At 35.2% G+C, this 72,089-nt stretch overlaps 1 protein-coding gene across 2 annotated transcripts; it reads right to left on the bottom strand.

Moving 5' to 3' along the window:
• Positions 1–36,158: 36,158 nt before the first annotated feature.
• On the bottom strand, positions 36,159–60,224 carry lyplal1 (lysophospholipase like 1). Of its 2 annotated transcripts, XM_088624864.1 has the most exons (6): positions 60,101–60,224; positions 57,930–58,029; positions 49,370–49,539; positions 46,971–47,138; positions 45,944–46,059; positions 36,159–37,004 (listed from the first exon to the last, which is right to left on the bottom strand). In XM_088624864.1, exons 1-6 carry the CDS (start codon positions 60,183–60,185, stop codon positions 36,777–36,779), a joined length of 867 nt encoding a protein of 288 aa, XP_088480990.1. In that variant the 5' UTR covers positions 60,186–60,224; the 3' UTR covers positions 36,159–36,776. The 2 variants fall into 2 exon arrangements, with proteins under 2 accessions (XP_088480990.1, XP_088480991.1); XM_088624865.1 differs by lacking the exon at positions 46,971–47,138.
• Positions 60,225–72,089: the final 11,865 nt, after the last annotated feature.

Here is a 72,089-nt window from a genome sequence, read left to right as displayed (position 1 = left end):
GCCTGGAAAACACTACAAAAGTTTGTTTTGAAACACAGGAAACACCCTTTTTTATTTTGATTTTGCATTAGAATTTCATGCATTGGCCACATACTTGTATTAGGAGAATGCATTCTCTCAAGATTCTCTGTAACAGAATTATAGTATTTTAGAACTATTACAGATTACATTAATTTTGTATAGATTGTGTTCATTTTTTTAATTGCTTAAATATCAGTAAACACAATAATTAAATATTGTTCTTGATACGTTTTTATCTTAATTCCATTACTTTCCACACACAGCAAAAATCCCTTACCTGCCATTCATCAAAAACTATGACACTTTTACTATAGTCTAATAACTAAGTTTAAATCACTGGTAATGGTACTGTACATGTTTCTTAAACATTTGGACAAGGGTCTTCACATAAACATAGACAAGAAATGATACTATGATGCAATATTACACAGGCAGTAATATTGACATTATGTTTACCTGGGCATTCCTTTAACCCAAATGCAATGCAGGTTTGTGTGTTTACAGTCCACACCAAAGTAAAGAGGAATCAAGACAAGAGTTAAGTATGTCAAAGAAAGATGTACAAAACTAACACACTTTTCCTGGTTCACCTACTTCTGCTGAACCAGAAAAAGTATTTATTATTTTGTATATTTCCAATTTCAACAGGACTTGTAGAACTTGGGCTGTGTTCTTTCTCATAAACTGTATTTAAATTATCCAAATCAAGGTTTCAGTAGCAATCTAGTCAATCCAGGGAGCAACTGGGTCAAGACAGGAATATTTACATAATATCCTGAAGTGGGCATATACATGGCAAGTGAAATTTTTAGTACATATTACATTTTGTATAAAGGTGAGAAACATGTTGAACTATAGAATTTAAGTTAATCTAAACCTGTACAATGCATTACTTAAACCACAACTGGAGTATAGCATGTAGTTCCAGCATACAATTAGTATGCTTCAAGTATTACATTGATCTAATCGTACCAATATTTTGCTGATTTAGCTTTACAGGAGCTGAATTTGGAATTTAAAACATTTTTTGAGGGCCAAGATTGGATTTCCCTTGTTTAAATGAAGAGTTATGAGCATAGGTGATATGAATTTTAAAATTTGAGTCTCTGTGAAAGAAATGCAAGAGAATACTTGAAAAGAATCTTCAACATTTGATTATAATCCATATCTGGCTTCCAAGCCCCTTCCATAGCATCATAAGATCCTGTTATATCTTTGATAGACTTTATTATAGAACCTTATGCTTGACATTTGCATTATAATACAGATGTACACAGTAATGCTGTTTCAGTTCACATTATACACTGAAAGACAGGTTACAGATAAAGGAAAGATTTTCAGAGTCAATGTAATCAAGACTGCTCATACTATAATAGTGCAGTATTAGTACTCTGCAGTACTATTTATGACTTCTGCTCTACCTGTCAATGCAATCAAACATGAAGGGATTGAAAAAGTCCTTCAAAGTGCTCTGGATTGAAATCACAAGGTCTACAATAACAATACATTATTTAATTAAGCAGCTCTTTGCTGAAGAGAACATGTGAATACAGAGTCAGCTTAATATCTCAAAATTTGTAAGGTTGGAACTTTCTGGACATCTGTCATTAACAACAGTTAGAGTATTTGGATATTACTGGGCACTGCATTAGTGAGTAGTGTAACATTCATAGTTCAGCTCTACCTGTGACAAATTCACCAACTGAACACCACATAGCAAAATAATGCACTGCTGCATTCCAGGATGCCAAATTAGAGTATTAGATAAAATCGAAACAATATCAAATGACAGAGTACAAAACATAGGCATACAGTATGTTTGATCAAATCAAAACATGTTTTCTGTGCTACAAACACTTTTCAGCTCAGTGTCAGAAAGTTCTTACATACTGCTTTGAATGACTACCTTCTTACATGGTGCTGTAAAATTGTGTGCCATTTTAAACATGGTCCAGCTAACAAAACAGAACTCTGCAAAACAAACAGAGCCTAGAAATAGGAAACTTAAACAGGATATTCACACTGGCCGGAACAGTACATTAAGATGGTCAGTAGTCTGCTTGAGGTAAATTGAGGGTGTAGAACACCAACTAGCAATACCAGTCTGAATCGTTAAATTAGATCAAACGACAAAATTATTAGATGTGCTTAAACCCTGCTTACCGGCGACAGAATTGCTTGGAGGGAGTGAACACGTGGCATCAAGTGTTGCAATACCCACAGTATCTTATTTGCAAATACAGATGGTGTTTTCAGACATAGACCCTGCTATCATTGCATGACTCACAAGAGCTCCTAAAAATACTATAACTTGGCTGAGAGAATAAGCAGCTAGTCCCAAATGGAGAAATTTGAAATTTACACTGTTCTCAATCCTCTTTTCAAAACATTACAGTACATTCCTGTAAGAAAACATGAAGCCACAAAGGAGTGAATTCTGGCTTTTGTACATGATTTGGAAACTAGACCCACAGAGGCTGCTTTAAGTTCCCTTTCCCCACACAAAACAAACAAAAGTTCTGCTTTCAAGTTGCTGTCACTGCACAAGACTCCAATGAACTAAAATCAGGAGGTGAAGCTTGTTTTAGCAGTGTAAAAGTCATTATCTGAAATGAATGATGGTTTTGCTTATCCTCTTAAGTAGTGAAAACTAGATGGCATGCAAGAGCCACAACTTGCAAATTGTCTTAAATGATTTTATCTTTGTTTCACCTCTATGCTATGTGAAAGGTTGGTTGTTGAATATAAATCAACCTGTTAAATGAAGGGGTGCATGCTCAAATGGTGGTGATAGGTCAGAACTAAGGAATAGTCAGGAAAGATTTAGAATATAACTTGTTTAAGTAATTTGTAGAGTTCTCTGAACAAGTAGTAATGAATGTAACATATATTTATATAAAGATAGGTAAAGATAAAGTGGAATGTCTTAAAAATTGGCCAATCACTAGGAAATACAGAATAGAGATTCAGAGTGAATAGTCAGTTTGATGTTATGTCATTACTGGAGTACCACAAGGTTCTGTAATAGGACAACTGTTCTTCCTAATTTTAAGATTAAAAGATTATGGTATTGTTTGTAAATTGTTTGGTATTGTTTGATGAATACTAAAAGAGTATTACCACATATTACAAGTCAGTAAAGAAAACCTCACACTTAGACACAATTCAAAACTGGTAAAACTGCTGGTATATGACTGAGAGTTAATGTAGACAATTGCAGAGTATTACATACAGTACTACTGTACACAAACCGTTCAAATAGAAAAAGTAAAAGAAGCAAAATCAAACTATTTTGATATAACTTTTTCACTTGCAAGTCACTTTGAATGCAGTTATCAACTAAATGAATACATTATTCTTTTGTGGACTGTGTAGTTCAGCTGCATGCAAAGCACATACAGTACAAAAAGTTTTTCTCCCACATTTTAATGTATAACTTTCTTGTGAAAATGATTTGTATTCTACAATCATTGTGTATTATTTAGCACTGATCTTGCCACAGTTGCTCTGTTACTCCATACTTTGTATCTGCACTGCTTTTATTACCCACACTGAAATAAAAAAATTAAAGATGAAAATGCTTAACTGAATTGAAGTAGCATTTTAATTTGGAAACCCAGGAGTATTTGCTTTTATTACTTTCACTAAACCAGACTTGGGTCCTGGGTCTAGGACTTCATGTTGATGTAATGAAGCTTTGTAAGAATTAAAAGAACCTTTATTTAACAAGTTAATATAGGCATGTAAATCATCATTACTTTCAATTCATGTCATGCCATTTGGCAGGAAAATAAGAGTAGAAGTAAATATTTACCATGCCAGTGGCCATGATGCTGTCATTTCCCTAAGGTTTTGGTAAATCTGTAGGCTTATTTTTGCTACTAGTAGCAACATGGGTGGAAAAGATGCTTTTATCAAAGTTAACAGCCAAAACACTAAATGTAGTGTAATGGAGATCCTAAGGGAGTTACGCAGTGAGCTCATAGTAAAAACCAGGAGAGATAAATTGTGGTAGTGATAGTTTTCTGTTACTACAGTCAGACTTTCCTATATGATAAAACCAAAAGCACATACTAAGAGGACGTTGTTTTGACATCCATTCCTTAATGTCCATAATTTGTTTTTTACAGTACTTGCATAAAGCAGTGGTTGATTCATAAATCAATGGATTTTCACCCAAAACTCAAAACAAATTTGTTTTAATTAATACTTTGCAAAAGAGATGAATAAAACAGCAGCTGACACCTTTTTTCAATTACAGCAAAGAAAGTGGTAGTTCTTGTATACTAGTAAACAATATAGACTTACCAGCTTAAGACTTAAGATCATACTGTCCCAGATACATACATAATTTATGTTATAATGTCAACAACAGGAAAAAACACAAAATATTCATGACAAGCCAAGATTTCTTTGTCACAACGTGATTCACATTGACTCAACACCAAAGCGCAATAAGCACAGAAAAATAAAATAAAACTTTCATAACAGATGCAACACATGATTTTTCCATTTTTCATCCATTTTAACTATCAGCTTAATGCTTAGATGGCAGGCTCAGACAGCAAGGTGAAACTACAGCCTAGACAGTACACCATTCCAATAAACAGCTTAGACACATATGTGCAAGCATTCACTCATATGTCAATACAGAGATGCAAATTAAATCTGGACAGCATGATTTGGACATTGGATGGAAAATGGAGTACCTAAAGAAAAAAAAACATGAATAAGGGGGGAACATGTAAACTCCACCCAGGGATTCTGTATTCAGATTCTGGAGCTCTAAAGCCACAGCTACCCACTACCCATTGCACCACAGTGCTGCCCAAATCATCATTCCATCCCGAGAAAATATTTCTTACAAAGGTTAGAAATGATTTGTATACCATTTGTCCTGTCCTAATATCTGTTGAATACATTAAAGGAAGGATAAGTTGAAACACACTCTTTTTATGTCTAAATTGCAAGCAATATACAAATTAAGTAAAATAAATTTAGGAAAGATAACTCTTCGACCAAGCAACAACAGTGATGCATACCGAGTATAAGATATGCTCTATTTAGATCATCTGAAGGGACACTGCTCTTCCAAAATAGTATGAATCATCCAGATTTTATTATAGTTAACAAACCAGTCAAATTCATGTATAACACCAAAATAGGAGGTTAGGAAACACTGCACAAGCAGCAGAGGAAATTCAAAAAGGTAAAGACAAAATCCAAAAATTGGCAAAAATCTGGCAGATACCTTTAAACCTAGAAAAGTACATAAACTCTAGTGAGCAGAAACATAAACTAAAATATGGGAAACACCTAGCTTAAAGAAGCTACCTACAGTAAATACTTAGGTATATGTATACTTCATTTCTCTCCTCTAGACAATATAGGGAAGGAACAGATAGGTAAACAGTTAGGGTATATAGTGAAAAGTATAAAATGTACATTAAGCAAGCAGAAAAGATTGGTGATGACTCCTTTCATCCAAGGCACCATCTGTTTAAAGAAATTGCTTCGGGGAGAGCTACCAGTCAATAAAAAACAAAAACCACCCAGCACTTGTACGTCTCCATGGCCATCAACCTGCTTATCCAGAACACATGAATACAGGATGGAGTGTGCACTGTACTGTATGTAATTATTTGTGTGAAGTGTCTACAGGTACTGTATGTATTATTAATTATTTCTGTTTTTGCACCAAGGCACCAGATCCAATTCCTAGTACATGTACTGTAAATTACAGTATTCGGCAAATAAAGTGATTCTGATTCTGATAAAGCATGGTATGTTAAAATGACACAATGCACTATTAAGACCCCATATGGAATATTGTGTATAACATTGGTCACCAATTATACTTGTTACCTGAGAGCCAGGTCACATTACTATCTACATTATATCAATTGTACATATTATTTCATCTGGCAGCTGGTTGCCTAGTCTTCGATTCTATACTTTTGAATTTGCTTTGCAACCTCTACACAGCTGATCCATCAGGACCCATCCATTTGGAAGCTTCCTGAATCTTCACTAATGTACAAACTATGCCAAAATTTTGATCATTAGTATACTGTAAATACAGTAAGGAAGACCAGTGGTCTTAATGGAGATAGTGGTGGTACTCATCTAAATACTTCATCCAAATTTAACATGACATATTTACAAATAAGGGGTCACGAAAATAGTGAATAACAGAAAATGACTTAGAGGATTAATCAATAAATCAGTTGAATATCATAATTCCCAACTTGTAAAGATTTTTTCCAAGAATATAACCAAATGGTACAATTAGAGGAGCATGAATTATTTGTTCTCTGGCACAGCTTTGGTGAAAAGTGTAGTAATTCAGGAACACTGGTTTCAACAAATATTTATTAACAGTGACACTACACACACTTAACAACAAACAACATACTCTAAACATGCAACACACAAGTTATGTAATTTACTGTACAAATAAGGCTTCCCAGAAGTCTAACGTCCTAACCCCCCAGAAAAAACCCAGACCATTATCAAGTATTCAAACTTACAATATACATATAATGCTTACAAAGGCTAAAAATAAGAGATACTGTACACTGCCTCCTAAACGTAATAAATACAGTCTGTGGTTAAATCTCTCTGCAAACCTGGATGCTACCAAATAAATAGGAACCTATCTCCCTATTCTAAAAATGCACCCACTCGCCAGGAGAGGCTGTTTTCAACTGAGGGATTCTCTACACAGGGAATCAAAGTTCCATAAAAACACAGAATAACTATTTCTCTTAAAGTTCAAATGCTTAGCTCCAATCTGGTCTTCCAGGGTGATCTGGAACAAGGACCTCTCTATAATGTTCCCTCTAATTCTTAATGGCCTGTGCAGAAAAATGTTAAGTTTCTCCAGTGACAAAAACTTGTGCACCCTACACTGAGTCTATGTAAAATTGTAAAGCTGAAATTATTTTTTTTTAATATAGTCATTCACATAGATACATAGAGATGCAACTCTCTACCATCTGGAAAATGGTACCGGAGCATTCGGGCCCGGACTACCAGACTCAGAGACAGTTTTTACCCCCGCACTATCGAACTATTAAACTCCCAACCTCTCTCACCTATGATTTGAACCTCACAGTGCCTTCCCTCTTACCAAAAACTCAAACACACATTGAAATCTATCTCTACCTCACATGTCAAGAAGCTCACTCCCCATAATTTTCTATCCTTTATTTGATTTGTATTGTTGTTGTATTGTTGTTTTTTGTACTACTTACCGTCTGAGAGCTAGCTAAATAGCATTTTGTTATACCATATACCTGTATATGAGTATAATGACAGCAAACTTGAACTTGAACTTGAGATCTAGAAGACCGGGACAGCGATTCAACAAGCCCAGTCATAGAGACTGAGTGTCGAGTGAACATGTACAGTGAGTTACAAGACCACGAGAGCATAGATATAGATTATTGATTAGCAATAATGCACACAGCCAAGGTGGGCCTCTTGCAACCAGTCTCATGTGGTCAGTTTAGCATTTTTCAATTGACGACTGTGTTTGTTTTTTTATTATCAATTTATTATTTGGGGGAATTTAATTTTTTGTACACAGTTCAATTTCCTACAGTATGTGCACTGATTTCATAACCTGTGTGCACGTGCTCATGCGCACAGCTCAGAGGAAACATTGCCTCTCACCCTAATGTTTTCTTTTTCTTCCTGTTGTCCACTGTGCCTCCCCACCTCCTTAAATGGTGTCGTTCTGCACTTTTGATTGACACTTAATCATTTACCCAGAGCTTAATTAACCAAGGAGTTGCCCATTGTATCTAGGTTCTTAGAGACAGCAAAGTTATTTTTGCAGTCATTTTTAGCTGTATCTATACATACAGTATACAGTATATTCTTTATAATGATAAACAGGACATAAATGCCATTTTCTTGTGTCCGCAACAAATTCTAGTAATTTTGTTAAAGAAGACCTTTCCTTTCTAAATCCATGCTCCATGTATCTTTACAATGATTTTTTTTCTAAATATTCAAATCTATGTTGTTCCCATTTTTATTGATTAGTTTTATATTTGTAGTTCTCCTATCTGTAGAAATGTCCCAGCACTGAAATGTCCTACCTAGGGGTACAATACTGGGAAAATAACATAACTTCAATGGAAATTTAAATATTCATTTAACATATATTTATTGCATTTTTTTTATTAATGTCATGTTATTTTGTAGATAGTTTACTCCTGCTTTTAGAGTTCTATTACTTTTTTAGAACTGAAAAAAAAATGCTTTACAATATTTGCCTCTGTTTCAATGTCTCCATTGCGGTAAATGTAATGTTTTTATGTATCTGTACCCATAGGACTGTATATTTTTCTTTGAATCTTGAATCATTTACACAGTCTATAGAGTGTTCTCAACTTTAAACCATTTAGGTCATGTTTTCCTAAACTTAAGCTTCAATGGTTTAGGGATGAATTTGTTTTCAACTTTATGGTTTTGAAGTATGATCATCCGTCTTTGGTTGACTCTCTATCCATCCATGACTCTGTATAGTCTGCTTTTCTAAAATTATAAGCCCTAATTTTAAAAGGAAGCTTTAGAGACTTAAACATTACGTCAAATGATACCATATTATGGTCACAGTTTCCCAATGGTTGTATAATGTCTGTTCCCTTAATTATATCCTGTTTGAAAAAAATTAGGTCTAAAGAAGCTCTTTTCACTTCTTGATGTTTTTACAAACTAAGTTAAGCAGCAATCAGTAACCATTTTAGCCATATCATTTTCAGCTTCTATTTTCTTCATCACAATATCCACATTTGTGAAAATCTATCAAAATTATTTCACCTTTTCTACTACTCTATTATTCAATATCTCCCTCTTTCTGTTTAAACCCTATCCACACTAACACTCAAGATGTTTTGAGTTCAAGTCCCTTGAGTTCTCAGCTCCAGACCTCTAAATAGCTTTCCTGCCTAACTCTCCATTGTCTTTGCCCATCAACTCCTTCAGGACACTGAAGACTCTCTTCCCTGTTCCCTTTCTGCCGTTTAGCCACACAGATAATGCTGTTCTAAGCACTATTGAATCATGCAAGATAAGCCGGCTCATTTTTTTTTAATAAGGACTTGCCTTATTCCAAGCTCCTCAAATTCCTCTTTGACAACTCTATCCCTATTCCACCTCAGTCTGACTGTTTAGGTCATTTTCTAATTTTATGTGATTCCATCGGCACAACCAGTTCTCCCTCCTCTCTCAGCTACAGTCTCACCTACTCTGCATTCTACAAAACCAACAACTCCAACTGCTTCTCTTGCCTCCACAATTCCGCCTTCTCCTGCTACACAGCCGCCAAGCTCTCCAGTTGATATTATCTCTCGCTAAAATTCTCAGATTCTTGAACCATTTTCTCATTCTGTTGCCGACATTAATTCACATCTGCTTAATGCTTGAAAAGCTCCTTGCCTTCAGCACTGCCTCCCCTCCCATCTTCAGTCTTCTTCTTCCCGTCTCTGTATCAGATTTTACCCCCAGCACAGCTACAGCCTTGGGCTCTCAGGCTTTAGATACTTTTTATTATCATTCATGATCATTCATCATCATCCGGATTCTTAAAGGTAAAAACATAAATCTTCCGTCTCTACTCTTAGTCAGCTCTAAATTTGATCATCATGTAGTGGACTGCAGTGACCTTGCTGTTATTTTTAAACCTCTCTATTCACACCTTTTCAAAAACTCTTAACCCTTGGCAAATTCATTATAGCCTAATGTATTTATAGAGATGTCATATGCTCTATCTATCTTCTCAGGCACCAGGAATTGGACCACTACATGGACCACTACCACTATAATGCTGATCTTTATGTTCATTATGGTGGGTCTTTATTTTATGAATACCACAAAACCTTTTCAGCAGAAGCTGCAGCTGTCCTCGCTGCATATAACACTATTGTTAATTGGTCCTACTGTCCTTTTCCATCAGTTACCATAGCTCATAGCTCTAACTCACTCTGTCCCAAAGCTGGAGCTTTTGCCTCTTCCTCCCTCTTTTCTTTTTCTGCCTAACCCCTCCCCGGCCTTCCTGTCCAATTATATTTATTGTTCTGTTCTCCCATCTCATTCTTCATCCTTGGACATATATGGACATATACTGTACTGTATATATTCCACCATCTCTCACTTTCAGATTTTTGAATTCCATATCTGAACGTAATGTGCTTTCCTTGTTGGGACATTTCAATAACACTATATTATACCACATTTATTTATGCCATATTATACCTCAAAGAAAATCTTACATCTCTAAACTTCTGTCTCTTTCTACAACAGGTCTCCCAATGCCCATGTTGCAATATCAGCCAAAGCTTAGAAGAATATTAGGATGTGGAGTCTTTTACACCACTACAGGGACAGTCTGTCTGTGTTTTACAGTGATGGTGTTCTGCTCCCCATGGTCTTTGTCTCTTCACTGATGCTTCCACTGTCAGTTTAGTAGGCATTTTGATGCCCAGTGGTTTTGTAGTTCCTTGTCCTTTCAAATACAAGCTCTCACCCCACATACAATTCTCTGCCCTTCTGGAATTGGTCGATTTAGAGTTCCTGCCACCCAACTGGGTTTTGTGAATGCCAACACACAGTTCTCATAATAGATAGATTACATTTAACTGCCACAAGGCACAGACATTAATTATTTTTAGTGCTAAACATACTTATTAAATGCTGGATTTTTACAATAAGCATGACTTATTGACAAAAAGTATGTTTTAGACAATGCGAATATTTAAACATAAGCCCATAGAAAGCACTTTAAAGTGTAAAACATTAGCTCCACTTAAAACAAATCATTACCTTACTATGAGACAGAACATCATTTAATTACACTTTCTACACCACCAAAAGACAACATTGCATTACTTTGCCATAACCACAACAGAGCTATAAGGAAATGTGTGACTGCTAAACATGCAAATGCTGGATGCACGATTCATTACATATTGTACAACAAAAATCCTTAATATAATCATAAGAAACTCAATAAGAAAATAAGCACAAAATGGGTAGGTTGAGAATATATTTTCTATTTTAAGTATTCAGCAAAGTGACTTGGACAAAGAATTGGATATTTAGAGTCAGGGCAACTTTCAACTCCAAAAGATCTTGTAGAAGACCCTATGCGATGCGGTAGGAGCTGGAGAAAACAGGAGGCGTGGTAAAAGGAACACACAGGGGTTTAATAGTGCACAAAATAATAGTGACAGTCCATGAGACAGTGTACAGGGAAGACAAAACGGCATCCAAATCCAAACGGGTCCAAGGGCAGGTCAAAGCACAGTCCAAAAGTCCATCAACTAGAAATCCATCCTGGGACGCGACAAAGTTAATATCCCCGGGAGAGGGGAGCATACAGACGAACGAAACATGGAGGTCCAAGGGTGACGGGGCGAGATCCTCCAGACCCCGGGCTCAGGAAGCGGGAGGTGTCGGGGATGAGGCCTATGCCCTCAGGAGACGGACGTAGGGTTTCCTGGTGCTAGGCGGGCCTCGCGACATCTTACCCTAATGATGAGCCCCGAGGACTGGAGGAGCTGGTCTTTAAATAATGACACTAAAAGGGTACACCTGGAGAGCTAAATGACACGAACAATAATGAGAGCAGTGGAGCGCCCTCTAGGGAGGGATGTCGGGCGTGACAGAGGTAATGCCAAAACAAGCTTTAAAATTTTTAAATTTAAGTTGAGAAAAGGGGGTAAAGCATTAAAAGCATTACATGTATTAAGTTCTTCCAGCCACAAATTTCTTATTTTGCCCATTTGATAAGTAGGATTTAATTGAAGAATGAAAAGGTATAGAAAGAATTATAAATATTAAACAAAGTGGAGATCTGGAAAACAATTGAAATTGACTTTCCCCAAATATTAACAGAGGGTACATTAAGAATTGATCTGTATTGTACAATTTCTGCGATTTACTTTTTTTATTATTATTTTTATTATCACTCTGCTTCTCAGAACCCATGCCCAGCACAGCTCAGGTGTTATGGGAGGGCCAACTGTATTTGGAAGAAGCAGGTGACAGTAGGTAGAATAACCTGCATTAATGATAGGAATTTGGGTATCAGAAACGATTTGTGTTTTTTTTGTTTGTGTACTCATGCAAGTGCATGCATGAAAACGGCTGTCTCTCCCTCGTTTTGGAATGTATGAATGTTGGCATGTGAGCAGGTCTGTTAGGGACAATTCTTTGTTGTGCTGCATTTTCCTATAATAAAGGGTGGTATCTCTAGCTCATGCGGTCAAAGCAATTCACTGAAGTTAGTGAGAAACTAAAATTTCCTTCCTAAAGATCTATAGCACTTTTAAGTCCTACATTATTTATTCTTTGATTTTTAATGAACTTGGATACAGGGTAATGCGAGTTATGGGTGTGCATTATACTTTAAGCCAGAACTCCCAAAAGGTTCTATTTTTTCCCACGGTATTTGTGCTGCAATAGATACTATGAGAATGGACAGCTGGTAAACAGAGGAATTGATTAGCAATGGTGAGACTTTATGTTTCAAACCCGTGTAAGGGATAAAAAAGGAGTTTTTGCATTACCGTTCTCTCTTAATAATACACATCAGCAGCCCAGCCCTGGTGCTTTGAGAACATTATTACACTTGAATTGAAAGAGCTACTGAGCCAGACACTTATGTATGTATCTTACATATAAACAATCAATAAGTAGAATTAGTTGCTTGTATTTGTATATTAATGTTAGATCAGTAGATGTAATTTGCTTGTACAACAAAAAAATAAAATAAAAAAATATCAATTCAGATAACGCCTTTATAGGGGACCGAAATGGATTGCAGTCGAAGTGGCTTTTAAGGATTGTCAGTACAAATGTGGCAATTAGTCAGCCAAATTCTGCTATTAACCTGTCTTTGCTAGAACATGATGAGATTAATTATTTGGTAGCTCAAAAATTGAGTTTCCATGAGTAAACCAAAACAATTAGTTTGAGGCGATTTGAACCCCTAGAACTCTAACAATCCCATTACTAGCTCCCTCTATCTCCCTCTAGTGGCCACAGTGTCGACCCTGCTGCCAGTCATGGAGTTCTTCAAAAAGAATGCTTTAAACGAGCTGTGACAAAACAAAATAACTGCAGAGGGAGGGATGATGGTAATATTAATAGCGAGGATTTTTTATGTTATTGAAAATGGCAGGGGTATTGAAGATTATGAGGGTGATGATGTTATTAAGTTGATGTTGAGTTTTTTCTGCATTTCCAATAAAAATCCATTGGTTGATTGTTGATTTTTTAAATGAGAACTCTAGAAGTTCTTTAAAGTCTTGCAGTATGTGAAACTTATTGTTCTGCTTTAACGGGTGAAAGCCTTGTCATAGTAGTACAAGTAGTTTTCAACCCTGTGGGTAGTGGTCATAGAAAATTTCTAAATCCTTTTTTTTTAAGAATGAATAGATTTGGAATAAGCTTAAACACCTGGTTTTGATGTGGAATGATGAATTTCAACTCTGTCTTGCCTCCTTTTGAGTGAGCCTGTTGAATTCTGCTGTTACATATGGAAATCCAGCAGGCATCTGGTAGATCTATCAGATTAAATTATTTCCATTTCTGATATTGCCAGATTTGAAAAGCTATATCAAAATCATGGTATAGAAATTATGTGAACATTATAGATATGTTTTTTTCTGATAAATTTAAGACCAGTTTAGAGTTACATCCTAAAACAGTATTTTCCTTTCTGAAGAAAACCCGATTATTATAGGATTAAGAATCTGAAAGTTTTTTAAAACTCCTTGCTCTAGTGAACTGTGCTACAAGTTTATAATCACAAATTATTAAAATTAAAATTTTAATCACAAATCTGTTGTAACAATGACTTTGATAACTTGAGTTAGAAATGTATGTTTCTATCCCAATTCTATTGTATGTCTGTACAAGAAGCCTCTACAAAATTGTGTTTTAGCTGCACTAAACTTTAAATGAATATATGAAATTATGATCCCAGTACTAAATAAATCTGGATAAACCTATACCTGATGCAAATGCATTATGGGAAAGTGTCTGCTTTGTAACAGTTATGATGTTGTATGTAACAACCCAAGGAAAATAAAATTATTAAATGATATGATTTTACGATTTTGAGTCTAGGCAGAATTTTTTTTTACTGTTGTCAAATGAATGACATATGATTTGCAGAAGATAAGTGCTATTTGGTTACATTCCTTAATAGAAAAGCAGACATTGCAAAGAGTTAAGACTCATATCTTATTATGGTCTCCAATGGTGGGACATAAGGTAGTTATGTTATATTGTGGGGTAGCTAATCAATGTATTTTTACAGACAGTAAATGTTACAGTAACCTGCTCAACCGTTTACTCATGAAATTGAGTTCCATGCTCAAGAGATTCACTTCAATTAAAGAATAAAAAATCCTATTTTCCTCATTATTTCAATACTGAAAAATGGCCAAAATTATAAGGGTTCAATATGCAACCCAATACCAATTTTTATTAACTCAAAGTTAATCTGCCCCCAATACTTTCAGCCGTTTCAAGTTACTCAGTTCAACGTAGACTTTTTTTTTCTAATATGATCAAATGTAAATGAAACATATTATATCTACTGTATCATTCATTTTAATCTCATGACTACAACTACAAAATCATTTTTCATTTTGCTGTCCCAATGAATTTGGAGAGCATTAGATATAATCTTTTCCTCCATTCTAAAATTCTAAGTCTGTGAGAAATTTAAGGAAAATGTTTCCTTTTTAGTGCTAAATTTATGTGTGATGTTGTGTGCAGTGCATGCCCACATGAACTTGCAGATCCAGCCATTCAGAATGCATGCCAGATACTGCAGCACTTTGCTGCGCCCATGCCCTAGCGCACTGTAATGCACCCCATTAAAAAAAAATCTGTTTTTTGGAGTGCACTATTTTGTACAACCGCCAGGTGGTGCAGTGAATGCTTAATGTGGCGTGTGGAACATTTGGGCTGTCGCCAGAAAACACCTGGTTTCGAATCCCGGTCAATGCTTAGTCCCTTGAGACAATCTTTTTCCAATTATAAAATCTGTATATTGTTTAGACTTTTATTAATTTTCAACTGTGTATTACAGTATGTTAAATATTAAATTAATTGAAAAGAAAGGCTGTTTTATAAAAACAAAATTATTCATTTGGATACATTAAAAAAGAGTATATTATTATACTGTAGCTCAGGGGTGCCCAACCTTTTTAAATGTAAGATCTACTTTTTCATTTGCCAGTCCAGCGCAATCTACCAGTGTGAATTTGAAGCTCTGATATAGAACTGTGGGCACATCAGTGCAATAACGATACCTATCACTAAAATGAAAGCAAATAAAAGCTAGTGACTCATGCTACAGTGAATAAATAATGTTCCCCATTTTAGAAAAAAATAATATCCTACCTTAATGTGAGCATTGGCACTGAGAAGCTTACTTGAGAACACTTGTAATTTTTTTTGAATGTGTTGACACTGCTGATCATGTCGATGACATTTTTATTTTGTCCTTGCAGCTTGACATTCAACTCATTCAGCAGTTCAGTCAAGTCTGTGAGAAATGCTAAATCTAGAAGCCACTGGTCATCCTCTAATTGGGCATATTCACCATTTTTAGACGACTTGAGAAACTGTTTGATTTCAGGCAACAGCTGTCTGAACCTTGCCAAAAATGTTTGTTTTTTAAATCTCCAAACAGCAAGTCAGCAGCCTCAGCAAACGCTTTTTTATTACTTCTCAATCCCTGAATGACTTTTTGTGTCAGGACATGGCTCAAATGGAACAATGTGATGATTTCTGCTTTCCCTCTTGTATTAGGCCTTGTGAAAATCGACTGCTGCTAGTTGAGATTTTAATTTTTCCATTTTTCTTTTCCGTAACTCACTTTTAGCGGGAAAGTCCACATCTTACGTTTTGTGTGCTGTTTTGAAATGATGTTCTATATTTTCCTTTTTCGTATAGATGGTAGCATCCCAGGTTTGAATGCGAAAGTACAAAAAAATAATCATGCTTCCATTCCTTGTGGTAATGGTAAGTTTTCGGTCTCTTTGCTTCATCATTTTTGCTTAAACACTACAACTATCGAATAGGCAATCAAGCTTATCAAGCTGTTGGCAAATTTGTCATGGCCAGTCTGTTTCGCTCTGCTATGCACTGTAGTGAATGTGGGGTTAGTGCAGAAATAACCAAGAGAACGTCCTTGAGTAGCACACACAACACTCTTTATTTATGGAGCTCCTGTAGCCTTTTTTTCAGCGTCAGCCAGCACTTAGGGAAGAGACTTTTACAACCCATTTGACAAGGGTTAAACACACACAAGGGCAGTAAAATGTATTAACATTACATGCATAGATCTGAATGAATTTTTAAGCTATTAATAGCTTAAAATAGTCAAATAGCCCATTTATTTTTTGCCGAACATTCTTGCGATTGACTGGCAAGCACTTGCGACTGGTCGATCGCAATTGGCTGGTTGGGCACCCCTGCTGTAGCTTGTTGAGAACGCGATGTGCCTCTTTCAGGTTTACATCTGCATTGAGAAAATCTAGAGGTACATTTTGGTATCGGAAAATAAAAACAGAAGTACAATGTAACATATACCTAATGTACATACAGTAGACGGTAGTGGTAGCTAAATATTAAAAAGTACACACCTTCTTCGATGCACAAATATTTTATGCATAAAAGTCTTTAACTTGGTAACTTACCGTGGGTATTTCAGAAAAATTTTAACAAGCTAGTTCTAACATTATAAAGTTTAAATACTGTACTTCATAAAAAGCTACAATGTTTTATCCATTTCTAAGAATACATAGTAAGAACACTGTACTTGTTGTTATTGTAAAAAAAAGTTGTACTGATTTAACGCTTGATAAGTAAAATTAATATGGAATCATGTAACTAAACAGCTAAACAGCTAAACAGCTTAATTGTGGATAATTTTGAAACATTTTGACATGTTTGTTCAAATCCCAGAGAGACCATTGCTTACATAGCCAGACATATAAAAAATAGTTTATTATTACAGCTAGTTGTGAACATGATATGCCTCTTTCAGGTTCACATCCAGATTGAGAAAATCTGTATTTTGTCTTAATGATAATCTCAGCAATGAGTAATCAGGAAACAATTTACCTTTAAATTTTGATTAAAAAAATGTAATTCACCCATATTGTACTGTAGTAACTATAAAACAATAAAGTACCATACTGTACTTACTGTGTATAATTGGTATATTTATATATATATACCAGTTGATTACTGCATAGTACAATATATTGTAATACACAGTCCAAAGACATACCGGGAGGTTAATAATTTAAGTAAAATTGGCTTGAGCATTTGTATGTACTGTATGTGTATCTGGATAAATTATTATAAGCAATGGTTTTGTGATTAAGGGATTGCATAACAAACAATGAAGAAAGCGCAAGAGACTATAAATTCAGCCCCATCCACCAAGCAAAACTGCCTATTCAAAATAACAAACACAATAGGATGTCTCAGCCCCACACTTTGTAATAAACAATGCTTGTTAAAGGAGTAGGGAGCTGCGATGCATGTGCAGGCTGCAAAGGAACTGAAGTTTAACAAAAGGCAATCAGCAACCAAATGGCCTGTAAAACTCATTATAGGAAAAAAATGGCAGCAAAAAAATGTTTAAAAACAAAAATTTAGATTTAAAATTTTGTAATTTAAAATACATTGTGGCATTAAAATCTGTATTTAAAAAGAAATGTTGTATACTGCACATGTAAAAATGCAATTGCAATTTCTGTTTGAAGGTATCTTTAAATTCTCTTGCTGGAACCTCGAGATGTTCAGTCTGTTTGTACAGTATGGAGTTTCATTAATGGCATTAGTGATATTCAGAAATGTGAATATACGTAGTTTACAAATTCTGTGAAAGGTAAGAGGTGCTGTCTTCTGTGTAAAACATTTGGTTTAAACATCAATTGAACTGTTTTTAAAAAGCTTTTGAGTACAGAAGAGGATCTTTCCTGCTATCAACAGTATTGCATATGTAGTTGACCCCTACCTGAATGAAAACAGGGAATAAAGAAAGGGTTTCAGAATTAAAACAAAGTTTGATCCCAATACTTACAGGCTGTATAATTGGATAATTGCTAACTGCTGGATAATTGGAGACTAATTTGAGTTTGTCCTTGTGCTATTCTACGTCCGGTTCACATGAACAACTACAGTATTTCTCGCATTGTGAATGTACTGTATGTACACAGTAGTGCCTAAGAATTCCAGTTAACGCGTAATTGTGCATCAGTCAGAAAGCTAAGGTTTATAAAGACTATAAGCTGACTGCTTAGTCTATGTGAAAGTTATGTTTAAAAGTTTTAAGTTATGTTTTAAAGTTGTATGTGCATCCCTTGCAAAGGTATTGACATAAAAATATTCATGTGTGGAAAAAAACAGTGGCATAAAAATTCACAAATCACTGGAAAAACAAGGCAGGTAGTTTGAAAATGTCAAAAATGAATATTGAACTTTGAGTTAATTTTACCACAGTGAAAAATTAGTGTTTTTGTAAAACAGGCCATTTGATTACTGATTGCCTTATGTTAAAGCACAACAAATAATGAGGCAAGATACTGAAAATGTATCCTTATCCCCCATAACAACTATCTATTCCACATAACAAACACAGTGGGGTGTAACACCCCTGCCCTTTGTAATAAATAAAATGTTTGTTAAAGACATTTGATTACAGAGTATAAATTGGCTGCAATGGAATACGTAAAGTTTAATTCCAAACTGAAAGGAAAAGATCTGAAAAGTGTCTCCTCTATAACTCTTCAGCACTCTTGGTCATTAAATATTAATATTATTTATAAAAAATTCCATATTGCATTTAAATTAGAACTATTTAAATTGGAAGTATAAATACCCCAGTCTATTTTCTAACAGCTTTATCCACGACAGGTCAGGGTGCGACCTACAGTATTATGTTACATGTTTTATGTTTTTCACAGATGCTTCGGACTGATGCATAAAAAAAGAACATCTTTCCTCCTATCAAAGGAATTTCAAATGTAGTTTATTATAATCTGTGTAAAAACAGAAAATACAGAAAAAGTTTCACAAATTAAAGAGAGGTTGAACCCAATGAGTTTGTGTTATTCTGCTTTATACTATATGGTCAGGTGTCTCGCATACATACTGTACAGTAGTTTTTGAATTGTAATTCTTATGTTATGAACTCGCTTACACCTGGGATCCGCTTTATTCAAAATAAGGTTTCTAAAAATGCAACCAGTTACTAGATGTTGTTTGTGTTTCAGTGGTCTTTTTAATACCACTTTATTATTCTTGATTAGAATTATAATATATATGATTTTGTTTTAAGGCTTGTTGTAAAGGCTTGTCTTACATTGCCCCCCTGGGATGAAGTATTTTGTTTTGAATTGAAATAAACAAGTTGAACTGGTTTTTACCACCACTGGTGACAGTATTCACATGTGTTAAATCATTCATGTTTCTAATGTATTAATATTATTTAAACGTTTAACACGTTGTGATACATTAAAATAATTGAACAATTTCAATAAAGTGTACATATTATTTACAATTTTGTTTTTAGAGAAGGAGTCTTTATTTGTTAAAAATAAAACTTGTGCCCTGAGTGGGCCTTCTGGACGAGAGACACACAATTATCCCACTGTACCAATGCGCAGCTTGGTAACATACAAGAGCTGAAACGGACATGTCAAAATGTTTCCAAAATAATCTTAAGTAAATAATAATAACACATTGATGCAGATGTTTAGAAAAAAAAGTAGAATATGGTAATATTACCAATTATATAAATATATTATTTTTAGATCCTTAAATTAATATTGTTCTTAATTTCTTTAGTTACGCAATTCCATTTTATATTCCATATTAAGCGGATTCTAAAACGTACAGGGTTTTTTATTGCAATAATGACAAGTATTCATAAAAAAGGTTAATACAATATAGCTTTTTATAAAGTACATTACTTAACATAATCAGAACAAGCACATCAAAACTTTTCCAGAATAACCACAGTAAGTTACAGTATTTAATACATAAAATGTTTATGAAGAAAGTGGAATACCGTTGTGTATTTTTTTAGTTACCAATACCAGCCATATACAGTATGTATAATACAGTATACTCATATTCCTAAATTAATATCATTTATGACGTTCAGAGACGTTATGCTCATGTTATGTTTATGCTCAGCTACCAAAATTTCCCTTTAGTTGTAAAAATTACAACTGCAATGCATTGCATGTCTTTTGCCGAATACTGTGCATTCTGAGTGGCTGTATTACTGTATTACTGTTCATCTACCCCGTTGGCTTTGTAATTATTTACACATTTGTTATGGCACTTGTCAGGCCTCTTTATACTCATGTCAGTGGTGCATACAAGTGCCTAGGCAGTCGAAAATGCAAATTTAGTCTAACTTTACGGAAATTAATGCTTTGACAGGTTGTAATTTCTACTGTTATATTTTCTAAATGAGTCGTGTAGTGTGGCTTATTTTAAGAAATTGTGACCACATTGTTATTTTACCCCTTCACATATATGTAGGGGTTGCAGAGTGGTGCAGTGGTAAGCATTGCTGCATAGTAGTCCTGGGGCCCTGAGATCAGTTCCTGGGGTAGAGTTTGTATGTTCTCCCCATGTTTGTGTGTGTATCTTCTGGGTGCTTTAATTTCCTCCAACATACTGTTAGTTTTATCGGCTTTTGGAAAATTGGACTTGCTGTGAGTGTGTGTTTGATTTTTTTGTCTGTGCCTTTGATGGACTGGTTTGGTACAAAGGTGGAACTAAAGCAATAATCTTCATAAAGTGAAAGATGGGTCTATACATGTGCTGATTTGAAGGTTTTTGAATCAATAACCCTTCCGGAGTGTATCCTGCCTTGTGCCCTCACTTGCGAGGTTAGGATCGGGCTCCCCTGCAACTCTGTATTGGATAAAGAGGTTAGAAGATGAATGGATATACATATTATATGTATCTTGGATGTGGGATTTGCTATTATCTGATGATTAATGATGTCCTTATACAGTATACAAAAGAGGTATAAATCCCACATGAATATCTGTGGGACATATGTAACTATCTGATGCATTGTATCAACCCAGGATAAAGCCAGAATATCTATTGGCATGAATAAATGTACTGTACTTGGTTCCGATACCATTTTTTACCGTTTAGCTGACTAAAATTAATTCTAATGCTGTGCCATCAGCATGTGATTCTTGGTGGGCTCTTATACTACCCTGCAGGTATTTTCTAACTCTCTGTTGCACTTCCATAGTTCAGAGAGGTGAAGGAAAAAAACACCAAGTCATTGGTTTGCCAGAAACACATTACTTAGCCATCTATCTGTGTGTGTTCAATGAAATGTCAGTGCATCAGCTACGGAAATGTTCTTGTCATTTTCCTTATTTTAACTTTGGAAATTAAGTTAAATGTTTTTTTTAATGCTGAAGAAAGTTTCAAAAGCATTGATGCCTTTCCTGGTGAATTGTTTTTTTTAAATAAACAGACCCAGGTGTCTTTGATCATATATTGATACAGTTTAGCATACTGTATACAGTATTTAATACTATTATTATGTTTCAATAAGCTGCAGTAGGCATATTTGCTCTTTCAGGTGTTTGAGTCTTAATCTGAAATATTTATGGAGGCTGCATATAGTAAGTTTTGATTACACAACCAGTCTGTAACTTCTGTAACTTAATCTATTTTAGACCCTTTTCAATCATGTGTTTTTGAAAAATCTTTTTACCCACCAACCCCTCTGAACCTGAAAAGATGTGGTTAACTTTTTCATACACTGCACCAATTGTATAAGTAAAATAATGTTTCAGTGGACACCTGTGCCATCCATTTTCAGCTAGAGGAGCTTGCCCATTTTTGAAAATGTACTACATTAATCACAAATGTTAATGTTTACTTTCTCTTAGCAAAAACCAAGAGAAAATACTAAATGATTGTGTAGAACAACTTCTGGTGCTTAAAATGTTATATGAGCACCCACTTGTTACAATTGGAGACAAAATGACAAAATGACAGATATGATATTACCAGTTACTAGCAATTAATATCACTCTTTTTTGGCAAAAGTCAAGTTAATACAGTATTTCAAGTTAGTACAGTAGGCTGTTGATCATCTAAGGCCTGTGTTTTTTTCAAGTTTTATACAGAACAAACCTCCAAATATTCATTAATACTGACAGCATTGTAGTTATTTTATATATTTTGGTAATAATTCTATCACTTACGAGATCCATATCAGCCAGGTTTTCTCATTACTTCTCTTTGAGGTAACAACTAATATTTCAACTCATAAAGAATCACATTCCAGGTGTGCAAGTATTGTGTTTCTGAAAATCCCAATTGCGATTGTAACCATAGGTCTTAGGGTTTATAATAAAATACATAACTTATTTTTAGGATATGTGTCAAGAGACACACTATATAGCTGAGTGACATTACAGCAATCTGGATTTTACACAGAAGGATTTCAGAGGTGGGTGGAGGTCAAAGTGGAGAGCAAAGTCTTCATTCAAGGTCTGTGCAGCTGTTTAGAATGTTTATCAAAATAAAGCCGAAGTAATGTGTACCAGGCTCATGCAGGCAGATGTAATTACTCTAGAATAGATGGGCACACCTGTTACAGTTCTCTCTCAGGTCACATTCAGCAAAAATGCATTCTCATCCTCTGTAGTATCTACTCAACATGATGGTGTTATTTTACCTCTGGAGAAACTAAGCAGAAAGGCCAATTTCAGCAACAATCTTTGTTTCTCCCACCCGGGTCTTTGTAGTCTTTGATCGAATGCATATAAAAACTCGACTTGAAATTTTTGGTGAACCCAACAATCAATCGCTCATGAAAAAACTCAGTCCTTTCAGCATGTGGAGCATATTATGAGGCCCCTTCATCAAGCTTAAGCAACTGCCATCCTTTATATAAAAATCTGCAAAATATGTAGCCTTTTAATCGAGTTTACTGATGTGCTCCATATTTCATATTTTTCCAGTTAGTCCTTATGCAACCCAGGACCTCTGAACTTGGTTTTCTTTACATGGCTCATTTTCTAAATACATTTGAACACTTTCAAAACTAAAAGGGTTTAGCCAGAGATATGAAAAAAAACCTTACATATTTTTTGCAAAATGTGCAACCCGTCATAAACACCTTAGATTTTTCACTAAGAAAATCACTATTCTGTCTTTTCCAAGCTTTCTTAGTTTGAGGAGGTGAAAACGTCTGCTAACTCCATTGACCTGTAAAGAAGCTCTATGAGAGATATACATCATAGTCTGTGAATGTACAGTAGGTGTGTGTATAAACAAAAAAAATAAACCTTTTTACATAAAATAATACAAACAGTGGCCAGTTCCATTATCAACATAGATGTAATATACATTCAAATGGAATAGGATTTCAAAGCCGTTGACATATTACACACAGGTGCCATATCTGAAGATGAATGGGAATGCTGTTCACAGACATACCATAAAATCAAAACAAGTTCATTAGGCTCATGACCCAAGGCTGTCAGACCACCATTTCTGGGGCATAAAAATACAGTGTAATTTCTGATTACATTCTGTCTTATATAGCAAATAAAAGTCTTGGTACTGATGGAAGATGCATACATTTTAGCATTGAGTAGTATTGTTGAGGCCTAGTCTAGGGATCATAAAGAATCTACTGGAGTATGCTATATGAAATTTTAAAATTGATTAGTTACTAAAAATTCTTATAAGATACAGTATGAAATTTTGTCCTTAGGCTATAATGGGGTTCAGTTCAGTGTATTATAATCAATAATCATAGACATAATGAATACAGCAGACTCCATAGTACAACATCTTGTCCTTTTTCCTTTTAATCCTAGTTTTTAATAATCCTAATCCTTAATAATCTAAAATGTGAATAAATATTTGTGCTCGTACCTTGGATTCTAAAATGAAATTGTAAAATTATAGGACATACTTAGAATGCTTCATTATCAAACACAACATCATCTGACCTGAAGATGGATAAATGCCATTGGACAGATGACTATGTAATGTTGCTGAATGCTTCCTACACTTGTGCTCTGCACAATTTTATTTGAGAATGACATAATCATGATACAGAACACTGTCAAAAAAGAAAGAAAGAAAAGTACTAATATTCTTCCTATTAATTACCACATCTGAAATACAAACCAAGTAATTTAGCATTTAAAAAGCATTTTCCCTTAAATAAAAAATATCTTATTAGCTGTCTAAAACACTCAACAGTTTTTTTTTTGTAATTTTCTCTTCAGAAGAGACCTACTGTACCAACCTACTGTTAATTACAGGTCAGACTGCAGAAACTGTCAATGACTACAAGTGCAGTACTTGGGACTGATCATAGACAAAAACCTAAAATGACACAAATGTTTTGACACCATTTATAAAAAGGCCAACTGTGACTCTTTTTTATTAGGAAATCTAGCTATATCATGGTAGATGGAACTATTTACTGTTAAATTTTTTAAAGTAATTTATTTAAACATACTTAACACACTGTCTCACTGGTTGGTTTGGCCATATCAGTGCAGTTAATTGTAACAGGTTGAGAAAATTAGTGAAAATAAATAGCAAAATCAGAGAAAATAAAATCAACTTAAATATCTTCAACAAACAAAAGGTTGTAAAGAAAGCCAAAAACGTTAAGTAGTGTGTGTCTCACCCCCTCTGTTGTAAGTTTACACCACTCCCATCTGAGAGACAACTCTGTGTCCCAAAGTGTAAAAGTAATAGACTCGGGACGTCTTTTATTTCTGTTGCAATATCTTTCTCATTGTAAGTACCTTTCCTAACTCCTGTAACACTATTGTACTGTCACTGATGGTAATGTTTCTCTTCCTTGGTTCATTGTTATATTAACAGACATGCCATAGCTACTGAAATTCAGAACAATTTGTGGTGCTCCTTTTTGTGATAAACTCTTTGTTAGGGTTTAAGAGACAAGCGAAGCAGTAGTCAAAGTGTTAAAGTGCAATGTAGGTAAATATTAAAAAAAGAGTTTAAAACTCTTATTTTTCATTTCAAAATGAAAAAGATTATTTAATCAGAATGAAATAAGAAATACATGACATATACTGTACTATTATTATTAATGTTATTACGCTATTCAAAGTAATAGACCTCAAGCTTCTGATTCTGACATATTTATTATTGCAGTTAATTCTGACTTCATATCTTAAAATTCAGAAAAGAATAATTCCCTAAAGAAAATATCTCTAGCTGTATAAACAGAGCTAAGAGGACCCTCCCTGAAGAAGGACTATTGAGTTAACTGTAAGCGTGATTTTTGAAATTATCTGTAACAGGCTAAGATCTTTCCAAAGATTTCCTTTGGGGGTTTCACTGGGCCAACAGCAGCTGAATTGCTGTTGCATGCATGTTAAGCTACTGCCAGCACAGTGTTTTCAATAAGTCAACGACTGCTCACATTCTTTATCAGTAGGGTCTGATTTTTTAGTGCTTGGTTTCTTGTTTTGTACAAAGCCCTACTGTTTGGGAACTAGAAGTACTTAAGTCGGGAACTAAACAGCTGTAAAAAATATCCAGAAGCATAGTACATGTTTCACAAAATTTGCTGCTCTACTTTCCAACTGCAAAAGAAAACACTATGTTTCCAAAAGCAAATTCAAGGGAAAAACATTAACTTCATTTCAGCGTTCAACTTTTACAGTTGCTTTCAGAAAATAGGAATGAAAACAATGCTCTAGAAACCCTACAAAGAAAAGCCAACAACCAAATTTGTAAAGCTCCCTGTTTTTTGTAGAAATTGTATAATATAACTATTTATAACTAAACTTTTTATAAAAAAAGAACTATTTTAATTCTTGTGAATGCTTCTATCTACTGACAAAAATAAAAAATCCAATTTAAATTTTTCCCACTACCAATAATGAACCCATGCTACATTTGGACAGAATTTTTAAAGATTTGTTTGTTGCGGATAGCTTGTGATATTACAGCTAAGCAATTTAGAGCTACAGTACAAGCTCTAGGTCTCAAATCTGACTGTCTAAACAATGGAATTATACAAAATTAGAATGTTTGAAAATATATAATTTGAATTAAGAAAATCACATTTTCACATTTTAGCAAGTATACTCTATGTTAATATAATATAATAAGATCATGCTGTTATGTAGGAATGCCATTGCCTGCTCACAGTCCAGCTAACATGAGACAAGCTAAACAAGTTACATTTCTGCAACCCATCAGGCTGTAATTGTATACATAAAATGTTTAAGCACCCTGCAGATGCACCTATAGCTGACAGTGGTAAGAGGAAGTATAGTATGTTATTCACTGCTAACTACAAATACAGTACATGTTTCAGTTGTAAAAACCCATGACAAATATGGGATTTGCATCTCAATTGTAAGCAATTTTAAGTATTATTCCAGCCGTCTGAAGTGATCATTTTACAATGTACAGAGCAAAAGTTTTTGTCATAGGCATTATGTGTGCTAAGAAAGACTCTAGTAAACACCTTCTTGATGCACAGGACATGTTTTACAGCCTGCGGAATACAAGATCAAATTTAGGCTACAAGGCTACCATACTGTAACTGTAACCTCTCAAGAGATTGCATACAACTGGCAAGGCACTTCCAGGACTGGGTGGGGTTGAGTCCACTTTGTGAAACTCAGTTAACTTCAAACCAGCAATATCTTTTGGGCTCTTATGAGACTGACAGCTACCAGTAAGTTCTGTGTGTACATGTGTGTGTCTATGTTTATTGCATTACGGGCTCATTATGCAAAAAACACCTGTAAAACTTTAGATGCACAACACCAGGTAATCATAAAATAAGGTTTCTTCTGTAACATTTGGCTGTGGCATAATCCATGAACAAATTTCTGACAAGAAAGCTAAAAGTCACATGTGGTATAAGTTACATGCTGCATTCCATTCAAATATCCCTGTGTAATTCATCTTTACCTGATGTGTCCACCATTAGCTCAAACACAGATGTGCAAATGGCAAGAAATTGACTAACTGGCATGTTCTTCCATTTCAGTCTATATAGAAGGTGCCTGATAAGCAATTATTTAATTATTGATACTGATTAAAAAGTATAACATCTGTTATTTTGGGTTAAATTTTGATAGTGTAATATATAATATTACAGATGCAGCCATCTTGAATGCATGAGTTGTCAGTTGGTATACTGCTGTAGGTACCACAGTAACCCAGACAGCACTTTTCTATATTTTCAAATTGTCTGATGCAGGACTGCAGTACTCTGTAAAACTGACTGGTGGCCCAGTGAATCCTTAAAGTACTGCAGCTATGCATGGTTGTCAGATGAGTATGGTATTAAGTATTACAGTATGTTAATTAACCCATCAGTGCTTTCCTGTGCTAATTATACAATATGTACTGTATGCATACTGATATGGCAACAAACAATTTCATTAAATACAACGTTTACGTTGTTGAGACAGGATGTTGTTACAACGTTGCTACAATTACAAGTCCAAATGATATGCTAAAGGTCAAAATACTTTACAACACTAATACAATTATCATTTTTTAAATTACATACAGTGCACAGGATTATTAGGAATTGTGTATAAATAGTAATTAGAAAACAGATTATTTTATTTCAAATTTTGATTAAAAAACGTACATAGTGGCTTTAAAAACATTGTATTTAAATTTCGTCTTACTGCTAATTATATAATCTAAATCAGGGGTCGGCAAACTTTTTAGAGCAAGGGCCACTAATTTTTTTTTTACTAACCTTGCTGGGCCATCTGAGTGAAATCCTCTATCTAGCCGATAAACTCACCGACAGGAATAAGTAATGTTTCTCCTGGCACATCTCCTCCGTGATCTCTTGCATACACTGGGTTTGCCAGCTGCTGCTAGAAGCTGTGATGGTTGATACCTGGCTCGGGTAGACGTAACTTGCTCTGAATTTTCTCTTGAACAGTTTTTGCTGTCCCTGAAGTCACTTTTTCAACTGTTCTAATTTTTCCCTCTGTTCATCTCCCGTGTATTCCAAAAACTTAGCCTGATGTTTTGTCTCGTAATGCCTTTTTATGTTGTAATCACGTTGATTGTTTCCTGACAGATAAGACACATGACCTTTTCTTTCCAAGTGACACAAAAGTACTTTTCTGACCATTTGTCGTGGAATTTTCGACCCTCTGCATCAATCTTTTTTTTTGACACAGCAGGAATAACTTACAGTTAGCCTCTTGTCAGTTATAGCTTTTAGACCCGTTCGTAATAATTACCTGCTTTCAAACAAGATAGCATACACTAGACGTCATTTGTGTGACTGAGCCAATCACAGTAGGCAACAAAAATCAAAATGTATTTACGGTAAGAATCGGTTGTAGCACAATTGTATGTAATCTAGGCTAAAGGTGATGTCTGATAGGCTAAAAGTAAAATGCATCGTGCAATAGGTGTTGTTCTGCTATTGACCCTTAGTGCTGAGAGAGAGCAGCAGAGCTAACAAGTAGAGCCCACTGGCGGAAGATTTTCATATCTAATGCAAAAAGTAACCCTCGAGATTCACACAGAAGTGAGCTGTGGGCCACTCAGAAAAGTTCAGCGCCTGAAAAGATCATCCCTGATCTAAATGGTAGAAGGAAACCAAACTAAACATGAAAAGACCTTTTTTCCATTTTCATTCACACAAACAAAATATTGTGTCACATTTTCTGCATCTAATTCTCTAACTTGATCACTGTCTGTGGTTATTTTGGAAAAGTTTTAATATGCTTGTTTTAACCACATTTCCCTTGAACACATTTAAGGTACAAATTAAAAACAATAAATAACAAAGACTAAAGAAAAACAAGTTACATACAGTATGTACTGATAAAACATCAGGGCTAGGCAGGACCTGCAGGGTCCAGGGAAGGAAACTTTTGAGTTTCTGGAAGTGATTTCTCAATCAGCCTTCTTGTACTTGGCTTTCTCCAGAGCCACATGTTATTACAGTGTGTGATTATCTGAACCTTCTTCGATTAAATTGCATCATAGGCATCTTTATCTTCTTTAAGATATAAAAAAATCAAAAGTGTTTCTAAATGCTTCCTTACTTGTTGGTTCGGCATCATCAGTACCGTTGTAATAGGTTAGGAACATTAATGAGGATAAACAGCAATGTAATTGAAGCAAATCTATTTTTATTGTTATTATTATTAATAATAATAAACATAATTGTATATAGCACTTTTAAAGGTGGCTTCTCAGAGCGTGTTAAAGAGCAACAACAAAAAAATACACAAGATAAACACAATGAAAATACACAATGAGAGGAGGCAGTAGATGGGGGTCCTGTAAGTAATACAAAAGAAGAAGGTTTTGAATCTAGATCTGAAAAAGCTTAGGGAAGGTGACACTCTGAAATCCTTAGGGATAGAGTTCCAAAGCTTTGGGGGGTAATGGGAGAAGGCCCTGTCACCCATAGAATGTAGACAGGCTTGGGGGACAGATAGGAGAATTAGAAGAGTGAAGGGAGTAGGACAATAGTAGCTCAGATAGGTACCGAGGTACCAAGCCATACAGAGCCTTATACGTGTGCATGGTGATTTTAAAGTAGACACGAAACCTTACAGGAAGCCAATGCAATGACTCCAGGATAGTAGTAATGTGATCACTTGCACTAGACCTGGTTAGGATTTTGGCTGCCTGATTCTGGAGTTTGTTCAATGTGGAACAAATGACAACAGTTAGCGATAACATGGGACGTAGCTGTAATTTTGACTGAAGCTCAAGAACAGTACCATCCCCAGATATGGTTACAGCACTGGCTTCACAAAGTTGATGGGGGTGCCAGTAAGAAGGAGAATTGGCACAGTTTAGATTAAGGTAATTTTGTGTCATACACGTTTTTATGTTAGAGATTCAAATGAGAAAGAATAGAGAGAGCCACATCAGTGTCAGGTTTGGTATGGATGTAGATTTGAGTATCGACAACATAGAAATGGTCAGGGAGCCCAGTATTGAGCCCTGAGGAACACCAGACTTAATGAGTCCAATTTCAGAGCTAAATCCACCAAGAGAGACAGTGACAGTGATCAGTGAGGTAAGACTTGAACCATTTAAGAGTAGAGTCAGGAACTCCAAACACAGTCTCAATACAAGAAAGTAAAATACCATGTTTAACAATATCAAATGCAGCACTGAAATCAAGAAGAATAGAAAGAGAATCAAAATAAGAAGATATTAGTAGATCGTTTGTGACTTTGACCAGGGCAGTTTCTGTGCTGTAAAGCTGTCATAAACCAGTTTGGAAGGGTTTAAGAAAGATTTGCAACGAGGTGGTAAAAGCCCTCTACAAACAGAGGGTCTTTAAGAAGGCTAAGAACAGTGGTTCTCAAACTTTTTGGACCAAGTACCACCCCTAATCCAACCAAAGCATCCAAGTACCACTTACAAGTCATCATCTCATAGGAACCCCAGAAATTCTCAATGACCAACATGAGCGCGCGTGCACACACACTCACACATACATATAATAAATATTATATTAATAAACTTTATTTCATATAGTGCCTTTAAAGGTGGCTTCTCAAAGTGTTTTACAGAAAAAAAAACAGTAACAACAACTAATAAAAAAGCACCATTTCAGTGAGAGGGGTGAGCCTGTTTAGTCGAGCAAAGCAGATGTGAATTCATTTTTCGAGCCTTGATACAATTCACGACAGAGTCTAACAGATATGAAATCGTCAGGCATTTTCTTGACGGCAAAGGTCTCGCGGTGGATGTTGCAATGCGTCCATTAATTTCTGGAGCAACCTCTCTAATTCGTGCAACTACACCGTTATGTCGGCTTGTCATTGCTCTAGCACCGTCTGTACAAACTCCGACACATTTTATCCAGTCGATGCCATTCTCTTCGATAAATTCATTCAGAAGCTGAAATATGTGCTCTCCTGTAGTTCCTGTTGGTAGCGGTTTACAGAACAGAAAGTCCTCATGGGACTCAACCCTCAAACTCGTATCTAACGTAAACGAGTAAATTGGCCAAATCGACTACAGACTCATCCAATTGCAGTGAAAAACATCTGCTCATCTTAACGCGCTCTATCAGTGTACTTTTGATATAATCCTTCATTTCAATAATTCTATGAGTAACTGTGTCTTTCAGGGCGGGGGCAGCAGGTCGAGCTGTTTAGCAGCTTTTTCTCCACACATAATACGTGTCAGCTCTTTTGCCAACGGTAAATAAGGTTCTTCAAAAACAGTGTGGCTTACCTGCTTTAGCAATCCGCAAGCTTGCATTTTTCCGCGTTTCCGTTTTTATTTCATGCGCATGGGAGCGAAACACAGAGACGCTCGGTGTATTTTTCTCAAATTAACTTAGAACAGTTCTGAAATATTTTTTCTATTTATCAATCTTTCCTGTGCTCACAAGATTACCTGCGTTCGTAGCACATATTTCTATGCATTCCTGTGTTTACAACGTTGGCATTGTTCCAAAATCATGCACATTCTCCTTCCTCCCTATTTGCTGGAGATACAGTAGCTTTTTTTAAATACAATTGGTCACTTGTGTCCGTAGCACGCATTCCTATAGAGTGGTATAGAATTACACTCTAGAGTGTCTTAGAGTATCTCTTGTGTCCACTGAAGTATTAGCGCGCACTGTATCGTAGTACGTAGGCTGCGTATTCGACATGTATTAAAATACAAAATAAGAAAACCTGTCCCAATTTTTCAGCGCACACGACAAAATTCCAGGGTCATTTGGCGTACCACCGGGCGGCACTGCACGTACCACTGCCGGTACGCATACCACAGTTTGAGAACCACTGGCTAAGAACATTAGGGAGCATGTGGCATACCATCTCCACTATGAATTTACACTCCCTAGACATATGAACTTCTGTCTCCCATCTGGGAGACGCCTCGGTGTCACCAGGTGAAAACTTTTCAAACCTTAATTGAACTGTTTGTGACTTCTGAATCCCTACATTGTAATTCTGAATCAGGTAATAAATTTGTGCACACTAAACACTGCTAACCTTTCTGAAATTCAAACTTGAAAATAAGCTAGTAAAGCAGTCACATTTGGGGGTCATACCGACTCAGGAAGATTAGCAAACACGAAAGAAACAGAAAATGAAATTCAAAACACATTTTGATAAAAATTCACATCTGGGAAAAAGCTGACATTAACTGTATGATATACTATATTGTAAAGTTCAATGTGTTGATTCGTTTCCCCTAGAAATTATTGTATGTTACTGTTTTTAAGTAAACAGAGGAGAAATGTACAAAAATAAAGCAGTCTAAGAAAAAAGTCTGTCCAGCTATTTCTGTGTTACAGCATTCCCACTGGGTTTTTGACAGTTCTATAAAGATTCAATAAGCAGAGGGAGTCTCTTTAAGGAGCAGAAACCTTACATTCATTACAATGGTGCAATATTTATGATGAAATGTTTTTGATTAAAATATGCCGTCTTTACAGTAATATTGTGTAAATGTTCTTTCAGCATTTTTAAATCACATCATTTTATTTTTGAAATACATGTGGTTCTTTGGTTTCACCCTCTGCAAGCAATTATAATATAGAATCAGCCATTTTAATCATCTGTTGCTTATATATAATATTTGTATATAATATATACAGATGGAAAAAAGAAACGCAACATTTTCTGGAATGAGAATACGATAGTTATAGCTTATCTACTTTCACAAAAAGTTGTCAATTTTTTTAAGCCCCCTGACCAGCAATACAGCAACAGGCACTGCAACTTGTCAATCACACGAAAGCTCGTTACGTGCATTTTTACCCAACGAGATTTTGCTGCAGGACCTAATGTACCATTCAGTCTTATGTTTGCACTTTGGTGACTTCTGAGGCTATGGAAAGGAGATCAGCACTGCTACACTGTCAGTTCCATGTGAATGAGAGATACCATCAAGAAACGGGTAATTATTTGTGCTCATTTCCTGTATCACCTTAATTTTAAACTGCTGTCACCTCAGTGTCTACTTAGTGAAATTGGAGGTTGTCTGCATTTATCATTTGGCCAAATTAGGCCCTTTCCAGATAACAAACAGTTAATTAATTCAAGCAGCGAACTGTTTTATGAAAGATGGGTATGGTCTTCAATAAAATTTTACATGTTTATCTTTATATACTAACATTTTGTTTTCTTTTATTTATTGCTTCTCAAACTTTTCTAGAAGATGTAAATGGTATGTTAACATATGAAACACATATGAACATTTTTTTTCAAAAGTAGATTAAACTCACTATTTCCCATTTTGTATTTATAGTTTACATGTTTGCTACCTAAGGGCTATACTCTACATTAAATGTCATCTTCCAGGTGTGTGCTCAGCCTTGACTTTTATGTAAATTGTTTTGAATTTAATTTATTGCTTCTATAGTGTTCATAAAGGGAAAGAGGTGTTATAGTTCATACCAATGAAAAAATAGTTTTAGTTAGCACATGACCGACTGAATTCTGGAGGTAAGGTGTTATGGTAGATTAATCATGATGAAGACATGCATCAATATTTAAGCCTCAAATGACAATGGCAATAACTAAGCAAAGTTATGCTGTTATGCAAACATGAGGTTTGAAGAATAATCCAAGCTCAAAAGTATCACCAAACTACCAATTCTGGTTTATACTCTGAATTGTAGCAGTATCAACAATAACACAGAAGTTACCAACTTTGTGACAGTTTGACAGTTTAAGATATATCTTTAAGATAAATGCTGTAGTATATATCTTATCACTCAACTGTAATGTGCAGAAATAAGAACAGTACTATCCATATATTTGTATATTTGGTCAGAGAAATACTTACTCAGAGAAATACACTAAGATTTTAGAAAGCCACAATGTTTTTAATAACATTTGACGTGGCTTTAATAGATACAGGTACGTTTTATTTGTTCTATAGTATTAATTTCACATTCTTGAGTCTTGATTTGTTTAATTTGAAATGAAAAAGTAATTATAGACCCATAAGTCTACTATGTGAAAGTACAGTATATGGAAACATGAATTACTATAGAACTAGCGGATCACCAATATAAAAAATATTTTAGGAAATACTTTGAATTACAAAATCAAAGCAACAGTAATGGATATAAAAAGACATATAATAATGGTTTATTTAGATTTTCAGAAGACTTTGAGAGACTTTCTAATAAAAGCTTCTCAAATGTGTTGCAAATAAATATTATTTTGTCTTTTATGTGTGTGCAACCACATGGTTCCTCTATCTGACTGTGCCAGAGTAATAAAGAAACCACATGATTCATTTGGTCAGTTTCATTCCTGACTGTACAATGCCATATCATTGGGTTTTTAGAATTGGTGAAAATACATTTCCAAATGTTACTTTGTACAACACCCACATATACTGTATTGTAGCAGTGTTGTTTTTTTTCTCCTTTGGAGCACCACACACCATGACAGTCTTGAAGAACAATCAAGAATTGCATTTTCCCTTTCTAATTTCTAAGGTTTTTGACAGATACATTGCTCAATGTACAACTTCCTACTTTCTGGAATAAGTCTCTGCCTGAATAGTCAAAATAAGATGTGATCAAATTAAATACACTATTCATCTAAAAAATATGCAATTCCACAAAGGAGAAAACCTACTTAGCTTTGAACGAAGGACAGTTGGTCGTATTTTCCATTTTCATCAAGACCTACATAAAACTTAACAATGAGATGTAGCCATAAGTAGATATGAAAATCATTCGCATTTAAAACTGAAAATAGCATTGCTCCCCTTATTCCTCATCCATGCTTTCACATACTTGCAGTATCAGGACAATCCTGGCCTGAGAAGTCTTCCTGAACCTTCTAGAGCCCCGATGCACAAAGCTCTCAGACCATCTTCAAGGCTCAATATATAATTTACATGTGTGTATTTTCTTCCACATTACCCATCACATTATAGCTGCTTCATTAACATTGTCCTGAAGATTACAGCACTCAATAACTATTTATTGTCACTTTATTTTGTTATTTTGCATATTTATGCTGATTTGCACAGTATAGTAGATATACCTTGTGTAGATACTATACATGGTAGGATATTATTCCCAGTTTAGATGTTTTTTTACATAAACTAGACTAGATGTTATTTACATAAAGATTAGTGTGTCTGTTATGTGCTCAGAATCTGTTCTGCAAAAAGGCTGAAGCTAAGACCCCTTTAAACCTCAAGGTCTTGTCCCACATCCAGGATTAATTCTAAGTCAAGACCCTGGAGGTTGATGTCCTTGAACTGGGGTTGTACTCCCACATCAGAGCTCGGGATCCTTTAGAGACATCAAGGATAGATGTTTTGGCACTTGAGATAAGCCAAAACTGCAGGTCAAAGTCCAGAGTCACGGTTTGGGATCCTGTTAAGACCTTGAAGCATAATTCTTGACAAGGGCTTAAGACTTCGTTGAGACTTTGAGAACATGTGATGTGTTTTTCTTCAACCATATCAGATACATTTTACTATTAGTTTTAGTAATGTTTGTAAAATAGAGGGCTCCCCCTCCTCTTTATACTGTAACTCACCAGGTATTTAATAAGAGTACAATTTTAATAATAAGATTACATTTTCTGCATTTTTTATAAATGTGTTTGTTTTAATCTGCGCTATGCTTAACAAAACTAAGCAATTCTTACAACCTGTTGAGCGATATACGTAAATAATGGTGAATTTTATGACTTCAAGTGGATAAGCAGAAATTCTACGAAAAGATAAGTGTTGGAAGCCCTGCTGTACATTACATAATTCTTGTAACATGGTTTTCATACTTTGTCCATATTCAGTGACTTGTAGAGACAACTTTCATGCTTTAAATTTTTGTGCCTCTCAAGTAATCTTTCTCAATGATTACTCACAATTAACTGTCAAACTCCAGGCCTGTCTGCTTGTGCTGATGATTTAACTGATTAACAACTTGGGTATCCTAGAGCAGATGAAGTTATTTATTTAGATTTAATTCTAATTTATTTAGTTTTTATAGTTTCAAAATCTCAGGTTCACCAAAAGAGTGATCTTAATGTAGTTAATTTAATTCACTAACACACACAGAAGCTAGATTCCAAAAAGTGTGTTTTATTTAAGCAAACTTGAAATTTAGCTTGGTAAACAATCTGTAATTTCATTTATTGCAAGACAATTTTATCTCTACATACATTTATAAATTGGAATACAATCCAATGTTTGTGGTCAGGTTCATTATGCTAATACAAACTAAAAAGGTCACTGTAATGCTGATATCCCTTGACTGTCATTGCTTAACAATATTATTATACTACAGTATATGACATTATACAAAACTTAGCCCGTGAGAACACTACAAAACAATTCAACTTCATTTTGAAGAACAGAGACACTATTATTCAAAAACAAGTTAAAACAGACGTTTGGTTGTTTTCTTCACCCAAATTTCTTCCTATTTCTGTCAAAGGAAGAAATGCACCAGTATTTGGAAATCCACAACCCCGCATTTATAAAATCCCACAAGGGAGTTGTTATTTTTAAAATTAGCCATTTCACTAACTTTACAACCATTTTCAAAGTAATAATATTCCATGTAGGAACATAATTACAATAAAATAAGGACCTCAATATCAAACAAAATATGAAAGTATTGATCATTGCAGGTTAAGGAATTCATTATTTGGACTACAGGTCAACAATGCCTTTCAGATTATCTACTCATTATCCAATGGAAGTTTTTGTAGTATCCAGGATTTCAACTGCTCAAGTTGTGGTCTGCTGAGTTCGTGGTACAGGTCCGAATAAGCATGAAAGGAAGTCTTCATTCCTCTGGCTTTCAGCAAATTGTTAGTATCCTCACCCCACTGGTACAGGACAAGTTCATCTGCCTTTCCATGGCACTGGAACAACTCTGGAAGAGGAGTTTCACTTTGCTTTATTGCCTGTAGAGAAAGGTCAGTATTGAAGTATTTCAAAAACAAGATCTCAAAAAGATCTGGAAAGGCAAAGGAACTGGAATCACTCTGCACACTGTGTTTTTGAGGAAATAGAATGGCTAAACAAAAATTACCCCAGAAAGCTTTGATTAGAAAACAAGACCATTCAGTATATTTCACTGGGTATTTTATTAGTTTGTGAATCTAAAGGACGTCATGGTTTGGACAACAATCAACTGACTGGAAACACTGTTCCATATAACCCTAAAAATCAGTTTTATAAACTTTGAATCATATCTCAATTTCTTTTGTTCTATAATGAATAGGTTTGTTCCTTTAACTTGTCTGTACAGTATATGACAGTTACTTAAGATTCATTATTATTTATATTGTTTAAACTTTTTCTAAGTCTATAATTCACTTTTGTGGTATGGAGACCAAAATGAAACATTTTTTTCTAAATCAGGATCTACTTGTAGAGGTAAACCTAGAGCTAATCTTTCCTTGATTTGATCCATTCTTTACTGTGTACCCAAGCATTCTGTTTGATTTTATTTCCCAACACTGTCTTAATGAGAACATAGAACAGTGATGGCCAGCCCTGGTCAGGCAGAGCCACAACCCGACAGTTATTATGGGATTATCTTTAACGTAAATTTCTAAACACTTGAAACACTTTTGTTTGTTTCACTTTCACTTAAGCAGGTAGTGTCCACTTTAAAAAGATTAGAGATCATTTCAAATGTAAATGCCAACATACTATTGGCCATTCCTAACTTAAAGTTTAAACTTGAACTTGTACATAAAATTATATTAACTAAAATGATCGAGACTCATACTGTATGTGTTCCAAATCTTTACAAAATGATGATTTATGGAATACACATATGAGCTTTTGAATTCCCAGAATCCGTGTTGTTTCCCCTTAATTTGTGTTTAGTAGAAGAATGTACATAGATGTCCATATCTCTTTAATAGATAGCTTTCTGCAGCTCAGTATCATCCATTCAATTTGTACGCTATCTATAGTATATTCACACATACTGTAGTACTTTGGACTTATTGACTTAATGCATGTCTAAACATTAATCAATCAAAACTATAAGAGCAATCCCAGGGACCTGTTATAAACATGAGCATTATGAAATCTTAATAACATAATGGCAATAAGGCAATTTAACACTTTTTTAATCCATCATCCATTTTTCGTGCTCTCATATTATATACAATACATATAGTACATCTCATACTTTCAAAAGATAAATCTGATGTTCAATACTAAAATACTGCAGTAGTACACTAATAAAAATATTAGTAATAAAAGTCACGCTAACTTTGACACTAAATATTAAACATTATGTTTTAAAAATATACCTTTTCATGTAAAAAAGTATCTTGTGTTTTGGACACTCTTACAGTATTTAACAATGCAGTACAGTACATGCTCTCTTCATAGATATTTAACACGTTTAAACCAGAAACAACCAACATACAGCATACAGATATTCAACAATTTTAATATGGTTTTTTGTCAGTCAGAACCTATAGGAGGAACTCAAATTTATTTTAAATAATTGAGAAAAAACTTTTGCCACTCTTCATTATTTTTCAACACAATACAAACAATTGTCTGTATTGAAGCGGACAGCACATTATAGGTAAGGTAAAAAAAGAACAAACAACAAATTAATTTCTGGATTGCCCATTGTAGGACTGGAGAAGAGAGAAAACAGCACCTTTATTCAAAAATATTACTGAAAACAGAACATTGCATAGGACACATATGAAAATTTTAAATGAGAAAAAGCTTTCAATCAGGCCAGAATAACGCTTGATTATTAGAATGGGAATCGCCATCACCATGCAAGCTGTGAAGAAATAAGTTTAAGGAACTATTAAACTATAAATCATTATTTACACACAACCATTAACTGTGCTGGAGCAGTAAAGGTGTTGTGAGGTGGTGAATAAAAGTAATGAATCTCAGAGGGTCCTGTATAATGTATAACAGATTCAATATTTCAGCTGTTGGGAAATACAGGGCCAGGAGTAAACCAGTTCTGCTTGGGCCCAGTGAAACAATAAAATAAGAAATACATTTAGAAGCAGGTTTTATTTCTTTCTGTGATACAAGGAAAGCAAATGTTATCTGTTATCTGTGAGCCTCACTAGAGAAAACATTTAGAACTACTGGACGAACATCCCCTACCCCTACCCTTGTCATATCCTATTTTAGAATTGTAGAATTAGGTTATGGTATGCTATGTTAAAATTGTATAATCACTTAGTCAGGCCTAATTAAGATTCTGGTCACAATTGTATAGAAAAAAAAACATTGCTGAATAGGAATCAGTCCAGAGCAAACTGATAAATTCCAGGAATTAAAGAAATGTCCTGCACTGAGAGGCTAAAAGAAGTGAACTTTTTTGTTGCTGATTAAAGAAACCTACAGTATGAATTAAAAATATTCAGATCCTCAAAGGTGCTGACAAAGCCAATCCAGTGGACATCTTCAGAATGAATGTAAACCAGGGGTCACAAATGGAAACTACAGGCAGTTCTAGACTGTCAACAGGAGAAGCAGTTTTGTAAGATTCTGCTTAAAATCACACTTAAATCTAAAATAAAAGGCAATTTTCCACAAGAATGTATGAAAATAGGGGAGCTGCATTCAAATTCTCCTGATAATCAGGCAGCTGAACTCCCAAACAAAAACAGCTACACATTTTTCTAATGTAAGATGTTTATATAGTAGGACTAAAATGTCTTTTTTTAAACTTAAGATGTCAATTTCACGTAAAATGTGAATAAAAGTGATCTGTTGTGAAGGGTGTGGAAAATTCATGAGTCATGTGCCCTTAAACACGTTGGAACTGGCAACTTTCTTCTCTTTACCTCACTGAGCCTTTCAGATGCCATTTAGTTTAAAGTCTTGCAGGCAACATTACAAATAATCTTTCCTTATTTCATTTTTAGCTGATTATCATCTGTAGAATGTTTTTTAAATCATTCTATTTATTAAATGTTAGGACTGAACAAGTTACTTTAAATGCACGTTGTTTTAAAAAAAAACACTCTACATTAAGTTTGTTTTGCAGATTTTGTTTTGCACACAGTAGCCTTTATGGTTTTAATTTACATTGAATACAATACAATTAAGGTACAGATTAAGGCCCTTTTGTGATGTATTGAATAAGTGCGATATGGTGGGATATGAATGGCAACTGGAAGAACACTGAGATAAAATTGCTCTGCTGCCTGTGTGTCACCCAAGAAATTCTGTTCATTCTTGTGTGGAGCTTGTACAGTCTGTCAAGTTGCCTCCTGTTGGCTGTGCTATAGTGTGTTAAAGGGAGAACTAATTTGTTCTAAATTAAGAAATAGTACACATTCTTCAGGCATGTTAAACCAAAAGTTTGCAAAGTAAGAGGGCCTATATACAGAAATACCTGTAAATCTTGTAGTTGTAGCTCTGTATATAAGAACATTTAAAACTGATAATAGGGGGCACCTATTTAAGCAAAGGGATGTGAGAGTATGGATACACAGCCATTTTGTTAAAGCAGATACCTGGCCTCATTCAAGAAATGGCTGAATCAGATTCTAGGATCTACTGGCTACAAACTACCAAACTAGAACTGTAGGAAGGGCTAAATAGCCTTCTCTCATTTCAATAATCCATTGAGATCCTACTGAATGTGATAGAGGAACAAAATATTTATATAGTAGCATATACTGTAGTAGTATACAGTATATAGTAGCATATCTGGCGTGACTCCTATGTGAGCCAAAATCTCCCTCATTTTGATCTAGGGGGTTACTGTAAGGGTGTAGATGAGGTTGTGTGAGGGATGTGAGAAATATACATGGAGGGAAGTCCTGGGTGTGAGACTTACATATGCAGATGAGCAGAAGTGTACAAGATTAGAATCTAACCTTCCTCCCAAACTTCCGTTATAAACTCCATTTGTAACCCTTACTATGTTTTTGTGTTTTCTGCCTCATTCATTTATCCTTCATTTGTTTGTTCCAATCTTATGTAGGCACTAAAAACATAAAGAATTGGGAAATAAAGCTGAAATACCCTGAAAGTGATGTTAAGTTTTTAAAAGTATATTCTTATGTATGCTCCTTAAGAACTGATTAAGCCACTGAAACTGGTAGTACACGTCGAATTTCACTTGGCTTTTAAGTCTACAGAAACAATTCCTGATATTTTGTTCATAAGCTATACATTAAAAAATGGTCATTATTATATTTTCATATTATATGGATTTTCCAAAGAAGCCAACAATATATTTAAATATAAATAAAATGCTTCATAAAACAATAATAGAATATAGGTCCCTCTTAGTATCTTAAATTCTTATCATAGCAAAACAATAAAAATCTTTCAAATTTAAAAATATTGTTTTTTTTTTGTCATATATGTTTGTATATATACATTTTATGTCTATAATGTGGAAAAATATAGAATATAAAGGTTACTTAAGCAATGCTATTTCTACATTATCCAGTGGAATCTGAACCTAAAAGGTTTAGAAAGCCAGCTGGAAATAAAAATAAATAAAGCCAATCTAAATAGCAAGTACATCTGCATAGTTTGTCAGTGATTAGCAATACAGCAGTGCATTATAAATCAAATCCTCAAGGGAGAAACTAAACATGGTTTCCTTCCCAAACTGATGAATCAGCACACCCGTATAATTTAGTTTTGCTTACCTTAACGGTCAATTTTGTTTGAGTAAGGGTAGTTTTTCTTAACTGTCAGTTATATGTTTTTCTAACTGAACAAAATGACTAGTTTCTTGCTCCTTACTGGAATTCTGCCAGTAGATGTGTGTAAAGACAGGCTTCAGTTGTTCTTGCACAACACAGACATACTCATATATCTGGATCTTAAATTTAATATCATTACCAGGAGGAATTTTAGATTAAAATAATATATTGTGTTTGATGGGAATGCCGTTGTTTTCTGTCATTATAGCTGTTTAGGTACTGTATGCTGTTAATAATGATAGCTTATTTATGGTGTTGGTCATGTTGTAAGTGTGATGTTCGTCATTACAAAATCAGAAAAAAATAGTATGCTTCAGACCTAAAAATCATTACTTAGAGAAATAATGTGCCAGAGATGTGATTCAGAAATTGAAACATCTGCAGATCTTCAACAAACTAAAGACTTTTAGTTGTCATATTTCAAGAATAAAATATGCAGACTCTTATGTAAATGTTAATTTTTAGCACATATTATTATATATTAAACTACTGTACTAAAGGTATACTATACTAAATATACTAAATACTACATTAAAGGGCAAATTTATCAGTAAACCTGTCAGTATAATAATAAATACTTTACTTGTCAGAATCCTCAAATTATTGTATCCAATTTGGTTGTTTTTCAAACAATTATATTCTGAATGGCAATTTGAAATGATTCATACATGTAAATGTGTGTCTGTCATCTCAGAGGTGAAGCACAGCTGCTCCTCCTGAAAAGACCCAATGTGAAACAGGATGTGAACTTTACTCCTGCTGGAATTTTGCGTGCTGTTTTCAATCCAGCTTCAGCCTGGAGCAGACTTTGGTGTTTGAAGTCACTCCTTAATCAGGACAAAAAATTGATAATAACAGGCAACAGCAAGCTCATTCCTTAAGTGACAAAGCTTATAATTATGCAACAACAGAAATAAAGTCTCATTTTTGGTACAATTATGCACTTTCATTTTTTATATGAGAGACATACTTCCCTTACAAAGTAACATATTCAAAATTAACAAAGAAATGACTGACACACCTAATTACAAGTCTGCATTAAAGAGCACTACAGCACTACTGTGTAAATAAAATGGGTACTTTTTAACTATACTGTTAAAAATAATTTGTCACAGGTGTTCAATAAGTGAGAACACATACACTAGGGCATTTAGGGAACAGCAGTATATGTTTCTAAACTGTGGCATTTAATAATAATGCTCTATTTATACTAATTTCTAACTGATTGAACAACAACTTCAAACACTAAGTCAGATTGTCTAGCTTTTGATCTAAGCTGAAAAAGATGTTCCTGCTATACTTGTATAATATTTTAATTATTTATTATTCTTAAATTAATATTGTTAATGATGTTCAGAGACAGAATTATACTTCAGTTATTTTTGGCTAACATTTCTCATTAGTTACATGATTCTATATTAATATTCCCTATTAAGGAGTTTAAAAAGTACTACAATGTTGTTTACAACAATAACCACAGCAAGTATTCATAGAAAAGGTTAAAACATTATAGCTTTTTATAAAGTATATGAACTTAATATAGACCAAGCATGTCAGAACTTCCAAAATAACCCCAGTAAGTGACTGAGTTAAAGACTTTGATGCAGAAAATGTTTATGAAGAAGTCGAAATACTGTTGTGTATTGTTCTTTATTTTTAGCTACCACTACCAGCCATACAGTATGTACAATATATTTATATGCCTAAATTAGTATAATTCTTGACATTCATACAGTAAATGTAATGTTCTGTTTTTTATGTCTATAAAAACGCCATATAAATGCCATATAAATGTTCTATTTATTGGATTTAATGGCGATAAACAGATTAAATGAAGCAACTGTTTTACTAACACCTAACGCACCACAAGTGCCACCTAACAATTGTCTTTGCCCAGTGAATCACATAACATAATGCGCTGCATGACAGGTGCTGTGTTTCGAAGAAATGACACACGTTCTGATGGCTGCATCTGTATAACAAGTATTAATCAATTTAACATATTTTATTCAAATCTCTAATTATCACTTTCATGCTAAATACATTAATATTATATGTGAAAGAAAGTAAATATCAGCAAAACCTGCAAAGAAGATTTTGAAAATGTGACATTTAATGATAGTGTACTCGGTCATTATTTGGTAGAAGCACCTTTGCCAGCAATTACTGCTATTAGTATTTCTATATACAGTAGACGTCTACATGTCTTGGTCACTGCTCTTATTTTGACTAGTCTGTGAGGGATTCGTGATAGAAAACAATTATCAAGCCTCCCCCTTACCATGCCTATAGAAATATGCTGTATACTGTATATCCTACAGAAAATACTATAGCATACAGTATGTTTATCATTCAAAGACACTGTTAAAGTTCACAGAGGCATCTTTAAATCCAATTCCTGCTTGACTCTTTTTTCACTATGGAACAATGACTTTATCGAGTTGGTGTCTGGATGGTATGATGCACATTCTATTTATTCTATTCATTCTATTTATTCACTGCACTCAAAGGGATGAATAACCATCTCTAGATCTGTGACTCTCTACCACCACTTTTTGATTTTTTTAAAACTCTCAAGGTCACTGAATGACCCACAGACAAGCAGAATATAACCAGAGCTTTAGATTTTTTGTCTTAATATATATACACCAAGAAAATATCCCTGAAGCAAAATGCTGACAACAAAAAAAGACACCAGACAGGGTTACTTCTTTTCTTGAGCTTCATCTCTTTTCCATTTCATGTGTTAAGGTAGCTATATGGCCACTTTGTGACATGTTTATTGATTAAAGTAAAATTTTAGATTAAGACTGGAAAAAAGCACATGCAAAATGGATTTAAAATGACAAATTATTGAAGAAAAAAATGCAAAGATACTGTATTACACAGAACACGACAACAGAATGTGTACCTGTTTAATTGTGGAAAACAGAACTAATTTTTCAGAACTAATTTCAGAGACAGAGCATCTAGATCATGAATTAGCGGAAGACAGCAGAGAATGGAAATTCACTTTCTTTTTAACAGTGAATTTCAGGATTGTGCCTCCATAATTCCGAAGGCAGTTTACACGAAGATTTTTTAAAAGACACAGTGTAAGTGTAAATAGTTGAACTGACTGATACAGTACATGGGTGTGTTAGTATGAATGTTGGGAAATAGATGGTATAAGGTATGTATTTACACCCTAGATCTGGTGATTGTATGGAACTGTGGCTTGTTCTCCACTTGAAATGTTGTTACAAACTCTATTCATTACAAATTAATGACTCGAACATGGAACCACATTTTTAGGGTAGCAAATACTGGAAGTATAATCAACACACAGCAAGGGCATTGAACACATACAAAAAAATTTACATTTGTGAATGAGGCCCTATGTTTTCACATTTAATTGTGGTACTGGATGCAAAAAAGGACATTTGTATATAAAAATGTGAATTAAAAATACAGATTCAATTCTGTTTACCTTTTTGTCCAAACTGCAGTTGAACACTGTCATCAAACTAGTCAACACAGAGATGCCTGTGAAAATCTTTTGTATCTACATATGTAGTTGTATACAGTTACAAATAATGCATATACTGTACATGTATATGCAGAAATATACATATAAACTGTAACAGATACTGATTCCATTATTAAAACAATGTCACTTGTCCAATACTTTATTCTATCTATGACCTAAACAAGAAAGAGATAAATGTATTTCCATTTGTAAAATTCAACTTCAAAGCTTAATAATATATCCTCTTCTGCAAAAAGCATGGAAGCAAATACATCACACTCACACTTGTATTGTTAAACTGTATTTTTTTTTAACCAAAAATAAGAGTGTCACATATGTAAGTATTTTGCAAGTACTGTACATTCAAGTAACAATGACGAATTGCACTTTATATTGCATGTTATGATTTGCACAATGCATACCATTTTACAGATGTGTTCCTAATTTTGTTTATGCTTGTTTTTCTTTAAGGGCATTTTTATGTAGTACAACTGAAGCAAACGTGGAGCAGAACCTTGTAGAGTCCACATCATTGTGACTGATTAGAGTTCCATATACAGAAGATCTATGGCACAAGTAAAGGCAGTCAAAACCTTGGAGGTTATCTTAATTACTTTCCATATTAATGCCCTGTAACTCACTTAATGGTTTCAATTACCTGGTAAACAACAGAGTCCTTGTTGAGGAAGCTGGACAAAGCAAATACCCCTGCTACATCAGTGTGGAATCGGCAAGCTAAATGCAAAGCCATGGCTCCTCCCATTGAAAAACCTCCTTAAAGCACAAAGAGAACAAATGTTAAAATAGTCTTTCACAGAAAAGTGCCTATTAATAGCAATATACAGTATTCTATTAATGTAGCTCCTCTCCAGAGTTTGCCAATTAACTTTAAAATATGCATGGTATCAGGTTAGCTTGTACATTCCTTTGATTCTAATTTTAACACTGCAAATTTCACAGGTCATATTTGAATAAATACAAATACTAGCACATTGTCATATTTCACAATTGGCATCAGAGTTTTCTCAACATTAACTTAATCTATTTTACTCCAAAAATAATGTTGCTGAGCATGTTAACAGAGAATTTACACACGTCTGCTTGTGGAACTGGCTTGATCAAATTTCTTTATGATAAAACTAATTAATGATAAAGAAATAATTATTTTTCAGTTCATACTTTTAATTTACACATTTTCACAACAATTGGGTAAAGTGTAAATTCAATTACTTCCAGAATATTTTTCCAAAATATTGTTTAGATATAGTCCACAATAATGCATTAATTTTCCAAAATTAGTCAACGGAATTAATGGGTGGACACTGGTCAGCACCTTTCCTCCAATCAGCACTGAACAAGGACGAACGATTCTAAGGTGGGCAAGGTGAATTTTACCTACACTCCCACTTTCTCCCTGTGTGCATTTGTGGGATTCATATCTGTGAGCAACAACCACAAAATTTTACTCTTTAGAAGTGCAGTGGAATCTTCTGGAATTATACAGTGGTCTCTAAAGGTTCCCTGTTTCCCTGGGCTATAACAGGAGGTAACACGTGGAAGACAAGCATGCATTATCCTGGTTAAGGAATCTACAAATGTGGAATCTATAACTTTCCACTGTAGTGTCCAAAATTAGAAAATTTAAGGAAAATGTCTATAGTACCAGGAAGAGGAGACAAGAGTACCTTGCCAACAGGGGCTGAGAGACAAGTGGTTTGGAAAGCATCTTAAATCCAAAGGCAAAAGTTGGAGATCACTAACATAAACTAGAATCTTCAAGAAAATGTGTGTCAAAAACAACCATTTGAAGTTGCTTGCATGAATGCGACATCCATTGCCAGATTCCATATTTTCTGAGGAAGAACCACAAAAAGAGGTATCTTGAATTTACACAAATACTGCTGAATTACAACTGAAACCATGTCTTACGCTGAGATAAAAGGCAAATTAAGCTTTTTGGAAATGCTCAACAGAACTTTTTTTTGGAATAAAATTGTTCGTGTTGTAAAAACACTTGTGCCAAATGTGAAATATGGCAATGTTCTATTGTGCATTGAGGCTTGGTTTGTATTATAAATCCTATACCCCTTCTTAAATTAGAAGCCATAATGAACTCAAAGATCCAGCACAATATTTTGGCCAAACACTAAACTCTTAGTTCTAGCTTCCAAGAAGCTCAAACATGACCAGAAATAAACATTCCAAAGGACTAGTGGTCCAAAGGATACATCTAAATTGGCAAAGAAATAGTTAAATACAAAATTAATGTTCCTGAATGTCCATCTCAATCCAACTACCCTGTCCTCAATGCGACTGAATATTTGTGCTTCAAGCTCAAGACCAAAGGATCACTACACACAACAGACATCTTGTTAGTGTCAGTGGCATGCCAGAGGAGTATTTACAAAAAACTAACAATAAGGTCATGAATATAAAGAATGCGACCCTAATTTTCTGGACTTAAATATGACTTTGCCCTATGCAATACTATTAAGATAACAGTATGACATTTTTTATTTTTAGCATGACATATTGTCCAGTCTGTAAATATTTCTGGTATACAATGTTTTTATTCCTATTTCACTGGGATTATGAATAACTCTGGAGGGCAAAGTATATTTGCATTACTGCAATCATCAAAGGAACTATGGAATGTTTAAGAATGTTTGATGTGTAAAACTTCAAAACCTCAAGACCAACTTTACTCGAAAAAGACAGGTTAAAAATAGCCAGTAAAATAATTCAAGTACAATTGCTCTGCTATCATTTCTGCCATCTTCTTAGAAATGTGTCTACAAATGATTTCCCAGATGTGGTATGAGTAACATTTGAAAAATGGAAGAGTATGCGAGCTCACTTTATTCTGTCTGCCTGAAAATCGATGGCTTTTTCCACAACTAAGGGGTAAAATTACTTCACATAAACCACCTACACAGTGCACCGTAAAACTCATTAGTAGATTTTTTGTCATGATTAAACATAAAGATTCTACCCCCCTGCCCTCTTTCCCTTGTAGTTACATGCTGGCACATTAACCATCCATTACTCACATGAGCTGTCTTTGATACTATAGTCACCTGGAGTGCAAGGGAATATTAGGTAATAGGACTTTCATGTGGTTCACCACTTCTTAAGAGAAAAAAAAAACAATAACACAAAAGCTTGGATTCTAAGCATTTAATTTTCCAAGGAAAAATCTGCAACTTGTCAGTCAGCCCCAGAGTGGTCTCTAGGTGAATACTGTATAATATCTGTAATGCACACAGTGACTTCAATGAGTATTTATAGTTAATGACAAAATGTTATGATTTAAGAAGATAATATTTCAATACTGTCTAGCAGGAACATGTGTTTTATGTATCAGTTAGTTGGAGGAGAGCTCAGCGGGACTTTTTGTTGTGTTTTTAGTCCCCAGCTAATCCAATCTTAGGAAATACCTTAAACTATTTTTTTCTTAAAAAATGCAAATTAACCCTTTCCTTGATGGTTCTCCATTCTGTCGTGTTACCATTGTCTGATGTCCCACTCTTTATAAAAACAAAGCATAGCCTACTATAATAGTAAAAACGATACATAATTATAATTGGCTTCATTTTTTTTCATTTATCACTTGTTGTTCAGTTAAATTTGAGTGTTGATGTTTTGTCTAATGTATTAGTAATCACAATAACATAAGCATAAACACCTTCTGGAAGCATTACAAATTAAGATAAATTACATAGAGGATCATGCAAATTTTTACTGCTAAGTTAATTTACAGCGATACATGGTTGACACATACTGTATAATGTTTATCCTAGTTACTATTTTCCATCTTTCAGACACAGTACGATGTCTTACAGTAGGATGTCAAACATTAAACATAGAATAACAAAGAATATAAACAGCTAGATATAAAATTAAGTTGAAATAAGAACTGTAAGCAGCTGTATCCCTTTAAAGCTGGAAGAGATCTCCAAACAACAAATCCTTAAACATCTAACATTAATAACAATCAACAATCCAAGAGGTGATTAAATCATGTTTTTTAAAATGCTTGTTATTTCCCACAGAGATAAAATTACATAAATTATATAATATTTACCGAATATAATCCTGTTTTTTGGAATACCAGCTTTGACCTCTTCTTCGATAAGGGTGCTGAGTGTGTTGCACATGGAGTCAATGGATTCAAGGTGTTCTGGAGAATTCCAGGAAATTTTGTGTCTGTCAAACCACACATTAGAAAGAGACCCTCTCATAGGTGTATAAGGCCTGGAACAGACAGAAGTAATATTTAGTATGTAACAGTACCTAGAGGGATATTTGTAGTACAAACAGTGTACATTACCACTGATCACCTAATATAGATTTTGGCTAGCAAGGTGGAGCAACCAAAGCAACAGTCTTCATTCAAAATTAAATTGAGAAGACATACAGTAGATGCACATTTTAGATTATATACTGCAACAAGAATTAAAGCATAAAAATACTTGTTTCACAGGTGCCTAGATACAAATACAAACATGAGTACTAATTACTGTACAGTATATGACTTGTTGCTCAAGTATGGATACTCAAAGGACAAAGCTTTACAGTCCCAAGATGGTTGAGGGTCTAAAAAAACTTTTGAATTTACTACTTCATTCCATCTCTATTTCACATTTCTGAATTTACATATAAATGATGTATTTTGAATACACCTTGTTGCTGACATGTTGCATTGTAATGATTTTCACTGCCCATATGACAATAGAGGTGGTGGTTTTGTAATTGATTTTGTTTTGTATAGAAATCATGGAGCCATGGTAGCTCAGATGGCAAGAAAGTCTAGCTCCTGATTGGAAGGTCCTGGCTTATTCTAATTCCTTCCAGATGGTTCTCAATTCCACTCAGCCTGCTTTCCAAATGAGTACCGGGGGTTAATCCTTCTGGGGGTAATAGGCTGGCCGGAGCGTGATGCTGACCACATCACCTCTACCTCCAGTGTCAGATGGTTGAGAAAAATGGTGGCCCTTGCCCCCCATTCCCCCATGGGCCTTTATGGCCTGAAAAGGTACTACCTACCTACATGGAAATCATGAATTCAGGAAATGTAATACATACCTTTCTAAGTACTTTATATTGTACTTATTTTATTGTTGTGAAAATTAACATTAAAATCAACAATATTCAGGTACCGTTTTTCAGATGAAAGGTCCTGACTCTCAGTGATCATTAAAGATCCCCGGGCATTTCTCGATAAGAGCAGGGAGTTTTCCCTGCTTTGCGCTCGTTGCTTGCTGGGTAGGCTCCAGCTTCCCACGACACCGTATGGTATGGAGTGGTTTGGTAAATTACATCACATGACATAAACAATATAAAGTATATATAAGTTCCGTATAAAGCATTAGAAAAAGCACAAGTTAAGGAAATCCTGACAGGGAAAAGAGTATAATAGGCTGCATAATAACTGTTATAGATTTTAAAGTCATGTATGACATTTTTATTGTTTCCACACATCAAAGAAAGTGGAAAAAGCCAACCCGGTGGATTTCTCAGACTCAGAAGTGAAACAAGAACCAAAGAATACAAGTGGAAAATATGTGGAAGCACATTTAGCACTTCTTCACACAATGAGTTCCGTAAGGATGAAGACTCTGATATGGTTTCCTCACAGTGATAGAAACTGATCTGGTTAGCTGATCTCACTCTAGCTAGCACTGCATTAAAATCCTCTGCATTCCCCCTGCTGACATCACCAGAGACATATCTTGATATTATTTATGTTTTTACAGGTAGGATCCATACTGTATACAGAAGATAGAGAGGTGTTGCCGCTGGTGTATTCAGGTAATCATTGCAGGGTGGCACCATTTAAACTGCCTAGCTGTATTTTAGGAGTCCTGAGGTAAAAATAAAAGATGATGGGAGTACCACCAAGGGTGTGGGTGTTCTGTGCAGACTGGGAAAATATTCTATTCTTACTGTACTTTGCTAGAAAAAATAAAAAAGCATTTACCAATGAGTTTCCTTAATTTTCTTGTCTAGTGTTTCATCTTCTTAATTTACTGTATATAAAAACGTATATATATATTCTACAATATATTGGCACAGTATATGAATAAAATGCCAGTCATCAACTACTGTCCCTTTGTTGCATTAATGTTAAAATGGGATTAAATTTTGTCATCCTGCACGACTAAATTCATATGCTTAATGATATAATAATAGGAAGATGACTAATTTAATTTTGTTTCCTTTTATTCCATTTTTTTTTCCTTTCACAGAAAATTCAGCTATACAGTACCACTGGAGGCCTTTGCAATTGTATTCTTGAAATATTTTCTCATCTTCTGAAACCATTAACATATGGAAATGGATAGCAGAGATTTAATTTTGATTATCTTATCACCACTGTCAGATCTGAAGGTAGAATTATGGTCTCATGATTGATGTCTTCAGCATTTTACAAAGTATGTTAAGCATATCTATTTAACTCTACGTCTTTAGAAGTTTTTTCATAAACAAGTGTTCTGTGTTATATATTGCATTAGCAGGGATGAAGATATGAAAGAAACCAGATGATCTTCTCAGCTACATTTGACACTATATCCTCTTTAAAATCCTTTTGTTTATATGTGGGAAGGTTTAGTGATAGTGTTATGAAGCATTCTGAGTGTTCTACAAACCAAGCGGAATTAAACCTCGAACACAACTAGAAATGTCAATATCACACAACTCGTTTACCTTATAAAAGGGCTGTTCAGGATTTAAGAACATTGTGATAATACCTTAGAACTGTTCAAAAGTTCTTTCATGTACACAAAGTATAGAGTTTTACCGCATTTTCCCCAATAAGTTGTCTGCCTGACTATAGCACCTCTCAAAATGAACCAGATTTATTTTGTGCAAGAGCATAATATTTCAGAATATTATCAGATGGTTGATTGCCAGCAGCTGTACAGCACAATAAACTCTGGTTTTATGTTACTCATGGCCATTCGTTCATAAATGTGCATACAATGATCCTGGAAACCACACCTGAGCAAGGATTTTTTGCAGGATATTTTCCATTTAAAATATTTGTGTACACAGTCCATTAAAAGTGATTGAAAATATGCTACATTTCAACCAAAATAATCATTTCATAAATTTGAAAAGACCTGTTTTGAGCTGTTCCATGAGATACCAAGTATATGCTTTCATCAATTAAATCATGTTTAATGTTTAATACTAAGTCACAGTACATACCCAGGTAGTTGAAATCGGTTGCTACTTCTCATTGCTTTCAACGTCTTATTATTATGTTTCATGCCAGACATACAGTATAATATACCATATAATGCAAATTAGGATCAATCTAATTACAGCTATATACTGCCCCTTACAGAGATGTATGTATAATTTGTTACGAAATGGGTATGACGTACAGATGCAGCCATTCAAAATGCGCGGTAAAAACCCGCGGTACGGTAACCTACCCACAAGCCACCGCGGGGCACCGGAGGGTACCGCAGGGCAAGTGATTGGCTGGCCAAAATGACCGACAGGGGCACTCGTGGTGCATTGGTTGGTAGTGCAAAGATTTAATCATTTAATCTCTTTACTGTGCACATTTTAATCCGCTTAGTTTTGAATATTTATATGGATTTTACCACTAAAGGGAAATTTTAGTAGCTGAGCATAAAAAGAAGAGGAGCATAACGCATCTGAAGGTCATAAACGATATTAATTTAGGAACATAAACATTACTGTATGTATGTAAACTGTACTGTGTATGGCTGGTCTTGGTAGTTTAAAGAAAAAATACACACCAGTCTTCCATTTCTCCCTAAACATTTTAAGCATGAAAGTTTTATGAAACGGTACCCAAATATGCGATTGCTGTATAGAATGAATTTTAATTTAAAAAAATTATTTAACACGAACATTAAGCTGTTTACATCTTCCGCCTGAGAACAGTCACCCGTTGCTACCCAACGCAGAATGGTGATTGGCTGACACCATCTGACACCCCTCTGATTGGAGAAAAAAGACGTGCTGGTTTGCTATACATACTGTACCAGGAAGAGGATTTCTTTCTATTCAAAACGTGTATTTTAAAAGTTTAAGAAGTAAAAACCTTACAGCGTACACAGATTTCTAAACTGATCAGGATCGTTATCTTTGTCTTATGCATAATAATGTTCACCGCTCTGTCCAGCAAATTAATAATAAACTTTATTTTATATAGCTTTTTAAACGAATAAGTAATTAGATTGCTCATAAACCTAATCACTTGCTTTTTCTTTTTATTTAGGCTCAGATTTCAACTATAGATCGTATTATTAATAACCATAATAACAACCAACCAACAAAAACAACCGTATAAACATAATACCAACCAAAAACATAGATAACAACCACAATACAAAATCAAATAATCAAACCATTTTACTCTCGCAAAGTCCACAATTATCATAATCCCGCCCCTTATGCAAAACCAAACCTTCCTCCCATCCCAGTTTATCCTGTTTATCATAAACAAAATCCACCTCAATTTTCAACATAAAGCATTACACAAAATCAATACCTCAACACTCCATACTCAACAACGATAATTCACAAACAGCCAGAACATGTAATTACACATTCCCAAACAGACCTAATTTCCATAGCCCCGCCCCTTATGCAAAACCAACATCCCTCCCCTGTTCTCTCTCTCCGCTGGCGTTTGTAATCGTTTTTATTTTTTAATAAATGTTAGCAAAGTCATGTATTTTAAAAATCTTAAGATTTTTATATTTATGTCTTTATTTAGTGGTTTCATTAGTGACAAAGGCTAAACTTTCTTGGAAAAATGTCTTTTATGTAAACCATGTTTGTTATTAATTCAATCAGGGCTAAAATATGTTCATTGTCTTCTAATGAAAGAAGGGTTCCTTTCGCCGTAGTCGGGAGCCTAGCCTTTAACTAGTAAGTACTGTATTTACTGGGTTTTTGAGGGGCGGGGGGGTGTCTTTCGCTGGAAATCTCGCCTCCTACTTTGAAAATACCCGTGAAACCGGTTCAATTCGTCACAGCCAGCACTCCTGCAGAGAGTTGGGTTGTACTTGCAGTGTATACAGTACACGCGTTATGCTCTTTGTTAATGTCTGTGAAGTTTTATTTAATCTCTGAGCCATACTGATTCTTCTGGAAGCCAGTTTCCGCCAGGGAGTAAAAAAAAAAACACACTATGGTATTCTCTCCAATGCAGTGCAGTTAAAAACATACCTCTGATGCTGCTCCTAAATGAATATCGTTTATGACCATCAGAAGCTTTATGCTCCTTTTCTTTTTTCCAGTGGATTGAACAGGGAGAGGCATTTCATGATGTACTTTTCACTGATGAAACAACAGTGGCTCTGGAACAGTTTTCAACCAAGTCGTTTTATAAAAAGGGGAGATATGTACACGTTACTGAAGCTAAAAGTTTAGCCTTTGTCACTAATGTAAACACTAAATAAAGACATATAGAAATCCCTACGTTACAGACTGTATATGGCTGGTATTGGTAGTTTAAAGAAAAAATACACACCAGTATTCCACTTTCTCCCTAAACATTTTAAGCATCAGAGTCTTACATGTGGTTATTTCGAAAACGTTTGTACGTGCTCCTTCTTACCATGTTACTGTTTACTGTTACTGACCATATTAAGTTTAAGTGCCTGTGGGCACTTTTCCTGTCCGTGGGGGGTGGACCGTCTTTCATTAGAAGGTTAGTCTGTTCTACTCTGAGAATGTAGAGGGGGTGGAAAGTGCCCGCGGTCATTTAATTAGTATTAAAATCTTAGTTATCTTTCTAGTTCACAGGTTTGCATGCATAATTTAATTTTGAAAGCCACTGAGACATCAGGTACTACTGTTGTATTTATGAAAAAGAAACAAAACAAAAAACATACTAACAACTGTGCCATCCTACTCCTTAGTTAATACATTTTATTATTCATAAACAGTTAACATTGTTAGCAAAATATTTTGAATTATATTTAACCCTATTTTTTCTTTAGTTTTGTATTTAACTTATTATATGATAGTCAGACTTAATGTATATTAATGTATATTTGAACAATGAAAATATATTTTTACAAGATTTTACATTAAGCACTTAAAATTAATATGGTTAATAATAGTAAACTGTAACATGCTGTAACATCGGTTAAACTGCGAAGAAAATCCTTTCAGAGAAAATGTTTCAGGTGTGAAGAACAAACCTGTTCCCACACACCCTGCCCCCACTACCATTAGAATATACACAAACATTTTAGCGTTTCATTCTGAGCAGAAGACCCTCACACCTGAAGAGTGCTGGCTGTGACGAATGAAACCGGTTTTACAGGTTTCAATCACAGACCATGTGACATGGGACTCAGTAAAGTAACACACAGCGCCACTGGATTTGATAATAACCAAATGTACCTAACCAAAATCCGCAATATGGAAACAGAACCTGTGTAATTGTTGATAGATGATGTACTCGTAACATTTTTTCAAGACGAACTACAACATTTAAAAAATGACTTGTATGTACTTGATATCTCTAATCAATCCATGGGTTCCAGCACAAAACGAAACTAAAACGCATACCGTTTCGCGCTTCTTATTAGTTGCTCAAAAGTAATTTGACCGTATGAAATGCATAATATAAACCTAGAAACATATACGTGAGCAGTACTTAAGCACTGTAGTATCGGTGTTAAGACATACCTCTCAAATACTGTAAATCAAGTTAAAAATATCTCAAGACCGATTCTGGTCGTAATGAAACCATGTTTCGTGTGTTTTCTTTTTCATCTTGAAATAACTCATTTCTAAATACCTTTTTCACTGTTAACATCTTGTAGCAACTTTGCGACAAAATATACACTCTGACAGTTCATCCTGCTACCAACATTAAATAAAACAAATCTTAAGATTTCTATATTTATGTCTTTATTTAGTGTTTTCATTCGAAGCTTACAATGTTTAGGGAGAAATGGAATACTGGTGTGTATTTTTTTCTTTAAAGTACCGAGACCAGCCATATACTGTATCTTTATGTTAAGATTTCCCTTCAGTGGTAAAATTAGATATGAATATTCAATACTTAAACGGGCACAGTTAAGACATTAAATATACATATACATATTGTATACAGTACAGTTTGCATACGGTAATATGTTTATGTTACGCGATTAAAAAAGAAATAAATAAAACTGAAAGGTCCAGCACCAGCTGGATTCAAACACACAACCTGCCAGTTGGTAGTCACGCACCTAGACCAGTAGGCTACAAGACAGCTCGCATAAGCAGGCAGGCGAAACAGCCCTACACAGCCCTGCCGCAGTACACGGATATAATCATACTGTTATTAAATTCTTGAGATACGCGATTCCATATTATATTCCCTTTTAATCAAATTCTAAAAGTATGCTTGTTGACTCCGGTATCACGTTAGTTAAAGACTTCGAAGCTTACAATGTTTAGGGAGAAATGGAATACTGGTGTGTATTTTTTTCTTTTCATGATAGGTGTCGCATTTTAAATCATTTTCGTAGTTAGAAATTATGAAACGCCCTGTTAAAAGCAAGGATGTTTTTATGCCCGTTGAAGTAAAACAAAATGCCTGACAAAGTATGGCTTGGACAGATTCCAAGTGCTTGTACAAATGTGCTAAAGAAATTATACTTTGAGTATACAGCTTGTCCAAAGTCATCCATTATTAATACTATTAGTAATATCTTCAGTAAAGGCTTTGATGCATAAATATTTCTGATAAAGGTAGGTTGTGTACTTTTGTCCAACTGAGCAATCTTGCTTTCATAAAATATACCAACATTTGAATGACTGATGATTAACATGCTGTAATACACAGTTCAAAATTAAAGGCTCGAATGCTGTACATGAGAGGTTAAGCTCCCCCTGGCGGTTTTACAAGGCGACGCCGGATAGTTAGTCACGTGACACACGTGATACCGCGTGATACCCCGGTGGGCGTGTCGCGGTATGCCGCGAAATACCTCACCCATTTTGAATGGCTGCATCTGTATGTAAAGAAATAGGACAAAACTAAGATCTCTCATAATGGGTACACCTCCACACAGGATTAGAAGCTCAATAATTATATCATGTTCTCCAGATTACCCAAAGGTCTATCCCTTGCTCTAACATGTAAGCATACACCCACATACACCTTCTGTTAGCAATTTAAAATAATCCCTTTTCTCATATGAATATGACATTCAAAATCCCCATAGAACTAAATCAACAAAAAGCACATCTGTTAAAGTAATTTCAAATATACCAGTCACTTTATTACCTGGTATTGTTCAAATGAGAAACTTTAAATAAAAAAGTTGATTTTGTTCTTCTTCATGTTTATTGCTTGAGTTCTAATATCTTGATAAATTCTTAAAGTTAAAGTGTAACATCTTCACTGATGAAAGCCGACCTTTGTATCTCATTGCTTTCAATATCTTATTATTATGTTTCCACAGTATCACAGATTGTTATGAAAAACACAGTAAAATACTTTGGACACTCAGTGTCAGTGGCACTTTACTTTAGTGTTTAATTTAATGTTGTGTTAAAATGACATAATTTTTATTTTTCACTGATTTTAATGTCCCAAAAGCCTTTCAGAACTTCCCTCTATTTGGACTCCAAGTAATACAGTTACTTACCTTGCAGGTGCTGTAGGGTAAATTATTCTTATGTGTGGAAAAGCAAGGTCTTGTTTCAAAAGCTCATGGACCCATGCCCGAAGGCCCTCGCCAGTGTCACCTAAATGTGGAGAAAACTGTAAGTCACACCATAACAGGATTGCATCTGTTAGTAGAGCATCCCTACAAGTGCTGTAAACACTAAAACATAGATACACTTTTAGTAGCGAAAGAAATTTGGAAAAACACAGTATTCACTACACCCTACCACAGATTCAATTGAATTCCATCACACATTAATTCCAATTTATATACTATCAGAGAGTTCTTTGTTCTTAAAATGGATACATCACAATTTATCACTTGACTTCATTAAAAATAATATAGCCAACAAAGCCTTTATACCTACAGTACCTACCCCAAATAACTACTATTATATAGCTACATAGTTCTTAAATATGTTCATAAACCACTGACACTGAGGTTTTAAACAAAGGCTATTTGTATGAGGCTAATTATTACAGCAAAATAAGCATTGTGTGATGAGACGATGTTGAAAGAAAAGGTATTACAGCAGCTAGGGCACATGGATTCTACTGTGAGAATCTTTTCTAATTGAATTAGGAAATGTAAAAATGTGGCACAATTTATGTATTTATTTAAATAATCAAAAAAGGAAAGAGTAACTATAAAGGCCCATTTCAATTTACTCTAAGGCATAGACACTTTTGATGATGTACAGTACATGACTTTATACAATTGAGAACTGCTAATGTAGTGTCCATTAATAAAACAGTGTATGCAGTGTTTTTTGATACATTATGCATGCACATTCACAAGTGCACACATCTTATGTATGCATACTGTATATGTATATGCAGCGTACTGTATTTTCTAATCTTATAAGTTTAAATATTATAAAAGGCAAAAGTATCAATTTCCTTCATTTTCCTGTTGCACTTCTTAAGAGAACGCTATTAATAATAATGTGCTCAGAACATCCACAACTATTAACTCACTGTCCAAACAGTACTAACTAGCAAAACAGACATTCTCATTAGTGGTTTTTAAAACGTTTTGTTCCCAAATATATTTTGCTAAGTGTTATGCACTGTGTGGTGTATATAGTGGTGCATTATCTAAAGGAGACCTTTTGAGCTTGAAAGTTTTTTTTCTGTGCAAACATTGTTTGGGAAAATATCTGAAATTTTGTACAAAAAAAAACAGAAATTGAGTAAAATGTTACAGAATTAATAATAGTTAACCAGTTGGCCAAATATATTTTGTAGGGTAGGGATGAGAATGCATGACCTTCAGTTTTCAGCATAACTACATTATATTTGTACCATCAATTGGCTATCAGCTCGTTTAGAGCCGTGTTGCTTTTGTATTCCCTATCCATACTTTGTTACTGTTGCAAAAGTACAGTATAATTAAGTAGGGCTACTGTAATTACGATAGCCATGTAGATATAAACCCATATACTGTAAATACTGTATACAGAAAACAAAAAAGAACACATTTAACCGTATTTCTCTTTCTAATCACAAAAATATTTTTGCAAAATATAAAAGGGGCAACAATTAATATGAAGAAAAAAGGTTGATTTCATTAAAAAAAATGCAAATTAGGGGGCATCTATTTTGCAAAAATTGAGAAACGTGTCTTACTGAAAATGAAACCACTTATGAATTCGTTAGTAAATTAGTCTCAAATTTAAATACTTAGGTTTTCATCCACCGATCGATATATTTATTCCAATATATTTATTCCAATCAATATGCAGGGCTCTGTATTTGTGTACTGTAGGAACTGTGAAGTGCGTTACCTTCCACAATTCTGTTTATCCGTTTAAAGAAGTGTTCATTCTATCAATGGCGTACAGTAAAAACAAAAGTTCTTTAAACAGCGCCCTTTTCCCAGGCTTTCAACTTAAATATTCCACTCGTTGATTAACATTAGAGACGTACAGTATTTCTCTGGTGAATTCTGTTTTTAGACGATTATCCTAAAAGCAAATTCTAGCTTTTAGGATAATCTAGAACGACTCGTGGCACCAGCCACCACTACTACAGCATGGAGAGACCTTTGATTTAATTAAGTTTAAATGACGAGTTGCTAATGTGCTCACACTATCACGTTGGCACGTTTACCCCCTAAACAATAATACCATTTTAAAAAGTGAAAGCAACCTGAGCCGTGTAAGAAGAAAACGGATGCCGTATGTTTTCCAGTTTCTGATACTATGCATCTGCCCAACTTCTGAACTGCAGCCATCACTGATCAGTCTGTGACCCGGAAAATGCTGCGTTTGTCACACGGAAGGAACTAATACGTATGAGTTATATGGAGCTGCACGATACAGAAAAGTACCGAATTACTGAACGCTTATAATTGTTGCAAAAGGGAAAGAAAAGCGAAGTGTATTAGATTGTTGACACCGACAATAACGTACAGTACAAGTACGAGTGATTAGCACCCTATACAGTACAAAGATAGATTGATATGTAGAGATTCATTAGATAAAATGACCGGAATAGAAGAATAATTTAAAATAAAATTGTGGCAGAACCGAATGAGACGTTATATACGTTTTCATCTCCTACTTTTTAAGAGAAAAAGATAGTTGTCCAGCAACGAGAAATACACCAACAGCAGATTCCACCCCATTCAAATTACGTTTTTGAAAAAAGAATCGTATAAGGATAATTGATTTTACAATAAACAGCGTCAGTCTGGATTGCGATCTGTATTAATTAGATCAAATATTATAGGAGTAAAAGTGATATGGAAAATCTGGTATTTCCAAAATTTAAAAACTATATGGAAGGAAACTACCTGCAAAAGTGAAGTCGAAAGATGGTGACTTCTACAATCTTGAGGTGTCGTTACACATGAAAATAACAAAAGGCTTTAATCCTTTAGCAACTAGAGATCAATCAAATACTTATGCCAAAAGACAACAAATACCACATTCTTAATCATGTCCTTAAACCTGTTGGAAGTTTGGACATTTCCTACTTAAATGTGTGTCAGAACCAAAATCTATTATAATCCATAATCTATATAAACAAAACATCAATCATATACAATAGACAATACTTGGATTTTTTCATTATGAATTACAGAATTCCTATTTAAAAGATTTAAAAGACAGGTTTAATGAATACCATTTACAGTACACTTAAGGAAAAGATAATCTAAACCTAATTTTTTAGCACATGGCACCTTAAGGAGAAGGTATTGTTTCTAATGGCACAAAAGAATGTTGTTTAAGATTATGAATTAAAGCAATCAACAGTAGGAAACAACTGTTAATATGTTTCAAGAAAATATTTGGTTCCAATGCTCATCTGTTGCATTTTGAATGTCAGTGTAAATAAAAAAACAAACAGTGGTTCATTCCACAATGGAAATTAGAAAGAAAAAGCTGAAGAATTCTCAGCAGACATAATGTTTTTTTTTCTTTCTACTTTTTAGCATGCATTAAACTTCTACTTGTTCCTTTGCAGCCAATTCGCTGTAATACAGTAGCTTCCCACTCAGGTATATTTATCAGAAAATATATACTGCCTTGCAAAAGTATATTTGTTCAGAAACCGCAAAAAAAATCAATAACTAGAACTTGAAGATTGCACGAGTCTTCGCTCCCTTTCTTATGACAAACTGTAGCAGTGTCCCTTCTTATCACCAGCCTGAGCACCATGGCAACTGTTTCCTGGCCACTTACAGTATGTAACGTCGTGTTTTTTTTTTTTTACTGTATGAGATAAAAGGGTATTTTAGTTGACCTAAAACAGGATGTTTCTTTATAGTCCCGTTATTTGCTTCTCTGGGAGACTAACCCAAAATCTGCAAAGCATAAAACAGAGCCCTGCTAACTCTAGAACCAGACTCTTAGTCTATGGTGACACCCTGAGCTTCACAGGAAACTCAGGGAAGATGTTTATACTTTAACCTTAACCAATCATATCAACCATAACCAGAAACCAGAAATCACAAACCAAACCATATACTTTAAACCATAAAGCTGTAACAACAAGTCACCCAATATCTTACTATCACTTGGTACTCTCTATGTAAAACCAGGTCTTTTCTCTTCTTCATTCAATTTAATCCAATGGAGAAAGCACGCCTCCTGTCCCAGTTTCCCCTTTCCTACTTGGAGAACACTCTCTAGATGGTGGTTAGACATATCCCTTGGAAGAGTCAGCCATGCTTTTTCCTTCAACCTCCCAGTCTCTCAAACTGTGTCTCATCTATCCTTGCAACCAAACTTCTAACCTAGGCAAGCAATAGGCAGAATACAGGATACACCCTGCAATACACCCTTGGATACCAGTGTGTCCAGGGCACACACAGACACAAGCACAAACCTGCACGCACTCAAAAGCCAATAAACCTACATGTAGGTTTTCTTGTGGCAGGAAACCAGAGCACCCAGCGAGACCTCACATGAACATTGAGAGAACATGTAAACTCCACGCAGATAGCACCCCAGGTCCACAACTGAATCCAGGGCTAACCATTGTGCCACTGTGCTACCACTCTAACACAACCATTTAACCTTAATATGGTTCTCCTGATGCCCCAACCAAGCACTGTCTTTCTGAACATTTGGATTTGTAAATCTGGTGGTCACTTTATATACTATGTTTTTGTATTTTCAAGGTTACTGCATGCACACATTTTTGGAGTGTATAAGGCTTTATAAGCACTCAGCATGTGTGATAGTGGTGCATAACTGACAGCATATTGTATTGTATCTTCATATGTGGACCCTTTTCCTGTTGATAATGTTCAGGTCATGAGTCCCACATAACTAAGCAACTTTGTGTATCAGAAAATTTGAAGTCTTACTAGTTTCTACAAGGTATGCCAAAAATGGTATATTAAAATTGACTATTAAAACCATTACAGATAAAATTATGAGGGTGAAATAGCTGTACATAGTAACTAAATAATAATAATAATTGCTTACACTTACAGTATATAGCGCTTTTCTGGACACTCCACTCAAAGCGCTTTACAGGTAATGGGGACTCCCCTCCACCACCACCAATGTGCAGCATCCACCTGGATGATGCAATGGCAGCCATAGTGAACGCTCACCACACATCAGCTATCAGTGGGGAGGAGAGCAGAGTAATGAAGCCAATTCATAGATTGGTAAGGGCCAATGGGAAATTTGGCCAGGATGCCGGGGTTACACCCCTACTCTTTTCGAGAAACGCCCTGTGATTTTTAATAACCACTGAGAGTCAGGACCTCGCTTTTACGTCTCATGTTACATCAAAAGAATATTTACTAAAATATGCAATTTGTCTAAAATCAAGTTTTAGATTTTGTCAAAATATTTTTTTTTCCTTGCCTGACACAGCTGCCACATTTTATGATCAACATTTATTACTTGTCTTAACAGCATCAAATGGAAAGCTCTGGAAGATTTTGGATCTGCAAATCCCAGTGGTGTATGGTTTCATTACTCAAACACCCATCTGCTGGTCAGTGTGGTGGAATTTCTTAAAATAATTTTCCTGATTCTTTTTGTCACTTATACATGGAGCAATTCCTTTGAATATTAAGTAACTTGATGGGTCTTGGTTTTTCCACGTGTGCCTCTAGTGCAGCCAAAACAGTATTTTTATGCTTTTTGGTCACATAGCATTTTAGGTAATCTGGTGAAAGCTGCAAAAGTCAATCAATCGTGAATATGAATTAATTGTACCCATTCAGTTGTCAGTGCTTTATTTTCAATGCATTTAGCATGCCTTACTTTATTATGATGTTTGAAATCTGTTGAACATATGTTAGTCCTGTTTGTTTCAGGAATCTACTGTATGTCGTAAAATGGAACGTTATTAATAGTTATTGGAAGGAAGTTGTTAGTCATTTCTCATGCTTCTGTATTTTATTTAATGTCTTGTGGATGTAATACTTTCTAGTTTTCTTCCTCTGTGAGGTATTTTAACCTGATCATTTTCTTGACTAAACAGGGTAAGCTGGCTGTGGAATATACATTTCTTCTCACATTTTAGAATAATTTTAAGTGCTAGGTTTTAAGGAAGAGTAAATCACAGCAATGTTTTTTTACATTATCTGGTTATCTTACCAAAGAAAACCAAGCAAGGAGAAATAAATAGTTATTTAGGATATAGAGTACTTGTTTTAATTGTAGCTGTTTCATTTGCCATTTTTAGGATCTTGAGAAATCATTAAACTATGCCATCAATTACTATATAAAATTCCTATTCCATCCATAACTCTGAATGTATCAGATATAAATCATCTCATCAGCAGAACAAGTTTTCACAGTTAACCAGTCAATTCCCCAATTTGAACCAGACAGTTAAGTGTTGATTGATGACTGCTGCAGCTCCCGCTGATAAGACACATGGGGACTCCCCTCCACCACCACCAATGTGCAGCATCCACCTGGATGATGCGACAGCAGCCATAGTGTGCAAGAACGCTCACCACACATCAGCTATCAGTGGGGAGGAGAGCAGAGTGATGTAGCCAATTTATAGATGGGGATTATTAGGAGGCCATGATTGGTAAGGGCCAATGGGAGATTTGGCCAGGACGCCGAGGTTACACCCCTACTCTTTTCGAGAAACGCCCAGTGATTTTTAATGACCAAAGAGAGTCAGGACCTCTGTTTTAAGTCTCATCCGAAGGACGGCACCTTTTTACAGTAGTATCCCCATCAGTATACTGGGGCATTAAGGCCCACATGGACCGCAGGGTGAGCGCCCCCTGCTGTCCCCACTAACACCTCTTCCAACAGCAACCTTACTGTTTCCCAAGAGGTCTCCCAACCAAGGTACTGACTAGGCTCACACCTGCTTATCTTCAGTGGGTTGCCAGTTGTGAGTTGCAGAGTGATATGGCTGCAGGCGATTAAGTGGAGATCTCAGAAGCAAAAGTAAATTAATATGCATCTGTTTGTCACTTGCCAGCTGGGACTGGGATTCCCCAAGCTAGCCTTGGAATTAGTTGGAACGGCTCTCTCATCTCAGGGCAAAACAGTGGTGAGAGGAATGGGCCTCCCCCTCAAGGTTTGAAACTCCTGCACAGGGCTATATATGGGCTCTGACATGTGAACAGGTGAGTAGTTAGAAAGTGAATAGCAAGGAAGGGTTGAAAGAGCCTTTTCTACAAATCTTTACAAGATGAATGGGAATCTCTCTAGACAGTATCTGCAACCTGGTGCAAAGCATTAGTTACAAAATTACCAAAATTACCAATGTCCTCTTTCCAGTATTGACCAAATGCTTCTAGCCTGTGCCATCCACAGTATACCCCTACTGATGACAAATATTAATCACCATAAAAATGTATCCAGATCTGTTCAATAAAATTGTCCTGCTTCTGTGTGAAATAGTAATTGTCATGATAACTTTGTAAATTGATTCAGTTATGCAGGATGTTTTTTCAGTATAAAAAATAGAAGCTATGTAGTGGGTGCTGGAAAGGCTGCTTGGGATGAAGTTTAGTTTTTTGTGATGTTCTATTCAATTTCATGTTTGAGTTCCTAGCAAAATAAATAAAGCTGTGATGTGAAACAAAATGTTAGGCTTCCAAAAACCTTTGATTTTCAAATGGTTTCCATCAATAGGTTGAGTGAAGTAACAGAGAATAGAAAGCCAATATTTTTTTTTGTAGAGTATTTTAAGAGTTGCACAATAGAGTGTGGGATATTTTATAAATCTGTTTGGACTGCTGGATGAAGTTTCTGTTAGCCTTTTTAGTGTTTACTGATGTTATTATACAGAAACAGAAAAAGAGAAACAGGCTTTATTACTGTACAGTAGGTATGCCATGTTACTCAAAGGCAAATTAAAGAATCGAATTAGTATGTAAGTCTATAAATTAGGAGCATCTGCTACAAGTTGGTCAGGAGGTAACTGTGGTACCAAAATGGATCTCTTATTTTTCTTCATTAAAGCTATAGTAACAATACTACTGCAGAAAGTAATGTTTCTAAAGATGAGTTCAAGAAACAGAGAAACAGATGAGCTCACGAGACAGATTACTTTTTAGTTAAAAATGCAGGTATTTAATGACCGTCTTACTGCTTAGTAAAAAATAAAAACTTGAGTCAGCTAATGTCCACATATTTTTATTGCTGTGTGTTTTGATGCAAAATATACATATATATGTTTTTGCATTTATTCAGAAATCACTCATGCAAGAATTTCAGTAGAGTTCCAATTTAGGTAACCATAAAAATGCAACATAAGAACATATGTAAGGTTATAAACAAAAGAAAGCCTCTTGGCTCATCTAGCCTGTTTAGTTGCTAGCAATTAATTTTATTCAAGGATCTTTCCCAGCTGTTTCTTTTAAAGCTGTGTCAAAGAAGTGGCTAGATATCTTGTGCCATACTCACACAAATCTTTGTGTGAGTCACTCAGGATGACATGCAAGGAAAAAGCAGCAACTAGGAAATATTTTTTAATAAAGAATTTAAGATCTTTAAAGTAAAAAGGATAAATGAGGGAGAGAGTGAATGACTGATGTGAGATGGGGATGGAGTGAATTTACGGATTGAATGAAGTGCCTTTTTCAACATGTACCAAACACATCACTTCAAAGAGACATAGCTTGTTTTTTGTGACCATTTTTTAAAATTAATTTAACAGTTTTTCAAAACAATCATTCCCCCTACCACTGCTACAGTATCTGTCTCTGAGTTCCTTATCAAAGGTCTCCTACAATTAAGTCAAACAGGTGTGAATGAAGTACTGTATTTGCAATAAGAAATTCACCACATTAAAAGCAACACTCCACGCCTCCCACAACCACACTTCCTAAATAGCATTGATCCAAGTAGTAGACAGCTCCACATAAGTGATTTGTATATAGAACAGGAATCAAGGGAGGAAATGTGGTGACTCTCATCACATTGCAAATATGTTATAAGTGTGTAAAAGTAGTCAGACTCCTTTATACTAATGTAAGAGGAAACAATTGATAGTTATCTTTTAGCAAATGTATTAGGAGAGAGCAAGGAATATATGTGCTTAGTATGGTGGACAAAAAAAAAGAAAATCTATTTCTTTAACTTAACCATATCTGTACACTGGTCTCTTTTCACACATGTATAAAAAGTATCCAATAGTGCCCCATGAATAAAGGGCATGTAAGTTTAATGAAATACACTCTATGAAGAAATGTGAACGTTGAATTCATGTTGCCCAAGGTAATATCTTCATTGGTAGCATTCAAGTTCCCATTTCAAATAAAAATAGCAGGTTCATGTAAAACACAAGTAGGGGAAATCAGTCTCTTTGTTCTGCCTCTTACTGATACAATTGTACAGATACTGGCATGGTAATCTGACAATGTCATGGTTAGTATCTCAGTATTCTATTCCGGAAACATATTGTTTTGATATTGTAAAAAAAAAGAAACTGACAGAGCCAATGTTAATTTATTTTCATTCTACAAAATTTCCAATATTAATTAACAATACAGAAAAAGCTTTGTATTTGTATAAAAAGATAACACATTTTCAAATTTTACAGTCTAATTTCTTTGCTGCTCATGAATGAAGTTTAGTTTGTTATTTGGTAGTGTCTATGCTGGGAGAATGCTTTCTGCAAAGTTGCACTAGAAAGATATTAGATTCGTCCTTCTGTAAACATCCCAATAAGCATATTAAACATGTAGGCAAGGGACTGTGGCAGGGCTGCTCCATGAGAGGTTTGTAATGACCATGAGTCTGTCACTAGTCATCACTGCCAAAAATGGCTACAAAACGTATGGTTCATGTGTAAATAGTTACATCTGGTGTATAAGCACCTCATTGTTTGACAGAAAGAAATGAGTGCGTTCTCACATGAGGTTAATTAGTGACTTGTGTGCATATGACAGTGTGTCACTGGGGGAAATGAGCTGTAGTTTGGGATGGTAAACAAGAATGATGAGAGTAGGCAGTTTAGAGTTTCATACATGCTAACAGTTGCGGTTAGAGTATTTGAGGGGTGGTGGTAGCCACTTTCTCTTTAGTTGATAGTTTGTTGAAATCTTCATTAATCAAGAAGTGCTTATTTTGTTAGAACTTCTTTAAAAATAAAGCCAGGGAGGCTTGTCGACTTTCAGAACAGTGAATTTTGGAGTTTTCAATGTATACGTTTCCCTGAGCTGAAGATGGGAAAAAAAAATCTATCTTGACTTTTTCCATCATTAAGTCAGAAGCACATTGGGAAGGTCCTCAGGCCAATTTGGCCATAGCTCCATCCTCTGGTTATTTTTGGTTATATGAGCATTTCAGAGACTGAGAGGAACTGTGACTGGTGTGCCAGCTGTGACAAATTAGGACACAACTGGTGCCAGTGTCACATCTCTTCAGACCCCAGCATACACAACTTTCTGCTTCAGGATGTGCCCCTTGGCACCATTGTGAAGAGAGGATGTGGTGTTATTAAAGTGCTCAGTGCAGGAAAGAAAGAAGAACTACCCGCTCTAAAGTTAGTCTTCACTTCCAGTCTTGGTGCTTTGTCTTAAGCACAGTGGTCAGAATGCACAAATAAGATCAACCCAACCATAACTAAGTTTTGATTGCACATTTTTATAAATCCACATATTCTGAGCCAACATTCAACCACAAATCCCTCAGAACTATATATTTTTTTCCAATGGAACATCTCATATTGTATTGCTCTGATATTCAATCAGCTTCTCAGGAGTAGCATTTGAGAGGTGGGAAAAGGTCAGTGCCTCAGCAGCAAAAGGATGAATAATCGTTCTGGGTTTGTATTTCCTTTGGGAAAATATTTATCCAAACTGGCCCTGAAAGAAAGTCAAGTTTTAAATTGGCTTCGCAACACTCGGCAGTTCAAATTACTGTATGTTTCCTGGATGATATCAATTATTAATGGAATGTTTAAATGTTTGAATTCTATAGATCTGGTGTCCTCATCAATGCCAGCATCTTGCTAAGGAGGTCAAAACTTTCCGCTCCTTGTAATGACACATTGAGATATTTCAGTTTGTAAAAAATTGTTAGCGAGGTAGGCTAAAAGCAATGAAGGGATAAAACAACATCTCTGTTTTGCTCAAATTAAAATCCACCAGTAAAGTTCAATTTAACACAATGCATAACTTTGCCTCAAGACCACAACCTGACCTACAGTATGTTTGTAACCACAAAGCACTTGTTAAACTGTGCCTCCCACCAGAATGACAGGGTTGGGCCAGCAGGGTGTTCCTGACCCAAGAGCAAGGGCGTCACAGTCCAGGGTTAGTGGCCAACATGCTTCAGAATGTTCTCTACTTCACAGAGCTGGGTACAGGAAGCAAATTCAGGAACATGACTGAGTGTTTGGTCTGCACCTGGAACCTGACAGTTTGGGTTTAAGACCTCAATGCGGTCCACTAGCACCGGATATCAACTGATCGACGCGTGGGCCCTTCATGGGGGTCTCCTCCAGAGACCAGGCCAAACGTACTTTCAGCAGAGTAGGGTGATGTGCCAGAACCGGGATTCTCAGGGTCCCCATAGTGTCTGGGTCCAGCGCAGAGTCCTAGGGACCTCTGGTGGAGGAGCCACACCCACTGCAAAAAGAATGCAGTGGAACGCTGACACAAAGGAACCAGGAGTCCCTCATGCCTACTGTGGGACAATTCCAGTACCACGTGGGTGCCAGGGGAACAGAAGTGTGTACACTGACAGCAGGCAGCAAGTCCACAACCCCACACAGTGCCACAAGCTTGCGGCATGCAGCAGGCTGGAACGGTGGAAGAGGGCACAGCAAAGGACGGGTTCCCCAGGCAGAGTCAGGGCATGTCAGGACATGGTCAGGTGACAGGGAATGTCCAAGCAGGAACAGAAGCAGGAGCTGATGAAGAACAGGAAGCAGGCAGGGAGAACTCCACTGGGAAACTGCTACATGGTGGTCTGAAAGTGTAGTGTAGGAGATGGACTGACAGAGCAATGTCATATTGCTGAAGAGAAGATGAACAGAGCTTAAGTAACCCACAGCGCCTGATGCAGACTGACTTCTAATTGCATTCAGGTACTATGACTATATTGTCCCCTCAGCAATCAGTGCAGGGCCGGCGGGAGGCAGGAAGTCACAACCGCTGCACACTTCCCACAGCTTCACACTGAGAGCATTGATCTCTGTTTACATGTATGCACAAAGCCTGGCAAAGAGACACGCCTCCTATGAGGTCTGTTAAATACATTATTTTTGCAGCAGAATAGCAGTAACCTTGTGATCCATATTTGTTGTTGTAAGATCTCAGTGTTTCATACAGATGCAAACACTTGGTTTTCAAGCCTGTCCTACCACTAGACATAGAATGAACTCCATTATTGCAGATTACGATGCAGTCATCCAACTTTCAGCTCATGAGAAGGCAAGAATCATTTAAAATGTTAAACCAGTTCACATCCAGTTACACAGATCTTAACTGGCTTGCACAGTAAAAGATTTTTTACAGTATTGATATTTTGTCAGAGTACTGAATGTAAGAATTTAAGGGGGCTTCTTTTGATATATATCCATTGCTTCATAAACTAGACTGCAAGATATATTCTAAAATGTCATAGATTTTCAGCAGACTGTGTTGTCAGACATCAAATGTTGCCCTGTTTATGTCTAGAACTTCTGGGAGAAGTTTTCCCACTTGAGTAAGGCTTTATATTCTTGGCCTTGTGGTGTGTAATTTGATGTGTTTCTTTTAAAACACTTTCAGGAGTGAAGAACACTTTTTTGTGCTTTCATATTAAAAATATTACTATTAAAAAAATCTGTTCCTTCCTACTGGATAGCTATGCTTTGTTTCCAAATGGTATATTTATTATTTCTAAGAGCCCTAATTTCTCTGGTAACTGTAATAAAAGTGAGACCAAAATCCAGATGTTACATCATAGTTTCAAGTATTTGCAGGTTTAAATCAACTTTATTTAATGAAATTTCAGATTCTGTCATTCACTGGGGAACACAATAATCTTTTAGAAGTACAGTAAGTACTGACCCATGTAATTGAAACACAAAATATCAGCCCTCAGCAGAATACAAACAAAATGAAATACTAAACTGAATTGTATTTGCCGTAGAAATGGTATAGAGTTATAATTAATCACATCGTACATACTCCTGTTGCTACACTGGAAACCCCTATATTATCTACAAAGTTCATGTGATTACACATTCTTTCACATTTCATTGTATTGTACTCACAACATTATATTATTATTGAATAATCATTTTTAATATCTAATGATAAGTGGTGGCTTTGGATAATGGCTTTGGGCATTATCCGTCCTCAATGTTTCTCTTTCCCCAATAGGATGGCAAACCTTCTGAAAACCTTAGCTATCAATAAACTGGGTTTAAACATTCCACATACTGTACAATGCAAGAAGTGGACAAATGTCACAAATGCTTTTATGTTAGTGTAAAATCCTGGGGTTAGTATAGGGTTTTAGGCATTCATGTGAAGGAAAACAGAGCTTCCACTCAAACTTTATTGATAAAAACAAAACAAAACTAGCAGACCAAGCAAGAAGAAGAAAAAGAATAATGGACACAGCGCGAGCCTGTCTTCTCTCCTCAACCATCCACACCACACTTTTCCCTGGGTCAGAGATTAAATAAAACTTCACTCACACCAAACAAATTACCACACACAAAACACTGAACATGTTAACCGAAATATGTCTCACACTAGCAAGCCCCAGGTCATGCTGGTGGTTGTAGGTACCTATCAATAGAACATGCGTCCCTAAAGTCAGACCTGGCCTAATGGTGCCAATTATGGTGAGTTAGGAACAGGAAACTGGTTCCAACCCTTCATGACGGTAAGCCAAGAGGTGAATGTCTGGTCTGAAAAGAGCAGATTATTATATCAGGTGTTAGATTGGACAGGTGGACATAATATCCTTCATTTTTGTAACCTTAGGAGCAGAAGACAAAGTAGACTGTAAGGGAAATCTATCTTCCTGCTGATCCAAAGCACCAGAAATTTGGTCTACCCTTTGAGGACTGTAAAATTATCTGCAGTCGTTTTTTTTTTATATTTGAAGGAAGATTTATTTTCTTTTAAAACCCACCGGCTTGTGTTTCTGGAATGATCCTGTTCAGAGAAATAGATCTCATACTGTACATCAGTTTTAGAATGCAGACTTTTCATGGAAGAGTTTTGTATAATTTTGCAACCCCA

Source organism: Lepisosteus platostomus, chromosome 3 (assembly GCF_059453375.1).
Source record: "Lepisosteus platostomus isolate fLepPlt1 chromosome 3, fLepPlt1.hap1, whole genome shotgun sequence".
In the NCBI taxonomy this organism is placed as follows: Eukaryota; Metazoa; Chordata; class Actinopteri; order Semionotiformes; family Lepisosteidae; genus Lepisosteus; species Lepisosteus platostomus.
This window is presented reverse-complemented; position numbering and strand designations above follow the sequence as displayed.

Excerpts from the sequence above, each read along its gene's own strand:
- lyplal1 (XM_088624864.1), bottom strand. The coding sequence starts at position 60,185 with ATGGCTGCAGTTCAGAAGTTGGGCAGATGCATAGTATCAGAAACTGGA. Across the intron at positions 58,030-60,100 it reads TTTCTTCTTACACGGCTCAG|GTGACACTGGCGAGGGCCTT; the intron begins GTTGCTTTCACT and ends CTCCACATTTAG. Across the intron at positions 49,540-57,929 it reads TACCCTACAGCACCTGCAAG|GCCTTATACACCTATGAGAG; the intron begins GTAAGTAACTGT and ends TGTCTGTTCCAG.